Consider the following 72,089-nt stretch of genomic DNA (forward strand, 5'->3'; position numbering starts at 1 on the left):
GCCGATCTGACATCTCACACTCTCCATGACCGTGGCAGACAACCTCTACTCGACGAAACTGGGCTCCTCGTGCTTCATTCAGGTAGCCTCCTAGGCTCGGGCAGACAAGGGCCAGAGATGGAGTAGCCACACCCCAGATTAAAGGAACTCCCTCCCCAGCGGCACTGCCCTTCAGAGCAGATGTCGTTTCCACATGGAAGAAATAACAGCCCAGACCAGCCTAGTAATTTCCCCTGAAGTCAGCAGCAAGGCCGGGGTGAAACTGAAGCTGGAACCCAGCTCCCTGGCCCCATGCCTGCCTGGGGAAGGCGCTGTCCTATGCTTGTGCATGGGGAAGCCAGAACGTCATGTCACCTGAGCGGGACCACTCGGGGCCACAGATAACCCCACCCACCAATTCCCTATAAGGGCATGGAGTTCAAAGGCCTCTGTCCCGGTCACCCCAAGCCCTTCTCTGCCCTCTGTTTCCATGAGCAACACGACTTAGAGGCAGAGGAAGAGAGGCGATCGGACAGAGGGATGCTATTTCAGGAGCTAGCCACTCTCTGCCCAAATGCTACAACTTCACCAGCCCAGGGGAGAGCCCTCAACTGGAGCCAAGGCTTCCAGGGGTCTAAGGTGTGAACATGTGGCAGCAGCTTGTCACCTTGCTTTCCCTGATTCCAAAGGAACATGCTCGAGAGATCCAGGAGGACCAGGGAGTGCCATTCCCTGGCCTGGGATGACGGTGCCAGCTGAGAGCATTGTCCCTCTGGGCCCCCCCCCCCCCCTGCTCCCTGACCCCCTTTCCTCTTTATCAGGCAAGTGGTGGCTGGGACAGAAATGTCTGGACAGCTGCATGGGCACGACCTGGGGTGAGGGGCCTGAGCAGGTGGAATGTCAGTAATCATAAATTGATCTCCGAGAGAGCGAAGCCCCAGCGAAACTGAATTGGGAAGAGCTACAACCCGATTTCTTGAGGATTCTCCCAGAGCTTGGCGGTGGGCTCAGCCACTGGAACTCAGGATTTCTCGTGGTGACGCTCTGCCCTCTGGTGGTCGATCTGTAGAGATGATTACGTCTCCTTGGGTGTCTGATTCCAAGAACGTGTGTGACTTGAGCCCCAAATAAAATCTGGGTTCTCTTGAAAGCCCTAAGAGAAGGGCCCTGTCCCCACTGGCCTCCTGCAGACGGCAGGAGAGAGGGCAGTGCTGGTGTGGGCACCTGGGCAGCAGCTCTGCTGTATAAACAGGGCAGGCTTTCTCTAAAGAAAAGGTCCCCTGACTGCGTGGTGCAGCAGAGGGGGAGTGAGTGTCCCTGGCTACAGAGTTAAGGTGGCCATTTTCCCACCCTTCCCATCTCCCCAGTCCTCTAGGTTTCTCTTCTTCTGTCTCCTAGGACCAGGACTTGTCAAAGGGCATCAGAAAAAGCCACTAATGGATGGGAAGAACCTGACCATTAGCTACTTGTGGGAGGAAGGCTCAGGCTGGTCAGGTGGATCCCATGCTATCTTGACCCTCTTTAAAGTTCAAAGTGACCATAATAGCAGATGATTATGTGGTGCCAGGCAGTAGTCCAGACTATTGTGATATGTTTACTCATTTAATGTTCACAACTGCTTTTCCCCATTTTACAGATGAGGAAAGAGGTTAAAAAGCTTGTCAGGTAGCCTGGCCAGTGTGGCTCAGTGGCTGAGCGTCGACCCATGCACCAAGAGGTCGCCAGTTCAATTCCTGGTCAGGGCATATGCCCAGGTTGTGGACCAAATCCCCAGTGGGGGGCGTGCAGGAGGCGACCAATCGATGTTCTCTCTCGTCGATGTTTCTATCTCTTTCTCCCTCTCTCTTCCTCTCTCACTAAAATCAATAAAGAAAAAATAAAAATAAAAAGCTTGTCAGGTAAAAGCAGCAGAGCTAGGGTTTGAACCTAAACATGTTTAATTACTCTACTATCATGCTTCTATTACTTCTACTGACTCAAAATAGTAGCCAGTGGAGGCAGAGAGGTGATTAGAGAGAGACTAATATTGCCTCAGGAAACAGTAGGCTTCCTGAATCTTACAAAGGGACAAGGCCAAAGGTTGGGTGGCCTCTCTGAGACAGATTCTGCAAGGGAAGTGTCATCTGAGATGGACCCTTTGAGAGTCCGTCTTCAAAGAAGACCTTAATGACAGTGGCTTCCTCAAGATGAATCAAGGGTTGACAAATTGTAACTTGGAGACCCCTAAGCACCTTGAGAACATGGATTGTTTTAGTAGTCACTGTGTCTAGCTATGCTTTGGGCAGATATGACAGGAAGACTATGAGACGAGAGCACTGAGGATGCGGAAAAGAGGGTTAATTGTGACACAGTGGGTGTCTTCGTTGAAGAGAGGTGCAAACAAAATTGGAGGGCACTCTTCAACTTTGAGGACAAGGGGGAGGCAAAGACAAAGTGATGGAATGTCATTGTCACAGGAGAGACCTAGCAGTTCTTCAGGCGTTAGTCGTTATCACGCATCATTTCAAAGTTGGAGAAAGTATAAGGTGTAAGATGTGGTCAGGAATGCAGTGGCTGAAGGAAAGAGGAAGACCGGAAATTGGGATGCTAGGATGTTTTAACATGGAAGTTTTCATAAAATTTAACTCACCGTGAGGAGGCAAGTGCCAAAGGTTTGACCCAATCCTGGCTGCAACATAAGGAGTAGTCTCCTGAAGGAAATCTGGGAAGATGTTCCTTCCTGAAGAAGGATGTGGAGAAACCCTGGGCTCTCCATTTCTGCTTTTGTGTATACTCGTTCAAGGCGTTGTTTTAATGCTTGAAGATACTGCAGCAGTCTTGTGACCATCGGAGAAAGATCCAAAGAATATCCGAGAAGGCATCTCAGAGACCTGACATGGTTGATCTGCTGAAGAAACCCTGCAACTATCTTCCTTTTCCCCATAAGGTATAATTCAGGTAATCATCCAGGACCTTCCTACCCCACGTATGAATGAGAGAGAGAAGGTTGGTAAAAGGAGCACAGATAGAGGGGAATCGTTCCCGAACATCTCTGGCTATAGCTTGGTCAAAGAAGAGAGCAGAGTTACCAGCTCTTAATGATTGATGGTCTTATAGAATGCCAGTAAAGGGGGGAAGATTAGATAATTAATTATAATGAGTTCCATGAATCATTGTTTAAAAGTTTCATACTTTTCTCTTTGTTTAAATTGACCTGAAGCCTTAGGGACTTCATTAAAAGTTAAGAGTGTTAAACACCAAGGGAATTTAGATTTGTTTAGATTTAAATGGTTTTAATGAGAAAATGGTCCAATGATTATATAATTAAGATTTGGGAATCAGCTCCTCCCCTACACATGACTGGAGTTAATAAATGCAATCCTCTGTGGGCAGGTTCTTCATGTGACAAGAACATGTGTCCCTGGGGGAATGTGAATGATGGAATAGTTCCAGGGAAGGACCTTCCTTCTTTGAAGAGATGGTGTATTACTCATATTTCAAGTGGACACCCTGAGGAAGTATAAAACTTAGACATGTGCTAGCAAGCCCTGTGATTCCTCTGATCCTCATGCCAGATGGTAAGGAAGTCGCTGCATCATGACTCTCCAGGTTGGACTCCTTCTCCAGGACATGCATCTCTCATACGGCCAACAAGTTGGTTGATGGCCAGAATGGAATGTGACTAAACAGGATTTGTTCAGATCTCTGATGTTGACAGTCATTTTGAGAGAAACTGACTTCAAATTGGCCCAACATCAGAGAGGTGCTGCTGAAGTACAGCTGTTCCATAAAGTCCTTCCTGGTCCACCCCATCTGTTCTCCCATCTTCCAGCACAGACCATGACTCATCTCTTCCCCTAATACACGTAGGCAGTAGATATCTTTTATGTTTTTGTTTAAATAATAATAGTGATGATGATACTTCAAATTTTAAGCACTGAGCTCATGCTAGGGACGCTTTCAAGTGCTTTATGTACATTAGAGTATTAATCCACACAATAGCTCTATGAGATAGGTACTACTGTTATTCCCATCTTACAGATGAAGAAACAGGTTTAGAAGGTCAACTTACTGACTGAAGGCCTTACAATTTGTATGTGGTAGAGCCAGAATTTGAACCTCCTATTCTGATTCTGGAATCCATACTCCTAATCAACATTATGTCAATTCCCTTTATAAGACCAAAGAATCCAAGAATTCTTAAATTAAGGAGTATCCTCTCTTTACATTTTCTCCCAAGCTCACAGTGTTCTGCTGTTGCTCTGAAACCCTATGAAGGCTGATAAGATGTAGGAGTACCTATTCCATCACAGCTTCCAAAAGTTAAAGAGGCAAGAAGGTACACTCAGAAACCTCGAACAACCTTCTTTGTATTTGTATGGTGTCACACATTGCCTAGCATATAGAAAGTACATAATAAATAAATACTGAGTTCTTGATTAACCCACTGCCCCAAAGGTGACTACCCTACATTCATAAAAAGGCTGTATCTTGCCCTGGCCAGTTTTGCTCAGCGGTTAGAGCATCAGCCTGCGGTCCGGAGAGACCTGGGTTCGGTTCCCGCTAAGGGCACGGACTTCGGTTGCAGTTTGTCCCCGGCCCTGGTTGGTCATGCGGGTGGCAGCCACTCGATGTGTCCCTTTCACGTCGATGTTTCTCTCTCTCTCTCTCTCTTCCTCTCTCTCCCTCCCACTCTATCTGTACAAAAAATGGAAAAATGTCCTCGGGTGAGGATTAAAAAAAAAAAAAAAAAAGACTGTATCTAGCTTCGAGTTAGAGAAACCCTCTAAAGTGTCTTTAAAATTTCTAGGTTTGTTTTTCTAAAAATCTGAGAAGTCTAGAAGTAAGCAATTCAGAGATGATACCATGGATCAGAGATGACACAGGACCCAGGCAGTGTTTGTATCTTTTTGATCCACAAAACTTAGTGTGAAGTTTCTTTCCTCATTGCAACATGACTTGTGTTGGCTATTATAGATTTTCTTTAGATTTTCTGGGAGAATTAAGATTTCTCCCTTGTTAATTATGATTAGCCAACTTATTTTATAAGGAGAAACTATTTAAATGGCCCTCTGGCTTCTAAAAGGTTTTTAATTTTTAAAACACTAGTAAACATAAAACTCCATTCTTGTTTACCTTGGTCTCTTTTAGTGTGATTATAACATAACATCACCATTAGAGCAGTATTAGTACAAATCCATAAAAAGTTTAGCTTCCTCAGTATTTTTTTCAGTGACCTCAGAGAGAGGAAAGTAACTATCAAAAGAAAGAGGAGCCCTGAGCAGTGGTTAGTATATCAGCTCCCACACCAAAGGGTCGCAGGTTTGATTCCTGGTCAAAGGTACATACCTGGGTTGCAGGTTCAATCCCTAATCCCAGTCCCAGTCAGGATGCATGCACAAGGCAACCCATCAATGTGTCTCTTTTCTCTTTCTCTCTCTCCTGCCCCCCTTCCTCTCTTCCACTCTCTCTAAAAATCAATGGAAAAAATATCTCTGGGTGAGAATTAACAACAATGACAACAACAACAACAACAACAAAGAAGAAGAAAAAGAAAAAGAAAGGAAGGAAGGGAGGGAGGAAGAAAAAATATTTTCTTATTAAGCTTGCTATTTCAGCCTGAATCACATTCTAAGACCGTATATATCCAGGGGTTAGACAGACTAGCCAATAACATCTGGAACAGTCTGATTAAAACAACAAATCTGAACACTGTGTTTGGGCTAAGACAAGTGGGGTAAATTCTAGCAACAATTACCTTACTTTCCAAGATGCTGCTTGATGTTTACCAACATCTTCCTTTGGTTTAATTTCCTTGCTTCTGACCTTTAATTTTTAAAATTGGCCTGTTTCAAAGAAAACCTTGAATATATGAGATTTATTTCATAGTTCCAAAGGAAAAAACTGGCAAAAACAAACAAACAAACAAAAAACATGCAAGAATGTGCTAATAATAAAGTTGTTTTAGTCAGATATAGCCAACTACATAAATCTCACATTCGTAGGATGAAAGCCAGATGCCACACAGCCAGAACAGCTGTACTTCTGGTGAGCTGTCCAGGGTACTGAACTCCCTCTGTCTTTAATTCTCTTTGATCCAGAAGAGTGGAATCTTTGGTCTTTGTGCCTGTCCTAGTTACTCTATGAATGCAGTATTGAATTCTATTTTTTAAAAAATTTTAAGATAAAGTTCATCTTCTGATTGTAAGAGTAAAAAAAAAAAAAAAAAAAGAATTAACCCATAAATCCATTATCTCCAAGCAACTATAAATATCTAATTTTCCCTCTAGTCTTTTTTCTCCATATATTTTTACATATTTGAGAACTTTCTAAATATGCAATTCAATTCTGTATATTACTCTTTTTCATAGCAGCACGTGTATTTCTTGTTACTATAAAACTCTTTGAATACATCTTTTTAAGTCGATGCATAACATTTTGTCATGTTCTATTCCATAAGTGACCAAATCTTGCTTATGTAATTCCATATTATATTTTTTTCCTCACCCAAGGACATTTTTCCATTTTTTGTTCAGGTAGAATGGGAGGGAGAGAGGAACAGAGAGAGAGAGAGAGAGAGAGAGAGAGAGAGAAACATTGACGTGAAAGGGACACATCGAGTGGCTGCCACCCGCACGACCAACCAGGGCTGGGGACAAACTGCAACCGAGGTACGTGCCCTTAGCGGGAATTGAACCCAGGTCTCTCTGGACTGCAGACCAATGCTCTAACCACTGGGCAAAACCAGCCAGGGCTGCATATTATTTTTACTTAAAATGTTACTTATAATAAATAGCTTTAGATTATTCTCTAGGTGAATCTACAGAGAACTAGTGAAAACAATCCAAAAAAATTAGGTATTGTATGATGCCACTTATATAACATTGTTTAAATTATAAGAATGAAGATTAAATGATAAAATTATAGAACAGGTTAGTGGTTGTCAGGAGTTAAAGATGGGATGGAGGTAAAAGGGTTGTGAGAGCCCTGGCCAGTTTGGCTCGGTGGTTAGAGCATCGGCCTGCGGTCCAGAGAGACCCAGGTTTGGTTCCCGCTAAGGGCATGTACCTCGGTTGCAGTTTGTCCCCGGCCCTGGTTGGTCGTGTGGGTGGCAGCCACTCGATGTGTCCCTTTCACGTCAATGTTTCTTCCCCCTCCCCCCAGTTCTTCTCTCTCCCTTCCACTCTATCTGAACAAAAAATGGAAAAATGTCCTCAGGTGAGGATAAAAAAAAGGGGGGGAGGTTTGTGAGTATAGCTATAAAAAGGCAACATTAAGAATCCTTGTGGTGATGTAAATATTCTTTATCTTGACTATCAATAACTATCATAGTTCTGATATTTTGCTATAGTTTTTCAAATGCGTTCACTGGAGGAAACTGGGAAAAGGGTACATGAGATCTATATTACTTCTTACAAATGCATATCTATAATTACCTCAAGATAAATAAACTTTAAAAAAGGAAAATAAAACAAAATCTGATTTGCTCCTCTGGTGAAGTGTTTGTCTCTAGTAGGGACCCTGAGGGTGAAAGACTTTGCCGATTTCATCCATGGAGATTAAGCTCATTAAGGTGGCCACGAGCATTGTGGGCTCATGGTTCTTCCAGGGCACAGCATCCAAGAAGGGGGACCTAGAGATGGCAAGAGTGTGAGGACCTGTTGGGGCTCTGTTTACTTCTGCTCTGCCTTCTGTCTCTGGCTACCAAACAGGGGGAGAGTGTTTTATAGGTTCCTTTTGGCAAAGGTTTCTACAGCTGTTTGGAAAGGAAATTGATAACAAGAGGTTTTGAAAGTAAATAGTCAATTCTTTGGTTATAGTCATATTTTGCTTAATGATGGGAAATATGTCGTTAGGTGATTTTGTCATTGTGCGAACATCACAAATTTCACTTATACAAACTTAGATGGTATAGCCCATTGCGAGGCTATGGGTCTAGCCTATTGCTTCTAGGCTATGAACTGGTACAGCATGTTACTGTACTGTGTATTGTAGACAGTTGTGACACAGTGGTAACTGGTTGTGTGTCCAAACATATAAAAGGTACAGTAGAATATGGTATAAAAGATAAAGTGTGTTTGCAGGCACACTGACAGGCAGTGGAGGGAGCACCCTTGGAGATAGTAAATGTCAAAAAGAGGGAGGGAGAAAGGGAGAGAGGAATGGAAGAGGAGGAGAAGGCAGAGATCAGAGATCCAAAGAGACCCAGAGAAATCAGTTTGAGACAAGATATAGTAATAAAAGGGAGAAAGGAAAGGGGGGGGGGTGAGAGGGAGATCAGAGAACAAGAGGGAACCAGGGGGTTAAAGAAATAAAGAGAGACAGAGAGAAGGGAAGTGAGTTTGTGCTCACCAGGGGTGGGCATGGACAGGTGGAGATCAGCCCTGGGGCCCCCCTCTTTCCCATCCTTCTTTCCTTCCTCTTTCCCTCACCAACACCCAGCCCCACCCCCTGGCTGGCACATACGATGAGTAGACAGCTTGCTGAGACTTCTCCTAATGGTAATTTGCTGAGAGAGAGAGAGAGAGAGAGAGACTACATGCATATAACTTTTATTACAATATATTGTTATAGTCATTCTATTTCATTATTATTGCTGTTAATATCTTATTATTTCTAATTATAAATTAAATTTTATCATAGGTACGTAGGTATAGGAAGGTTCAGTGATACCCATGTTTTCAGGCACCCTCTGGGGGTCCTGGAAGGTGTCCTCTGTGGATAAGGGGGGCTACTTTATCCACAAAGTCACATTCCCAATCATGTTGAATAACTGAAGTTAACACATTAGGCTAAAAAATGCTTTGTTTTTAACCCTGTTATGTTTTCGGGTGGATTAAATAACATTTTTTGGTAAAATATGTTTTTATTGATTTTGTTTTGTTTTGTTTTTAGAGAGAGAGGAAGGGAGAGATAGAAACATCACTGCGAACGATGCATCGATTGGCTGCCTCCCACATGCCCCCTACTGGGGATCGAGCCCTTTTTAAGTCTTACAGTCCATAGACCCTGTGAGTTGAATCTTTCCTTAAGTCAAAGGATCTGAGTTGTAATTGTTCCTTGTGCTGTGCTATGTGGGGTGAGAACTGAACTATTTCGCTGATTCGGTACCAGCTATAGAACATATTTGAAGCTCGTATTCTTAAGTAAATTTGTGTCAGTGGCTTGGTTTCCAAAAAAATAAAAATCTTTTCTTTTTAAAAGTAGAGAATGGCTTCACAGCCTCTCCGAAAGTGCAGCATTGCCTTGCTGCGGAATAACTGGCTCGAACACTGAAGCAGCTCCTCAGACGGTCTTGCTCTATAAAAAATGACCTTTGCTGTTTTATCGGTGTCCTTTCCTTTTTCACGCGTAATTCGCCATTTAGAAAAAATAACATCAGTAGCCACTTCCACCATTTATTAAGCTTCTACTCGGGTTCTAGAGCCCTGCCGTCAGCTCGACAGGGGAACAGCACCGTTTCGTGAACTGGAGGAAAGGGTTTGCTCAAAGGAAAAGGACATTGATTTGAAGTCAGACATTGCTAACATATTTATTCATTCCTTTTTTAAATAAATATTTATTTAAAATCTTTTTTTTAATCTTTATTGTTGGATGTAAAATGTATTACAGATGTTCCACATTTTTCCCCCATTGACCCCCTCCTCCCCACTCCTGCCCCCCTCCCACCTTTTCCCACACTATTGTCTGTGTCCATTGGTTATGCATATAAGTTCTTTGGTTTATTTCTTCCCACCCCCCCAACGCCTTTCCCTTTGAGGTTTGTCAGTCTAGCAATGAATTCGTGCTTCTTAATCCCTTCACCTTTTTCACCCATTCCCTCAACCCCCTTCCCAACTGGCAACCAACAAAATGATCTCTGTATCTATGAGAATGTTTCTGTTCTACCTGTTCATTTTGTTTGTAGATTCCATTGTTCATAGATATGTATTCATTGCCATTTTGTTCGTTCATACATTTTATCTTTTTCTTCAAAAAGACCCTTCATCATTTCATATAATAACGGTTTCGTAGTGATGACCTCCTTTAACTTTTTCTTGTCTGGGAAAGTTTTTATATGTCCATTGATTCTAAATGACAGCTTTACAGGATAGAGTAATTTTGGTTGTAGGTTCTTGCTTTCCTTTTTTTCAATTAAATTATTTACTTTTATTTTTTGCTAATTATTTATTTATTTTTTTGTTACAGATATTTCACCTTTTTTACCCCATTGGCACCCCCCTCCCCACCCCCGCCCTGTCCCTGGCTTAGTTGTCCATGTCCATTGGTCATGCATATATGCATATAAGTTCTGTGGTTTATCTCTCCCCCCCCACCCCCTCTTCTGAGGGATGTCAGTCTGTGCCCCACTTCCATGTTTCTGGGTCTACCGTATTCCTCAGACTGTTATGTTCATTATATTCCGTATATAAGTGAGATCATGTGGTAGTTGTCTTTTTCTGCTTGGCTTATTTCACTTAGGATAATACTTTCCAGGTCCCTCCATGTCGTCTCAAAGGATAAGAGATCTTTCTTTCTTACCGCTGCATAGTACTCCATTGTGTATATGTGCCACAGCTTTTTTATCCATGCGTCTACTGATGGACACTTGGGCTGTTTCCAGATCTTAGCTATTGTAAATAGTGCTGCTATGAACATAGGGGTACATATATTCTTCCTGATTGGTGTTTCAGGCTTCTTAGGGTATATTCCTAGAAGTGGGATCACTGGGTCAAATAGAAGTTCAATTTTTAATTTTTTGAGGTAACACCATATTGTTTTCCATAGTGGCTGCACCAGTCTGCATTCCCACCAGCAGTACACTAGAGTCCCCTTTTCTCCACACCCTCGCCAACACTTGTTGTTTGATGATTTGTTGATGGGGGCCATTCTGACAGGTGTGAGGTGATACCTCATTGTTGTTTTAATTTGCATCTCTCTGATGATTAGTGATGATGAGCATTTCTTCATATGTCTCTTAGCCGTTTGTATGTTCTGTTTGGAGAGGTGTCTATTCAGCTCTTCTGCCCATTTTTTAATTGGGTTCTTTGTCTTCCTTTTGTTGAGTTGTATGAGCACTCAATATATATTGGAAATTAATCCCTTATCTGATACATCATTGGCAATGATGTTCTCCCATACAGTGGGTTGCCTTTCCGTTTTGATGATTGTTTCTTTTGCTGTGCAGAAGCTTTTTAGTTTGATGTAGTCCCAAGTGTTCATTTTTTCCTTTGTTTCTGTTGCCTTAGGTGATGTATCAGTGAAAATTCTGCTCCATATGATGTCCGAAATTTTGTTGCCTACATTTTCTCCTAGAATTTTTATGGATTGACAGGTCACATTTAAGTCTTTTATCCATTTTGAGTTTATTTTTGTGTATGGTGTAAGTTGATGGTCTAGTTTCATTTTTTTGCATGTAGCTGTCCAATTTTCCCAACACAATTTATTAAAGAAGTTGTCTTTACTCCACTGTATGCTCTTGCCACCTTTGTCAAATATTAATTGAGCGTATTGCCTTGGGTCCATTTCTGGGTTTTGCAGCAGGATACAAAATTAACATCAAGAAATCGACGGCATTCTTGTACACCAATGATGAACTCACAGAAAGAGAAACTGAAAAAACAATCCCATTTACCATCGCGCCAAAAAAATTAAGATACCTAGGAATAAACTTAACCAAAGAAGTAAAGAACCTATTTGCAGAAAACTACAGATCATTGAAAAAAGAAATTGAGGAAGATATAAAAAAGTGGAAGCACATACCCTGTTCATGGATTGGAAGAATTAACATCATTAAAATGTCCATACTACCCAAAGCAATCTATAGATTCAATGCAATCCCCATCAAAATACCAACGACATATTTCATAGAACTAGAACAAATACTTCAAAAGTTCATATGGAACCAAAAAAGACCCCGAATAGCCACAGCAATCTTGAAAAAGAAGGACAAAGTAGGTGGGATCACAATACCAGCTATCAGGTTATACCTCAAAGCGACTGTAACCAAAACAGCCTGGCACTGGCACAAGAACAGGCATATAGACCGGTGGTTCTTGCTTTTCATCACTCTGAATATTTCTTGCCACTCCCTTCTGGCCTGCAAAGTTTCTTTTGAGAAATCAGCTGACAGCCTAATGGGAACTCCCTTGTAGATAACTAACTGCCTTTCTCTTGCTGCTTTTAAGCTTCTCTCTTTGTCTTGAACCTTTTGCATTTTGATGATGATGTGTCTTGGTGTGGGCCTCTTGGGGTTCATCTTGTTTGGGACTCTCTGTGCTTCCTGGACTTGTATGTATGTTTTCTTCACCAAGTTAGGAAAGTTTTCTGCCATTATTGTTTCAAACAGGTTTTCAATTTCTTGTTCTCGCTCTTCTCCTTCTGGCACCCCCAAGATGCGAATGTTGGCATGCTTGAAGTTGTCCCAGATGCTTTTTACAGTATCCTCATTTTTTTTTATTCTCTTTTGTTTTTGCTGTTCTGATTGGGCATTTTTTGCTACCTTATATTCCAAATCGATGGTTTGCTCCTTGGATTTACGTACTCTATTATTGAAGCTGTGTAAGTTATTCTTTATTTCAGTTAATGCCTCCTTCAATTCTGTGTATCCATGATTTCTAACTGGTCCTTTTTTATGCTCTTGAGGCCCTCCCTAAGTTCACTGAGGTTCTCACTTAGTTCATTGAGCATCCTTATAAGCAGTATTTTGAACTCAGTATCTGTTAGGTTGCTTATCTCCATTTTGCTTAGTTCTTTTATTGGGGTTTTGTTCTGTTCTTTCATTTGGGACCTGTTTCTTTGTCTCCTCATTTTGGCTGCCTCCCTGTGTTTGTTTCAGTGTATTACTTAATGAGAGGTATGGGGCTCGCTGAGACCAGATGCTGCTCGTTTGAAAGAATTTAGGAAAAACCTGAAGCAGGATCCAAGACCAGCCAATCCTATGGTTAAGCAAGTGGCAACAGCTTGGGTGGGCTTGAAAGTTGGGTGGGGCAGGGCGGGGCCTCAGGGAGTCACCAGGGTGGGGCTACCACTGTGAGCCAGGTTGCTGGAGTCCCAGATATGGTGACTGTCCAGCACGTTTGTCCTGGAGAAAGCCACCTCTCCAGCCCTCGCTCCAGTGCCAAACAGCTCAGTTCTTCCCTGTATGTCTTTGGCGCCCCTCGAGCTGCCTCCCCTCCGAGCTTAGAGGGAGAGAGTCCGATAAGTCCGTGCGCCGGCCCTTTAGGGAGCTGCCTGGGGTTCCAGCCGCTTCAGCTTCCCTGAGCCTCAGTTTCCGCTGGTTTTTCCAGCCAGAAGTGATGGGGATTCTCTTCCTGGCACTGGAACCCTGAGCGGGGCACCTGGTGTGGGACGGGGACCCCTCAGTCCTCAGGGAGGACCTTCCCAGCCGCAGGAGCCTCTTGATTTTTACCCGTCACATGTGGGTGTGGGACCAGCCCCCGCCTCCGCCCCTCCTACCAGTCTGGATGTGGCTGCTGCTTTAATTCCGTAGTTGTAGGACTGCCATTCAGCTTGATGTCAGGCAGTTTTGAATGATGGTTGTTCTGTAGTTTAGGTGTAACTTTGATGTGGTTGTGGGAGGACACGATACCACGTTTACCTACCCTGACCGGAAGTCTTCTATTTAAAATCTTAATACGTGCCAGGCTCTGAGGTAGGCAGTGACTACAATAGACATGCTCTATACTCATGGAACTTTCAGTCTGATCCCAGCCCCCTCACGTTCTCCTGCCTGGGTGACTTTGAACAAGTCGTTTTATCTCTCAAAGCCTGGGTTTCCCCATGTGCATAGGTGTTGTGAGGGTTACATGTAACGTAGGCTTAGGAAAATGCTGGCATCGTGGTTACTTAGTAGATTTCAGTCAGGACATCCTACACAGCAGTTTGAATATTTGTGAATTCAGCTGTGGCAGACACCATGGTCTCAGGAAGTCAGGGTACTAGATCAGAGAAAATAGTTCAATTCTAAAGAACAAATGAGGTAGTTTCAATTCACTGACATTTCATCACTGAGTCACCTGTTCCACTTGTTGGACAGCTATTTTAATTTGTTACTTTGAGCAAATCTCTCTCCAGCTCCTTACTGCCTGGCAGTGAATGATAACTTTAATTCTATAATGTTGCCACTCACAAATGTACACTGCCAAGAGCAGGACTAGCGTCAGTTACTATTTTTAATCAATGACAACAATCCAGGAGTTCACAAATTCTTTAGAAACCTCATGAATGGCTTTAGCAATAAATGTTTACTATTGCAGATACTTGTTCCAGCTCCTTACCACACCTACACAGTAAGGAAATGCACAGTAATATTACTTCCTGAGGATAGAAACAAATTGAATACTTCCTTCAAAACATTACTTAATCTGCCTGGCTGGTGTGGCTCAGTGGCATCATCCCATGGATTGAGAGGTCCCAGTTTGATTCAATTCAAGGTCAGGGCACATGCCCGGGTTGTGGGCTTGATCCCCAGTAGGGGGCGTGTGAAAGGTAGCCAATAGATGTATTGTTCACACTGGTGTTTCTATCTCTCCCTTCCTCTCTAAAAACAAAACAAAATCAATAAAAACATATTTTACCAAAAAATGTTATTTAATCTACCAAAAACATAACATAAGCATGCATTTTCAATCATTAAAGTTCTTTATAAAGGTCATAATAAATACAGAGTCATTATTAAAGTGGAAGCTTAACACAAGGGAAAAAAGAGATTTCCTCTAAGGTGAAGATAACTTAGTTTCATGTAATTTGCAAGACAGACAGCAACCCCCACCATAGTCCTGTGGGAAATGCCCATGTGCACCGGTGTCAGGGGAGGTTATGGCTTTGCCCACAGAGGGACGCAAGTTGACACAGAGGAAGGAGGTTGAAAATTGGGGCCAAGCCCTGGCCGGTTTGGCTCAGCGGTTGGAGCATCGGCCTGTGGACCAGAGAGATTCAGTTCCCACTAGGGGCACGTACCAAAAAAAAAAAGAAAAGAAAAGAAAAAGAAAATTGGGGTCAAAATTCAACTGGCCTCCTAGAGTCATGGGTTAAGACAACCTTAACTTCGTATTTTTCAAGTGCCCAGGGAGGTGTATTTCTGGATAAAAGCAGGATTCCAGATGTCTAGCCCAGCTGTCTGAATCCAGGACAGATAGACATGCCATGTGCTTTGGCCTGGCTCCCCAAAGTAGGAGTGAACCCCTGGGAGGCCGTGGCAGGTAACGTCCTTTTGTTCTGCGGAGCACACTTCAGCTTTTCCTGGTTTAAGTCTGTCCTTTGCTAGATGAGGCCAGGAGTGCAGGTTTCTGGCATACTCGGTTAACTCTTCCTTTAGTGACGAAAGCAGACTATTTATCTACCTGGTTGACCAGCCATTCGCCTGACTTAACCAGCCGCCAGCAAGAGCCTCTCACCCATAAATCGAATGCTGGCTGAATTGATTGGTTCATTCACTGAGCACTTAATTCAGCTAAGAGAAGAGATCCCAGTTCAGACAGCACTAAGTCCCTCCCTGCCCTCCCCTGCTTGTTTGTTTGTTGTTGTTGTTGTTACTGGAAGCAACAAAACCTGTGATTATTCACTGAGTATTTGTATTTTTACTTTGCTTTGTGATAAGCCTCTTTCCTTTCCTACATTCTTGCTCTGTGTTTGTGTCCTGGGGAAACTGGGAATGCTTCCCAATTAGGAAAAAAAATTTAACTTTAAAGGGATCTTAATACTCATCCGATCCAGTGCTTCAGTCTGTTTAACTGTCTTTATGAGTGGGTCTCGCTGCACATCTGCAGTGAAGGGAGCAGATGCCTTCCTGGGAGCCCATCTACCTACAGCTGGGCGGGGAGGGAGCAGAGAGAAGGAGCCCAGCGGGAGGAGGGGAGGACGCTCTGCCATTTACTGAGCACGTATCCTATTCTCACATGAATTGCAGTCAGGCCGCCTGGTTTGGCCTTTCAGCTCTGGAGTCAAGCATCAGAGATGCGCAAAGTTAACCCAGGAGCCTGTTAGCGAAGCCCACACCTGTAGCTTTCCCCACAGTACTTTTTTCAATTCCTCATTTCAGCTGAGGACATAGAGGAGGAGGCGGTGCGGCCCGGAAGGCCTCCTTAGCTCTGGCCTGAAGGTTGTAAGGGGCCTTTGCTCACCGTCTTTGCGGGTGAGCAGGGACTGGACCCGGGCCTGTGCCCCTGTAGAGCCTGTGCTCTTTCGCAGGCTCACTGCCTCCCCAGTCAGTTGGGTCCTGCCTGTCACTTGCTTGCCACTCGCCCGCCTGCGTCTCTGCACAGCCTCGCAGGCCTGCGAGGGCCTGGAGAGGGGTGGCGGCTCCCGCGCCTGTTCTCAGAAAGGACTCTTCGGTTTCTTCAAGTAATAAACTGACCCGATTTTCTTTTAAGAGGATAAAGAAAGGACAGAGAAGTAGCGGCGGGAAAGCCAGCCCAGCAGCAGGCGGAGAGGCTGTCAGGCTGTCTTTCGGGGCGGCTCCCTTATCAACCACGAAAGCAGGCCTGGGGGGCCCTGAACTTCCAACTCATAGGAGAGGCGGGCTGTGGAACCTTCCTCCCCTCCTCCCGCCTCTGTGAGACAGCGCCCAGGTCACTACCCAGCCCCCAGGCGGTGTCAGTGATCAGGAGCAATGGAGCCAGGTGAGTCTGAATCTCACCTGCCACTCCCCAGCTGATGACCACAGTAATTAACCTCTCTGTGACTCGTCCGAAAGCAAGGACGTCAGGAGACCCACCACGTGGGACTGTTGTAAGTGAGGTACCACTCTCCGCATTTAGAGTGGTGCCTGGGTTTAAGTAATATCATAATTAGCAGTGTTTGGGTGCAGGGCAGGCAGCCCCCAAACGTCCCACATGGCATATTTATTATTTTGAATTAAAATGACTTTGATAAGCAGCCAGCACAAGCAAGGCACATTGACCCTCCACTGTCACCTGGATGCAGGAAGCCGCTCTCCCCTGTGAAAGGTGCCCCCCTTGCTGCAGGGGGGCTGAGGGACACCCTGTTGCTAGAGTTAAGGAACCTAGAGCCTAGAAGCTTGCCTAAAAATCCTATTACTCCTTGACTAATTCACTACGCAAGCCCAAACTTGGTGTAGATTCTCAGAAATGAGCACCTGAACCTAAGTGTCTTTTTCTTGTGATTTCTTCACAAATTTCTTGTTTGTCTGAAAAATATAAAAAGCTAGCTGCTTCATCATTTTGGAATAGCAGCATCATTTATGAGCTCCCATGCCCATGTATTACGTTGCTTTTTCTCCTAGTAGTCTGTCTGGTCTTATACCAATTTCATTATTAGTCCAGCCACAGGAACTCAGGAAGGGTCGAGGGGGGATCCTTCCCAGCAGCAGCAACAGAAGCCAACACAGCCAGGAGCCTGTGTTCTGTGAGAACCGAAGCCCTCTCCCTGAGATCTCAGGGCCTTAGTTGTGCTTTGTGAGGGGTGAAGAGGCCTCTCTGTGCTTTCTCCATGCTGCGCTTGGTGAGCTCAGAGTCTGGGCATCCTCTGGGCACCAGGACTGTTGGTGAGCACAGATTCCAGGTTAGTTCTGTGAGCCACTTGGAAAGCTGAATCTGCGGCTCCACAGAGTGGTACCTAGGACCCAGATCAATTTTATTTTATTTTACTTTATTTTTTATTGAATGTATTGGGGTGACATTGGTTAATAAAACTGTATAGGTTTAAGGTGCACCATTCTATAATACATCCTTTGTATATTATATTGTGTGTTCACCACCCCAAGTCAAGCCTCCTTCCATCTCCATTTATCTCCCCTTTACCCTCTTCTTCCTCCCCGACCCCCTTTCCCTGGGTGATCACCATACTGTTATCTGTGTCTAAGAGGTTGTTGTTGTTGTTGTTTGCTTAATCCCTTCACCTTTTTCACCTAGCCCGCCAACCCTCCTCCCCTCTGACAGTTGTCAGTCTGTCTTCTATCTATGAGTCTGTTCCTACTTTGATTGTTAGTTTATTTTGTTCATTAGATTCTACATATAAGTGTTTGTCTTTCTCTGACAGGCTTGTTTCACTTAGCATATTACTCTCCAGGTCCATCCATGCTGTCACAAAGGGTAAGAATTTCTTTGTTTTTATGGCCCAGTAGTATTCCACTGTGTAAATGTAACTCAGCTGCTTCACCCACTCATCTACGGATGGGCACTTGGGCTGCTTCCAAATCTTGGCTGTTGTAAATAACACTGCAATGAACATAGGGGTGTATATATTCTTTCAAATAATGTTTTGGGTTTCTTTGGTTATATTTATGGATCAAATTTTGAAGAGCTGAATTACACACACACAATTACATGCACAAACACCGTAGAGTGCCGCAGAAGAAACTATGATTTGTTGCCCATGCCCCCTTCAAAATAAGGGCAGTCAGTCCTGGGCGAACTTAAGTAACGTTGGCAGCTGGGAATAGCAGTGATTTCCCAGTCTTTGTGTCTGTATACGTTTTGCATGTGCTAGGCACATGTTAAGTTCTTCATCCATCCTGTATCCTGTTGTACAGATGAGAAACTCTGTCTCAGGGAAGTTAAACAACTTGTTCAAAGTCTGACTCATAAAGCAGAGCCCCTGGCTTTGTTTAGGGTTGTTGCTTGCTCATAAAAACGGCTTCATTATTACTCCACACGGTGTAATTACTCCACCTTTCTGTGCCTGCATGTGGGTTTCCCCATCTCCACTTGCTTACTTGCAGAGAGCTGGTCCCTCTGTAGTTAAGAAGGAGCAGATCCAGTACAAAGGGGTGGAGAATAGCAAAGTGGTTTCAGCCTCTGAACAGCAGTGTTTTGAGGGTAGTTTCTCTCCCTGCCCTGAGCTTAGTGGTGGTGTATCTGGTTTGAACCAGGATAGAAATGCGGAGGAGACTTGGGCTTCCCTATCTCACTGGAAAGAACCAAAGGTCTTCTACACAACTGGTGGGTTGCATACAATCCCTTAGGCTACCTGGTTCTGAATCTTCTTTTCCCATTTACTGGAGCTCTAGATAAAATCTTTTTAATAGCCTGATTATACTATTTTTTTTTAATTGAGAGAGAAAGCACTCCTACCCTTGGGTGACACCAGCTTAGGCCTTGACTCACATGATTTTCTCTTGATAGTATCATGGAAACCAAAACAGAGGTAATAAGCTTACTTCTCAACCCACTAAGAAGCTGAAAGGAGAGGACTACATACTAGATATGATGGGGAGCATTTCCCTAAAAATAAACAGTGCTTGAGGTGGGAAGGGGGTTCTCCTGTCTGCTAGTTCACAAACATTTGGATTGGCCCCCCTACCTTTTTTTAAAATTAATTTATTTTTGTTACAGATGTTTCTCCTTTTTTTCCCCATTGACACCCTCCTCCCCATCCCCCCCGCCCCATCCCCAGCTTTGTTGTCCATGTCCATTGATTATGCATGCACACATATAAGTTCTGTGGTTTCTCTTCCCTCTCCCCACCCTCTCTTCTGAGGGTTGTCAGTCTATACCCTACTTCTACATCTCTACCTCTCTGAGTCTACCCTGTTCCTCAGACTGTTATGTTCATTATATTCCACAAATAAGTGAGATCATGTGATATTTGTCTTTCTCTGCTTGGCTAGTTTTGCTTAGGATAACACTCTCCAGGTCCCTCCATGTCGTCTCAAAGGATAAGAGATCTTTCTTTCTTATAGCTGCATAGTACTCCATTGTGTATATGTACCAGCATGTAGCTGTCCAATTTTCCCAACACCATTTATTAAAGAGGCTGCCTTTACTCACTGTATGCTCTTGCCACCTTTATCAAATATTAATTGAGCATATTGCCTTGGGTCCATTTCTGGGTTCTCTATTCTGTTCCACTGGTCTATATGCCTGTTCTTGTGCCAGTACCAGGCTGTTTTGATTACAGTGGCTTTGTAGTATAACCTGAAATCTGGTAATGTGATCCCTCCTACTTTGTTCTTCTTTTTCAAGATTGTTGTGGCTATTCGAGGTTTTTTTTTTGGTTCCATATGAACTTTTGAAGTATTTGTTCTAGTTCTGTGAAGTATGTCGTTGGTATTTTGATGGGGATTGCATTGAATCTATAGATTGCTTTGGGTAGTATGGACATTTTAATGATGTTAATTCTTCCAATCCATGAACAGGGTATGTGCTTCCACTTTTTTATATCTTCCTCAATTTCTTTTTTCAATGACCTGTAGTTTTCTACAAATAGGTCCTTTACTTCTTTGGTTAAGTTTATTTCTAGGTATCTTAATTTTTTTTGCTGCAATGGTAAATGGAATTGTTTTCTTAGTTTCTCTTTCTGTGAGTTCATCATAGGTGTATAAGAATGCCATCGATTTCTTGATGTTAATTTTGTATCCTGCTACTTTGCCAAATTAATTTATTAAGTCAAGTAGATTTTCAATGGAGTCTTTAGTGTTTCCTATGTACAATATCATGTCATCTGCAAATAATAACAGTTTCACTTCCTCCTTTCCAATTTGGATCCCTTTTATTTTTTCTTCCTGTCTGATTGCTGTTGCTAAGACTTCCAGTATTATGTTAAATAAGAGTGGTAAATGTGAACATCCCTGCCTTGTTCCTGTTCTTAAGAAAAATGCTTTTCGTTTTTGCCTATTGAATATGACGTTGGCTGTAGGTTTTTCATATATGGCCTTTATTATGTCAGGATATGATCCCTCTATGCCCACATTGCTGAGCGTTTTTATCAGAAATGGGTGCTGAATTTTGTTGAATGCTTTTTCAGTGTCTATTGATATGATCATGTGGTTTTTATCTTTCATTTTGTTTATGTGGTGTATCACATTTATTGATTTGCAAATATTGTACCATCCTTGCATCCCTGGGATGAATCCCACTTGGTCACGGTGAATAATTTTTTTAATGTATTGCTGGATCCGATTTGCTTGTATTTTGTTAAGGATTTTGGTATCTCTGTTTATCAGAGATATTGGCCTGTAGTTTCCTTTTTTTGTAGTGTCTTTTTCTGGTTTTGGAATTAGAATCATACTCATAAAATGAGTATGGAAGTCTTCCTTCTTCTTGAATTTTTTGAAATAGTTTGAGCAGAATGGGTGTTAGTTCTTCTTTGAATGTTCGGTAAAACTCCCCCGTGAAGCTGACCTGCTTGGTCTTTTGTTTGCTGAGAGTGTCTTGATTACATCTTCAATCTCCTAGGTTCTTATTGGTCTGTTCATGTTTTCTACCGTTTCCCGTTCCAGTTTTGGGAGACCATGTGTTTCTAGAAATTTGTCCATTTTGCATACATTGTCGAATTTGTTGCCATATAATTATTCATAGTACTTGTTAATGGTCCTTTGTATTTATTTCTGTGCTGTCAGTTGTTACTTCTCCTCTTTCATTTCTGATTTTGTGTATTTGGTTCTCTCTCTTTGTTTCTTGGTGAGTCTAGCTAAGGGTCCATTATCTTTTCGGAAAACCAGCTCTTCATTTCATTGATCCTTTGAATTGTTTTTTTGGTCTCTATGTCATTTATTTTTGCTCTGATCTCTACTATAGTCTTCCTTTTACTTGCTCTGGGGTTTTCTTTTTGTTTGCTTTCTAGTTCTTTTTCTTTTTTTGTACATACCCCTAGTGGGAACTGAACCCGGAACTCTATGGTCAGCAGGCCAACGCTCCAACCACTGAGCCAAACTGGCCAGGGTACTTTCTAGTTCTTTAAGTTGTGAGGTTAGAGAGTCTATTAGAAATTTTTCTTGTTTCTTGAGAATGGCCTGTAGTGCTATGAACTTCCCTCTCAGAACTGCATGCACTGCATCCCATAGATTTTGTGTTGTTGCGTGTTCATTTTCATTGGTTTCCAGGAAGTTTTTAATCTCTTCCTTGATCTCCTTGGTAACCCATTCATTGTTTAATAACATGCTATTTAGCCTCCATGTGTTCAAATGTCTTTGCATGTTCTTGTTGCAATTGATTTCTAGTTTCATACCATTGTGATCTGAGAAGATGCTTGATATGATTTCAATCTTCTTGAACTTGTAGAGATATAGTTTGTGTCCTAACATGTGGTCTATGTTTTAGAATATCCCATGTGCTCTTGAGGAGATTGTGAATTCTCTAGTTTTGGAATATAATTCTCTGTAGATATCTATTAAATTTATTTGGTCTAGTGCTTCATTAGTGTCTCCTTGCTAATATTTTGTCTAGAGGATCTATCCAGTGATGTCAGTGGAGTGTTGAAGTCCCCTGCTATGATTGTATTGCTATCAATTTCTCCTTTGAAGTCCTCCAGAAGATTTTAAATATATTTTGGTGCTCCTATATTGGGTGCATATATGTTTAACAAGGTTATATCTTCCTGTTAAATAGATTGTTTCAATATTATGTAGTGACCTTCTTTGTCTCTAGTTATGGCCTTCATTTTGAAATCTATTTTATCAGATGTGAGTATTGCTACCCCAGCTTTTTTTTCCTTTCTGTTTGCTTGGAAGAAATTTTCCATCGCTTCACTTTCAATCTATGTGAGTCTTTTGTTGTAAGGTGAGTCTCTTGTAAACAGCATATATGTGAGTCATGCTTTCTTATCCAATCAGCTACTCTGTGTCTTTTTATCCGAGCATTCAATCCATTTACATTTAAGGTGATAATTGATATGTACTTATTTATTGCCATTTTTGTTTAGTGTGGTTACATTTTTCTTCCTATTCTACTAATTACAGCAGTCCTTTTAACATTTCTTGCAGTGCTGGTTTGGTGCTAATGTATTCCCTTAGTCTTTTTTTTTTTTTTTTTTTTTTTAAATCTGGGAAGCTCTTTCTTTGACCTTGTATTTTGAATGATAGCCTTGCTGGATAGAGTAGTTTTGGATTCAGATCCTTGTTTTTCATGACCTTGATTACTTCATGCCACTCCCTTCTGGCCTGTAGTGTTTCTGTTGAGAAGTCAGCTGAGAGCCTTATGGGGGTCCTTTGTAGTTAACCTGTTGCTTATCTCTTGATGCCTTTAGGATTCTCTCTTTGTCTTTAATTTTTGGCGTTTTAATTACTCTGTGTCTTGGTGTGGGCCTGTTTGGGTTCTTCTTACTTGGGGCTCTCTGTGCTTCTTGAACTTGAATACCTTCTTCCGTCACCAAGTTAGGAAAATTTTCTGTTACTAGTTCTTCAAATATATTCTCTAACCCTCGCTCATTTTCTTCTTCTTTGGGAACTTCTATGATGCAAATGTTATTACGTTCCCAGTTGTCCCACAGTTTTCTTAAGCTGTCTTTCTGTTTTTAAGTTGTTTTTTTCTTTTGGTTTTCTGATTGGTTGATTTTTTTCTACCCTGTCTTCTAATTCACTGATCCAGTCCTCAGCTTCCTCTACTCTACTGTTTAGTCCTTCCAATGTGTTCTTTATTTCCACTGTGTCATTCTTCATTTCTTCTTGGTGATTTTTCATTTCCAATTGGTTGATTTTCAATGTTTCTAAGTCTTTACTCATGGTGTTGATGTCCTTACTCATGCTGATGAGCTTCCTCAAGATCATGGCTTTGAATTCTACCTCTGATAACTTGCTTAACTGCATTTCATTTATCTCATCTTCAGTAGAGGTCTCTTGTTCTTTCATTTGGAATGTGTTTCTTTGTCTCACCATTTTGGCTTTCTCAGTGGGTTTTGGAGCCTGCCAAATTTTCCCTGTCATGTTGGTGTTCTGGGGTTTGTGGCTCCCCCTACTGGGTTTGGATGAGCATGGGGGGACCCACATTAAACACCACTGTCAAGTCTTACTTTCCTGGGTAGATTTGAAAGCCCAGGAATGGTTCAGTTATTTTCTAGCTTTTTGCCTGGAGGCTATTAGTCATGCTTACTTGAATAGCCTTGGTTTCTCAGTTGAATAAAAGACTCCTCAGGTATTTCACATATGAGGATTTCCCAAGGGTGGGGCATATGCTGGTTGTTAATGGGTCTCAATTTGCATTTCATTGGCCCACCTCAGTGGGGTTGAATCTCAGAGGGAGGGGCTGCTGCCTCTCCCTAGAGTCTTGGGAAGGAGTATGATGGCCACAGTCCTGTGTGGCTGCAACTCAGCAAAAGCTCTGAGCACCCTTTAAATCCTGAGTGTCCCCATACAGTTCCAGTCCTGTCCATTTTCCTTCTGCCACAGCCCAAGATGAGTGTTTTTGGCTATTTTAGCACTCTGTCCTGGCCCTCTGTGCTGTGGAGCAAGCTTGGGATTTTAACCAGGAGGGTGCTGCTCACAGCTAAGACTGCTGCTGTCTGTGGGCTCCCAGCCACCCTCTTGTACCTCCGCAATCCTACCAGGATCGATTCAGTGTCCCTGGTTATAGGGTCCTCGCAAGCTGCTTTTCTGTTGTTTTTTTCCCCCAATGATTTGTCTTTATTTTTGTTGTAATTTCAGTTTGGTCCTGGGAGATGGTCTGTGTAGCTTCCACTCACTCTGCCACCACTTTGGAATCTCGGGCTCACCTACCTTTTAGATTTTCTTCCATAACTCCCCAGGCTACTGAAGTACATTTGGGAAGGGCATAGAGCAGATGATTCTCCTTCTGTCATTTTTCTTCCTCCTTTCTCTCCTTTGTATTCCTCTTTTTGTTTCTTCTATTTCCTGCTGACATTATTCCTGGTGAAAAGCAGGTGGGAGGAAAAAATGGGGAGTTGAAGTGGTCACAAGTTCTTAGTCCACATTCTTTTGTTTTCCATTTCAGGCCTTGAAAAAACGATGCTACTTCTCCACCCAAATAAAAAGCACTTCCAAACACCCAAGTGGGTTATGAATATCATAGACTATCAGTCCATGTGCTATGCGTTAGCTAGAAGTTTTTGCATTTTGTGAGTTTTATGTTCACTTCCAAACACCCAAGTGGGTTATGAATATCATAGACTATCAGTCCATGTGCTATGCATTAGCTAGAAGTTTTTGCATTTTGTGAGTTTTATGTTCCTAGGAGCCAAGGCATGGTGATCCTGCCCTGGGAAAACCAAACAGCAATAGTGGAATTTGTTCTTAGAGGATTTTCTTTGACTCAACAGTTAAATATTTTTCTCTTTATGATGTTTTTCATTTTCTACATCTTAATCGTTTCTGGAAACACCCTCATTGTCTTGCTAGTTTTGTTCAGTCATAATCTTCATACCCCTATGTACTTCTTTCTGGTGAACTTGTCCTTTCTGGAGATCTGGTATACCTCCAACATTGTCCCCAAGATGTTACTGATTATCATAGCTGACCAGAAGACTATCTCTGTGGCTGGATGCCTGGCACAGTTCTACTTCTTTGGATCCCTGGCTTCAACAGAGTGTCTCTTGCTTGCTGTGATGTCCTATGACCGCTACCTGGCCATCTGTCAGCCTCTACGCTATCCCATCCTCATGACTGGTCCCCTCTGCATTCGGCTGGCTGCCAGCTCTTGGCTCTGCTGCTTCCTCCTGACAGCAATCACTATGGTCCTACTGTCTAGACTAACCTTCTGTGGACCCAATGAAATCGATCACTTCTTTTGTGACTTTACTCCTCTGGTTCATCTCTCTTGCATGGACACCTCACTGACTGAGACCATTGCTTATGCCACCTCTTCTGCAGTGACTCTGGTCCCATTTCTCCTCATCACAGCTTCTTACACCTGCATTCTTGCTGCTATCCTGAGAATCCCATCTGGCACAGGCCGGCAAAAGGCCTTCTCCACCTGCTCCTCCCACCTCACCATAGTCACAGTGTTTTATGGGACACTGATTGCCACATACCTTGTGCCCTCATCCAATTCATCCCAACTTTTGCGCAAAGGGTCCTCTCTGCTCTACACCATCCTGACGCCCATCTTCAACCCCATCATCTACAGCCTGAGAAACAGAGACATTCATGAAGCCCTGAAAAACTGCTTAAGTAAGAAGCCAGGTTCCCTCAGGTGAAGCAAAAGGAGAAAGAGCTGTATTTGTCCAAGGTCTGATAAACTGGATTAATCCATTTAGATTCTACCTAAAAGGCAACTACCTAAACCAGGAGCTCCCAAATCCAGATGACCAGATCCCTCTGAGTATGGCTGATGACACTGTTGAGTTCTGGCAACTTTGGGTGAACTGATGTCCCAGAAATGGTCTAAGTAGGTCATATTCTGCTCCATCATCCTAGGTGGACCTGAATCCTTGAGTCAAAGCTCACATCCAAATGAGCTGATAAAGCTGGTTACTTACTCATTCAAATATTCATTGGGATTTTACTATGTCCAGTGTATTGTACCACATCTAAGTAACAAAAACAGAGGCAGTCTGTTATATACTCACAGTATATAAGGGGTAGAAAACAAATCAAATAACTAATGTGAAACTATACACACACACACACACACACACACACATATGTGCACGCACACACACACATAAAATTATACTTGTAATTCAAAATTTAAAATAATGAGATGACCGCTACACACTTATTAGAATGACCAAAATCCAGAGCACTGGCAACACTAAGTGCTGGCAAGGACGAGGAGCAAGAGGAGCTCATTGGTTGCTGGTGGGAATGGTACGGACATTTTGGAAGACAGTTTGTAAGTTTCTTATAAAACTAAACATACTTTGACCATATGTACTCCTTGGTCTTTACCCAAATGAGCTAAAAACTTATGTCTACACAAAAACTACACATGGATGTTTATAACAACTTTATTCATAATAGCCAAAACTTAGAAGCAACCAAGATGTTCTTTAGTAGATGAATGGAAAAATAAACTGGTACATCCAGATAATGAAATATTATTCAGGGCTAAAAAGAAATGAGCTTTTAGGTCATAAAAAGACATAGAGGACACTTAAATGCATTTTACTAAATGAAAGAAGCCAATATGAAAAGGCCACATACCATATGGTCTCAACTATATGACATTTTGGAAAAGGCAAAACTATGGAGACAGTGAAAGATCAGCGGTGGCCAGAGGCTAGGGTTTGGGGGAAGATAAATAGGCAGAGCACAGAGGATGTTTAGGGCAGTAAAACTACTCTGTATGATATGATCAGGGTGGATACATGTTATTATACATTTGTCAAAGCCCATGGAAAGCACAGCACCAAGAGTGAAACCTACAGTGAACTATGGACTTCGGGTGACTACAATGTATCAGTGTAAATTCAGTGATTGTAACGGATGTACCACTCTGGTGGGGAATGTTGATAGTGGGGGAGGCTATGCAAGTGTGGGGGGCAGAGAGTATGTGGGGAAACTCTACTTTCCACTCAATTTTGCTGAGATCCTAAAACTACTTTAAAAAATAAACTTATTTAAAAATAATAATAATTATAAGATCAAGAATTTGGATCTTCAGTCCCTTCCTCTGGAGCAGATGTGGCATTTTCTAATCCTTTGCACTCTAGGCCTGGATGTGAGAGATAAAGACTCAGGGAAATAAGGGGGGTAAAGGGCCCACATCAACATCTGCAGAGCTCTGTCTCCCCTGCTGTGATGGGGGGCAGACGCAGTTGGCAGCTGGGGCTTCATTTTTATTCAGTGCCACCTCCTTCTGCCAGGCTCTCTGCCAGGATCTTGCCTGGACTCGCTCCCTGTGCTGCTGGCACAGGGCGTGGTGGGCATGTGTTTGTTCTTTGTGCAACTCTGAAGAGCTGAGTTAACTTCAGAGTAGAGAAGCTGAGGTCAGCATCACACTCTTGGATGCTGCCTGCCTCCTTGCCTGGCTCCTACAAAGTATGCTCTCCCAGTGCCAAGGATAGGGTTATCTCTTGCCTAAACTTTTCTATTGACTATTCTTCTCCTCCTTCTCTCCCTCCCCCTCCCCCCTCTCCTTCTCCCTCCCTTCCCCCTCTCTTCTCCTTCTCCCTCCCCTCCTTCTCCTCCTCCTCTTCCTCCTTCTCTCCTCCTGCTTCTCCTCTTCCTCCCCTCCCCCATTCATGGGGTTTACTCAAAACCCTGGCTGGGAAACAACACACGCTGTACTGGGTGTCTGCAAACACTCTCAGGCTTTGCCTTATGAAGAGACAATTGCCCTGTGCTTGCTCCTCTTGGAAACTAGGAAAATACCGTGAGATCATCTTATGGTACCCCGGTGAAGTAAAAGTCAGCTCTCAGTTATCTGCCGGTGACTCACCTGTGGCAAGTGTTCACATCTGATTAGCTCTGGGGGAACTGGGTAGCTGGATAGGACAGCAGGTGTTTGTGTCATGGGCAAGTTTAAAATTCAGGCGCGGCCATTTTCTAGCAGTGTGCTTTGGGCAAGTTACCTTACCTCACTGAGCTGGGCCTTTGTTGTCTGCAGAGGAGGAATGTCTTGTCATCTTGCTGCCACTATGTGGGGACAGGGACAGCGCAATCTGCCCACAGGATGAGCTCCATCAAGAGCAGTTCTTATAACTCTGCTTCTAAGTTCCATTTTCTGCACCAAATTCCGGCCAAACTATCGTGTAGCAGGAGTTCCTGTTTTATGTTACAAAGTAATAAATATTCAGAACGTTTAAGGTACAGAGAAAATGTATGAATTACCTAGTTTACCTTCTTTCGCAGAGAGGGAAGTGATCCCCTGGGGGATTAGGTGGACTTTCCCTGGTTCATTATAAAACAAAGACTAGAATCTGGCACTTCCATTCCTGAGTCCAGGTCTCTGTCCCCTTTACCACACCACCTGCCTACTCAGTGGCTTTTCTCTTTGCCCAGGGACACACAAGGAACTCCCCTTGGATATGCCAGGATTATGTGTAGAATCACTGTTTTGTTATACTCCCAGGAGGGAGTATAGTGGGTCATGGAACATGCCAGAGCTGTTGACATCCCCTGGCAGCCTCAAGTGCCACATTGAACCTCCTGCAAGCTCACAGACTCCAATTGGTGATAATGCGTCAGGATGTGTGTGGCCAGCACAGCTGGAGCTGGGAGAAACACTCCCCTACTGTTCCTTCTGCCAGAAGCCACAATTCCAGCCTCCCAAAGGGAAGAGGAGCTGCTGGGTGCAGCTCTGGCTTCTTACTTCTATTGAGATGAAGCAATAGAAACAAAGCCTGGACTTTATCCCCTCCCCACCGTCTCTTCTGGGGATTGTCAGTCTGTACCCCACTTCCATGTCTCTGGGACTACCCCATTCCTCAGACTGTTATGTTAATTATATTCCACAAATAAGTGAGATCCAATCATATGATACTTGTCTTTCTCTGTTTGGCTTGTTTTGCTTAGGATAATACTTTCCAGGTCCCTCCATGTCGTCTCAATGGATAAGAGATCTTTCTTTCTTACAGCTGCATAGTACTCCATTGTGTATATGTGGACAACAAAGCTGGGGACAGGGCAGGAGAGAGGGAAGGGGGGATCTGTGGAGGGAAAAGGAAAAACATCTGTAACAAAAATTAATTAATTGAAAATAAACAAATAAATAAAAAAGAAAGAAACAAAGCTTGGGGGCTCTCTGTCCAAGTTAGTGAGTTTGCAGGACTGGAGAAGCCACACCCGGGCCCACAACTGAAATTAAATCCCAACACTGCAAAGAACCCAGGGGTCAAGCCACCTGGACCAGTGGTTTTCTCTTCTTCGAGTTGGACAAAGCTGCCTAAGAAGCCACCAAAGAGGGGAAGAGGGTGAGCAGCCTCTGAGCCCCACCGTTGTGCTCCCTGCACAGTTCCGCATTTATCTATCGTGTTTATTGCTGTTCTATTTAAAATTATATTTGAATAAAGACTTTTGCTGCTTTTGCTGCTATATATGTAGGCACAAACAAACACATATGTTTTATTTTAAGTAGACCTTTTATTATAGCGTCCCTTAGTTTTCTTACTGGGAATCGAAACAGTGACCTTTTGGTGCACAGGACGACGCTCAACCAATGGAGCCACCCGGCCAGGGTGTAATGATGCTATTTTTTTCTTTTTTTTTTTAATCTTCACCCAAGGACACTTTTTTCTCTTCAGATAGAACGGGAGGGAGAAAAAGAGGAAGAGAGAGAGAAACATCGACTGGTTGCCACCCGCAAGACCCTAACTGGGGCGGGGGACAAAGTGCAACCGAGGTACGTGCCCTTAGTGGGAACTGAACCTGGGACTCTCTGGTTTGCAGGCCGACGCTCTAACTGCTGGGCCGAACTAGCCAGGGCTAGTGATGCTATTTCTAAAGAATGTCTTTAATTTTCAGTGGGGAGGTCATGTTATCTTTCCTATCATCGCTGCCCAGTTTAACATTCCAAAGGTTTGAGGAGCAAGACGTGCAGGGCAGCTCCTCTGGGTGTCAGCTCCAGCTCCATGTTAAAGTGGTTCCCTTTAGCCCTGGCCGGTTTGGCTCAGCGATTAGAGCATCGGCCTGTGGTCCAGAGAGACCCGGGTTCAGTTCCCACTACGGGCACGTATCTTGGTTGCAGTTTGTCCCCGGCCCTGGTTGGGTCGTGTGGGTGGAAGCCACTCAATGTGTCTCTTTCACGTCAATGTTTCTCTTTCTCCCTCCTACACTATCTGAACAAAAAAAAAAAAAAAAAGAAAAAAAAATGTCCTCAGATGAGGATAAAAAAAAAGTAAAGTGGCTCCCTTTATATGGTTTCTACGTTACTACTAATGAACCAAAGCCAAGAGGTTGAGCTCTGCTTTGTATCCCACAGCTAACAGAGAGAAAGCTGGGACTGAAACGCAGATCTCTGGGATCTACATCTCGGGCTCCCTCTATTAACCCAGTCATTTCTACCCGTGCCCTCGGATTGTGCCTTGGGGTTTACCGCCAACACTGCCCTTGCATAAGGACAGTCAGCTTCTGAGACAGCAGTTGGGTAATGGTGGCCCAATCAAACTGGAGATAAGCGATTTCTCAGAATACAGCCGAAGGGAGGGTGGGAAGGCAGAGTGGCTTAACACATTCCTAAGTCTCAGTCCTAGAAAACTTTTAAAATACTGACTCTTAGATTGCAGTCCGGTTTCAGTCTACCTGAGTGGGAAACCGGTGGCGGAGCCAGACAAACTCATTCTTACACAGATCCACGGCTGATTCTGAGGCACTACCTTGACTGAGAAACTCTGTCCTTTTCTAGACCAAAAAGAAAAAAAAAAAAAGCCCCAATCATCCAAGCACCCAGTGTGCTCACAGATTAGGGCCTGAGCCTGCTCGAGCTTTCCTGTGTTTCATAGAAACCATTTTAGGTATTCGGGCAGGTCGTGGGAGCGAGCTTCTGAAAGCCACATGGGCCGGTTAGCATCTCTGAGTGGAAGAGGGCGGACCCGGCCTCACTTCCTCTTGCACTTCATCTGGGCTTCCTGTCATCACAGTGTGATGACATCTAGTCCTCCTTCACTTCTCCTTTTACACAAATAGCCCCGGATATCCTTGTTACCAGCCCCGTCGCAGCCACCTAGGGTAATCATCAATTCTGCCTAGAGGACTGAGGAAAAGCACCTGCAAAAGGTAAGATCAGGACATTTTCATCTGGGCTGAGTGCAGAGACCTGAACCAGGTAAAGTGGGCTAGGGTATCTTCTTAGGAGTCCCCATAAACCTCTCTAGTCACCCTAAAATCTCTTCCTATTCACAGATATTATGAAGGAAGTAAAAAGATCAGCAAGATCGTAGTAACCCTCAAAAGGCAAGCCAGTCAGACAGACTTTTGATTAACTAGGTTCCCGTTACCTGATGCCGCTTTGGGCCAGGGTCTTCTGTGCTTAAACTGCTTCTGAGCTTGACTTTCTGTGTGTGGTCATTTCTGTTGCCTGGGGCCCTCTGCGCGGAATGCAGCGGGGAGAGTTCCTACAAGCTCTGGTCTTTAGAAGGCTGCTCTTGTGATTTTCAAGTGAGGAGAGAACCAAGAGCCAGAGACATTTATTTTATTTAATTTTTTTTCTTTATTGATTTTAGAGAGAAAGGAAGTGAGAGGGACAGAGAGATGGAAACATTGATGAGAGAAAACATCAATTGGCTGCCTCCTGCTTGCCCCCCACTGGGGATCGGTCACACAGCCTGGGTATGTGTCCTGACCAGGAATCGAACTGGCAACCTCTTTTAAAAAGCTATGTTGTTTTTTTCTTTTTATTGATGTTAGAGAGAGAGAGGAAAGGAGAAGGAGAGAGATAGAAACATCGATGAGAGAGATATTTGGCCACCTCCTGCATGCCCCCCACTCGGTATTGGGCCCACAACCTGGGTATGTGCCCTGACCAAGAATCAAACCAGGGACCTCTTGGTGCTGAGTCAATGCTCAGTCACTGTGCCAAACCTGGCCAGACTAGCCAGAGCCATTTAGAAAGGCAACTGAGAGAGCAGGTCCTCTACATGTGAGAACATACATACACATACATACGTACGTACGTACGTACGTTTGTTTGTTTGTTTGTTTGTTTATTTATTTATTTATTTATTATTCTCCTCACCAGGGGACATCCTCAGATAGAGAGAGAGGAAGAGAGAGAAACATCCATGTGAGAGAGACACATCAACTGGTTGCCACCCACATGACCCCAACCAGGGCCAGGGACAAACTGCAACCAAGGTACATGCCCTTAGTGGGAACCGAACCCGGGACTCTCTGGTCTGCGGGCCTATGCTCTAACCACTGAGCACAACCAGTCATGGTGTGAGAAAATTTCAAAAGTAAAGTTAGTGACTCTTACTGTGAGTCCTCAGAGCCACTAAATAAAAGGACTGCTACAAACCACAACACCCAGCTCAGTCAGGAACACAGGACGTGCTTGGCACCTGTATTTCACAAGCCGAAAGGTAGACATCTCTAAGGGATACTTGGATTGGTTGTTTTCAAATGGCAGGCAGGGCATTCTGATCCTCAGAGTTCCAACAAATAAATCCTTCGTGTACAAAACATAAATATGGATAAATATGACATGCACCAGCCAATGAAACTTGATATGGCAATGATTCCTAATCCACACCCCATGACTAATATTTGGGGTCTCAGGTACTCAGACAGTCACAACCAAGCTTTGGTCTTGGCTTTCTGTGAACAGCATACTGGCTTGGGATCAGGTCACCAAAGGGAACTTTAACTTAGAACATTGTCCTTCCAGGATCTGCAAGAATTTCTCCTGGAGGGAGAGGAAGTTACCTACGACCACAACCATTCACCTAAAAGTGAGGGGTGGGAATTTGGCAGAAGGCTCTAGATTCCCAAAGCACCTCAGGGCTACTGAATCTTGAGTTTAAAAATAAAGACTAGACTTTTTAACAAAGTCAATGTGCCTTAATAATCAGGAGCTAAGCACCCTCTGGGGCCAGGCACTGTGCTCTGGAAGATGCCGGTGGGGAAGGGGCAGGCTGGCAAGGTAGAAGGATATTTGTCCAGCAGATCATCCTGGCCCTTAAGGAGTTCCTGTAGGAGATAAGGGATATTAGATATGTATGCAAGTTCTTTATTTTATTGGTGATACGTGCCTCTACGGGAACCGAACCCAGGACTCTCTGGTCCGCAGGCTGACGCTCAACCGCTGAGCCAAGCTGGCCAGGGTGTATGCAAGTTCTTTAGAAGAAAGTTGAGCAAAAGCAGAATCTTAGCTGTTGGCTACACAAAGAAGTTTTGCTTTCTCAATTTCTGCCAGAATCTGAACTGTTTTGAAATTGCGGTTGAATTGAAGCAGAGGCTGAGCTAAAACTTGATTTCCTGTGGTGTTTCCTGTGTGGGTCGGTTAACAATATTTAGCCTTTAAATGAAAGGATGGGGCACCTTTATTCCCACAGGGAACAATTCAAAGTCCATCTCTTTACAACCACCTAAGGGACTTCATCTTTGGGAACTGATGGGAGGCACCATGTAGGAAGGTCAAGCTCTGTAGTCTTTAGTTTCTTATGTCCTCAGATTGACCTCTGACTAATCAGAGGGCTTCGGATTTCAGACCCGAGGCCTGTTCCGCTTCCTCACGCCCAGCGGCCAGGCACTGTGCTCAGTGCTAGAGACGAGGATAACCGACATGGTTCTCAAATTCACAGCGTTCGTGGAGTCTAGCATGGAGGACAGACACAAACACAACACACAAGCACAACACAATGTGATCTTTTCTACAATAAATGGGACGGTGTGCACAAAATGTAGGCATTTAGGAGCATGCCCAAGACTCCCTGGGAGGGGGCTGACTGTTTTCAAAGTATGAGTCTGCTACAGAGTCTGGGGTAATGGCATATTCCAGACAGAACACAGTATGTGCCAACTCCAAGACGTGTGAGCACCCAGGTATGTTAGAAAGGAGAGCAAGCAAGACTGAAATGTAACAAGCCATGGCTACAGGACCACAGGAAGTGGAAATCCCTTTCTCTTACTGGGATTCTAGAGTCCCAGCCTTGAAAGTGGAAGGCAAGATCTCTAACCAAGCGGGTCCTTGGCCTAGCCCTACATGGGCTACACCTGAGATGTCCCCTACATGGCGGAATTGATGGCACATGGGCGGAAATGAGGGTGAAGCTATTTTCCTCCTTGACCTAGATTTTGCGCTCTATTAGAGTGAAGGATGGAACTTTGTGCAAGGTTACAGCCACTTTCTCTCTCAGCCTCTGTGCCAGGAAATGCTGTGTTGATTCAGTTCTGGTGGTTTGGTTTATGCTCCTACATTGGTCAGTCCATAAGCACTTCCTATACTGAGGGAGTGTCTGACATATGCAGATCATCCGGGCCTAGAGCCTGGGCGCTCGCCCTCGGGAAACTCCAAGACCCAGCTGCCGCTGCAGGTGCAGAGCACTGAAGCAAAGTCACGTACAGAAACTAGACAGCTGTGCAGAGGGGCCTCCAGGGTGGGCACAGGAGCAGAGGATGGCAGCTGGAGCTTGGGTGGTCAGTTTGGCAGGCTGTGGGAAAACTGCAGGTGACACATTTCCAATGCCAGTGGGTGAGCTCAGAGGAAGGCCGTGTGCCTGTGTGTTGGGACAGAGGCAAGGCCTCTCTTCATTCCCCATTTCACCAGCAGCAGCAGCAGTGCATCTTACGTATTGGCCAAGATTGTTGTAAAGACGCCACAGGGATACATTTCTAGAATTATTTAAAATAAGGGTCTTCCATTCCATGTATTAGAATGTTTATTACTTAAAGAGAACTTAGAGATTGTTTAGGTTCATATAAAGCATCCAACTCAAAGTGAAAGCACAATTCATATTTGCTATTATAATATTCTAATCAATTTACTTTTCAGTTAAGGTGACTTGTCCAAAGTCATAAAATTACTTAACTATTTAGAATATTTCTTTTTTAAAAAATTTATTTATTTATTTTTGTTACGGATGTTTTTCCTTTTCCCCCCACTGATTCCCCCCTTTCTCTCCCTCCCCGCCCTGTCCCCAGCTTTGTTGTCCATGTCCATTGTTCATGCACACATGCATATAAGTTCTGTGGTTTATCTCTTCCCCACCCCCCTCTTCTGGGGTTTGTCAGTCCTATTTAGAATATTTCTTGATTATCCATGGAATGCTCTTTCCTCTACACAGTACTCCCTTTTCTTACAGGCTTCTTATTAAATAGGCATCATTAGACTGCATTCCTTGCTCGCATAAAGACATTTCCAGTGCATTTTAACATAAACAAAATAAAAATATAACTTAATTGCAAACCAAATTGTTTTGAAATCAATATATTTAATACCATATAGTTAATATTTAATTTGTCAAATTTTTGTTAGACATTTTCTATCTCAGAACTAGTTGAGGAATAGGGGGAGAGATGATTTTGACACCTCACTTCTTTTGAAATTTGTTCAAGTAAATTTGAACTCATGGCTTAACATTCACTCTATATCATGAGAATATAGAGGCATTAAAGAATTATTCCAGCTCTGGCCGGTTTGGCTCAGCGGTTAGAGTGTCTGCCTGCAGTCCAGAGAGACCTGGGTTTGGTTCCTGCTAAGGGCGCGTACCTCCGTTGCAGTTTGTCCCCGGCCCTGGTTGGGTCATGCAGGTGGCAGCCACTCAATGTGTCCCTTCACGTCCATGTTTCTCTCCCTCTCTCTTCCTCTCTCTCCCTCTTCCTCTCTCTCCCTCCCACTCTACGGGAACAAAATGTCCTTGGGTGAAGATAAACAACAAAAAAAGAGAGAATTATTCCATAGTTTGTTCTTCTAAAGAAGTTCCTGGGGTAGAATCTTAGTCTTTTATACCCTCTGGGACTTAAGTCGTCATGATTTTGAAATCAGAATCCCTTAGATTATTTACTCATGTTCAACTCTTTTTCTTCAACTTTCGACAAATATCCAGGCTTACAGAAAATTTATAAAAATAGCACCAAGAATTCCTGAACCCCCTTCATCCAGATTTTCCAAATATTAACATTTTGTCACATTTCTTTATTTTTCTCTGGCTTTCTTATTTGAGAATGATTGTTTACATGATCTCCTTCCTCCCATGTGTTTTGGTGTATATTTTCTACAAACAAAAACATTCTCTTACATAACTACATTATAGTGATCAAGAAATCAACACTGATACAGTGTTACTAATAATCGACAGATGTTGTTCAGGTTCTACCATTGGCTCATTAACATTCCTTTTGTTTTTGGAACATGCCCCTAGCAGGAACCAAACCCAGGACTCTCTGGTCCGCAGGCCAACGCTCCAAACCCTGAACCAAACCAACCCGGACCCATTAACATTCTTTATAGCAAAAGGAAATCACTGATTATACGTTGCCTTTTAACTGTCAAGTCTCTAGTTTCCTTTTATCTAGAATAGTTCCTGAATCTTTCTTGGTATTTCATGACATTGCAATTCGTTCCCAGTACAAACAAGTTATTTTCTAGAATATTCCTCTATTTGGATTTGTCTGATGTTTCCTCATGTCTAGATTCTGATTATTCAAACTTTTCATAGAAATGCCACAGAGTGGGCTTTCATTATCTCAGAAGGAGACTTGCCTACACTGGACACAGCCTGTGTGTACAATGGACAGGCCTCTCAGACAGGAACCTTGCACCACAAACCTCCATATTTTTAGGGTGAGAAAGAGCAACTCTAGTCTCCTGACTCTGTAATGGTGGTAGTTGTTCCTGATTAGCGTGGCCTTGTTGTAAAGGTCCCTGTCTCAGCTCAGTTGCTAGTAGCAGCTGTGATTCTCTATTGAGCTATTATCTTGCTAAGCTTCCAAATGGAAGGAAATGAGCCTCCAAGATCATCTGTTTGAGGGACATGTATTGACATAAATATCACAGTCTGTGTAGCACCAAAGCTGTCTTGCTGTGACTCCAGTCTGGTCTCTAAAATTAGATCACATAAGACTGGAGATCAAGGATAGATCGTTTCTTCTTTTTTTAAAAATAGCATGATTTTTAAAAATATGTTTTTATTGATTTTTTAGAGAGAGCTAGAAAAATCGATATGAGAGAGGAACTTCAATTGGCTGCCTCCTGCAAGCCCCTATTGGGGATTGAACTCACAACCCCAGTATGTGCCCTGACTGGGAATCAAACCAGGACCTCTCAGTCCATGAGATGACGCTCAATCCACTGAGCCACACTGGTTGGGCAAAGATGGATGGTTTCTTGAAGCTTTCTGTCCAACCTTAGCCACTGCTAAACTGGATTAAATCAAGATTGCAGCAGATGGAACAAATTCTGGTCAAAGAAAAGAAAGAGTGTGAGCTAAAAACCCACAAGACATTTTACCTGCTCAAGCTCTTCCCATGGAGGTAACTTCATCTGTGGTCTCCACGCTGGGCTGTGGGAGGTGACCACAGCTAACTGCCGTTCAATCACGGAGGTTTCCTGGAAGCTGACATCAGGGAATTTCTTAACAGAGCCATGAGTCATGGGGCTGGGTGTGGCAACTATGGCTGTAGAGGGCGTGGGACCTCCAAGCAGTGGGGTTGGTAGGTGTGAAGGGGTGGGAGCTCAACAACTGGCCAGTGGCAGTGAAGAGAGGAAAGGGGGAATACAGCGGTGTTGTCTCTGGGTTCACATGGAAACTGGGACCATCACTGCCAGTGGTAAAAGTAGTCACAATCTTCACCAAACGGGCAGTTTTTCTCCTTCAATTCGGGTGAGTCTGAGTAAGTGGAAAATTAGGGAAGGAGAGAGAAGAGGTTCTTCTTCCTGTCTGTGAAGGAAGGAATCAGTGGGGTATTCCCAGGTTTGTGGGCACCTCCTTAGTTGGTACTCTGTGGACAATTGGATGGCAAGCACCTGAAGCAGTCGTCACAGGACCCCAGTTTGTTGGGGAGGAGGTGACTCCAGGAGGCATCTGGCCCCGTCCCCTTTTGAGTAAATTATTTGCCCATGTCTAGAAGATAAGTTTATTGGCAGAATAAATGTCAAACCCAAGGTTCCTGATACTGCAATTTCAAATAACACCAAATTATTTAGGGTTAATGAGCAAAATTCCAGTCATTTGTTCATTCAGCAGTCTTACTTTGTTTTGTTTTTGGATTTTTTAGAGTAATCAGTTACTGTGTTAGGCCTTGAGACTTCAAAAGTAAACAAACTAGCCCTGGCCGGTTTGGCTCAGCGGTTGGAGTGTTGGCCTGTGGACCAGAGAGTCCCGGGTTCGGTTCCTGCTAGGGGCATGTACCAAAAAAAAAAAAAAAAGTAGACAAACTAGCTCCTACCCTCAAGGAGCTCACGTTCTAGTGACAGAAGAGAGAGTTACAAAACAAAGTGCTTAGGACAATAACAGAGATGCACAGTTACAGGCTCTCCTTGTGCGGAATGGGCATTGGGCACCAAGAATTGGACAATTTTAGAAAATGTCAGAGCAGGCTTCCCGCAAGGGTGACAATACTTGACCTGAGTCTCAGGATGATTAATAGCTAACCAAACTGAGGGGTTGGAGAGATAGAAAGTGGCAAATTCCAGGAAACCACATGAGCAAAGGCCAGGAAGAAGGCGTTGTGACCAGTCGTCAAGGTTGCTTGTTAGATTTTAGGGTATAAGACAGGGACTGTTGCCAGGAGTTTGGAGAGATGGACAAGTACAAATCAGGAGGGTCTTTGACATGAGTATACATGCCTACAACCATCCCTACGGTCCAGATGACAACATTCATCACTTCCAAGAGAATACTTATGGTCCTTCATAATCCCTTTCTCCTGCCCTTCCTTACTCCCCACTACTTATTCCTCCCCAGTCTTCTTTACCCCATCTCCAAGCAATTATTCATCTGCTTTTTGTTGCTATAGGTTAATTTTCATTTTCTAAAATTGTATGTAATTGAAATTACTGAGTAGGTATTTTTTTTTGTCTAGCTTCTTTCACTCACCATAATTATTTTTGAGATTCATCTATGCTGTAGTATGTATCAGCAGGTATTTCTTTTTCACTCCCAAGTAGTACACCATTGTATAGTTATACCACAGTACATGTACCTGTTCACTTATTGATGGACTTTTGGGTTGTTTCCAGGTTTCAGTTATTATAAATAAAACTGCTGTAAACATTCCTGTACAAGTATTTGTACAGACACATGTTTTTATTTTTCTTGGGTAAACACATTGGAGTAGGATGGCTAGATTATATGATAAGTGTTATGTTTCACTTTTTACAAAACTGGCAAACTGTTTTTCAACGTGGACATACCCTTCTTCATTCTCACCAATAACACAGAGAGCCCTAGTTCTACCACACCCTCACCAGCACTTGGTATGGTTAGTTGTTTTTCGTTATTTTAGTCATTCTAGGAGGAGGGCAGTGGTATGTCATTGTGGTTTTAATTTACATTTACATTTAATTTACTGCTGAGTGGAGTAGTTTTTCATTTACTTATTTGCCATCCATGTATCTCCTTTGGTGAAGTGTCTGTTCAGGTCCCTTGCCCGTTTTAAAGGGATCGTTTGCTTTCTTGCCATTGAGTTTTGAGAGCTGTCTGATGTTCAGTGTCTTGCAAGCATTCATTTTATACTTTGTACCTTTTTTGGTTGTTTTACATGAGAGAGTTTCACTTTCCATGATTTCAGTTACCTGTGGTCAACCACAGTCTGAAAATATTAAATGGAAAAATTCCAGAAACGAACAATTCATAAGTTTTAAGATGCATGCTGTTCTGGTAGCATCCCACTCTGTCCGCCTGGGGTGTGAATCACCCCTGTCCAGCCCACTCACGCTGTACACGCTACCTGCCTACGAGTCTCTTAGCAGGCATCGCACGAGCAGATCGACTGCCGCAGTATCGTAGTGCTCGTGTCTGAGTAACCCTAACGCTGCATCACGAGGCCCACGCCGTTCGCCTCACTTCAGCCCTCCTGCAGGCGCTGTGTCCTCTCACATTATCACAAAAAGGAGGAGGATGAACACAGTATAATTAAGGTATTTTCAGAGAGAGACCACGTTAGCATAACTTTTATTACAGTTTATTGTTATCATTGTTCTATTTTGTTATCGTCAGTCTCCTACTGTGCCTATTTTAAGTTAAACTTTATCATAGATATGGATGTATAGAAGAAAAAATAGTATATGTAAAGTTTGGTACTATCTGGGGTCTCAGACATCCACTGTGATTCTTGGAACATATCCCCTGAGAATAAAGGGGGACCACTATGTATATATCTCTGAATACATAAATAATCTAATGAACTTTATTTTAACTTGGTTAAAGTAATGATGAGGAATAAGAATAATTTTGATGGTCAAGACAAGAAGAAAAGATAAAAGGACAAAGGCAAGGAAAAGGAAAACAGTATGGAGTAGATATAAGTATTTGGTCTTTTCAATGGAGAAGATGACTCTTGTGGAACAGAAGGAGCTCAGCAGGCTTATCCACAGCCTGTATGAACCATGCCCCAAGGCCATCTGATTTCAGAGCACCTTGACATTGCAAAGAGGGTACAATGGATTGTACAAGCCATCTGTGCACCAGAAAAGGCATAGTTCTAATGGGGGAAAAAACACACAAAAAGATGACATTGTTTTATATATCAGTCTCATGTGTAGTTTAAAAATATGAGTTAGTCTATGAACCCCATGACCTCTGAGAGAAATTAAAAATTGTGTATCTGGATCTCTAGACTTGAGGACCAGACTTTGGAAAATGATGTCCTCATTAAGGAAAAAAAATCTATTTTTTAAAAGTTCAAGTTTGGATTGTTGTCTTCCTTCATTTCTCTATTGGATAGTTGCTGGCCAGTTTTAGCTCTGCTGGAAGACCGACGGCTTCTGAAGGGTAGCTACTGCTTAGTCACCGTTGCCTGTCCCACAGCATCTTAGAACAGAAAACACCGTAAATGCCTTCAGTAAAAGAATAAGTGAGGCACAAGTATGTTCCCCCACTTCCACGTGGAGAGGCTTTTGACTGTATGTAGTGTATAGGTGCACCTTAGGGCACTTACGGGACTGGCTGATCAAGGCACCGGCCATATCCATAACTGATTGATCAGCCTAACCCTAATCCTGACACCAGGGCTGCCTTCTTGAGTAAATGCCCAGGCACTGGTCCCTGGGCATGGCCTTAGTGTGTGTCACTGTGACTCACCTTCCTCTAAGAATGGCTCTATTGCTTACTTCTAGAGTGCTTAATTCAATGTTAAGCATCCTTGGCTTGCTGAATTGGAGCAAAAGTTAGGTCCAAGATGAGCCAATTGGTACCTCAGTCCAGAGACTAAAAGAGCAGGGAGTTTGGGGAAACTTTCCAGAGAAGAGTCACAGCTCAAACCCAAGGTAATGCTAGAGATCCTTGAACCCTGAAATTTGTACCCTCTGATCTTTGGAACCACCTTGCAGAACCAGGTCACTTACATCCTGTTTATTTTCTTCCACTTTTTAGTGCAAGTATATCCCAAAATGGGCATGAGTACCTTGAAATTGCTGAAGTATGTCCTGTTTTTCTTCAACTTGATATTTTGGGTAAGTGAGTCTCTTCTGAGCATGGCTGAGCTCACCTCCCGCAGGTGTGCTCTACTTCTCTTTCTACTGAAGGGCATTGTGTGGAGTGGATTCATGCACCCCTGGGTCATGTGCAGTCTACCTAGCCTAAGAAGAAGGGAATGATACCTTCCTCCTCTCTCCACATCCTGCTACAGTGTAACTTTGCAAAATTGAAAGGTACCAGTGCAGTTATTTATGGGGATGTTGTTTCTCTCTCTGGGGACATTAGGCTATTGCAGCTCACTGCTGACATCTTTGTGTGAGAAACCTGAGGCTCTGGACTCTGTGTATTGAGTACCTCTTTTTCCCTAGTTTTTGTGTGCCCCCTGGATGTCTTAGAATAGCTGATTGGAAGGGAAGCCACCTTTTTTGGGGAGGTTTCACTGTACCAATTTAGCAATAGAATTCAGGTATAGGGTGAATTGGTACTCGTGCTTCTATGAGAACATTCTTAGAAGTTGGCTTCTCCAGTTTTCTGCCTAGCAAGATAAACTTCTAGAACAGGGCCTCCCCTCCACAAGCTTGTGGTTTCCAAAGAGAAGACCATGTGTAAGCAGTTGAGGGCAAGGAGTAGGGATCTGAAGCATGAAAATACTGTGTTTATCACAGCAGTGAGCTTCCCCTGGTATCTGATATGGGTAGGACATCACAGGAGGAAGCGGGGACCACCTCCTTTCTAGGTGCATGGGCGAAGCTGGGTAAAGAGGTTGTTCATCAGAGTCCTGATAGAGCCAATGGAAAAAGGTGATTTTAATCTCAAGTAAGTGAGAATGAGGAGATCTTCAAGAACTATGTTTTATCTCAGAATGTGGGATTCTTTCTTTCAGTTCTGCGGCTGCTGCATTTTGGGCTTTGGGGTATACTTCCTGGTCCACAACAACTTCGGGGCTCTCTTTCATAACCTCCCCTCCCTCACGCTGGGCAACGTGCTTGTCATCGTGGGCTCCATCATCATGGTGGTTGCTTTCCTGGGGTGCATGGGCTCCATCAAGGAGAACAAGTGCCTGCTTATGTCGGTGAGTCTCTTGCAGATGTGGTGCCCTAAGGGGTCAGGGGGAGGGAGACATAATGACCTACGGCCCAGGCCAGATGTTATTTGGCAGCTCACATGTGGGCACAGGATAGTCAGAGGAACATAAGATTGGCACCTCAGAAACATAAAATTGGCATCTGCCTAAATCCTCACACCAGGCTATATTTTCAGAGTCACTAACTAATGGAAAACCTAGTCTCTGGATTCTTCTGAGTGCGGTGGCCCTCCTAAAATGGCAGCGATGCTTCCCTATCCCATATCTGCACAAGATATGGCCCAGTGTGCGTGACCTGGTTTAGGTGAGGGCCTCGGCTGCGGCCACTGAGGTCCAACAGGAGGGATGCCAGAGCTTTGCAGTTGTCCCTGTTCTGCTAACTACCCTGAGAAGCACCTTTAAGCTTAGGTTTTGACTCTACGCCCTATGAAAGAAGAGCCCTGTTTCTCTGTGTGCCCACAACACAGCTTAGTATGGGTTCCCAGTCACCTTGTTCTTCCTTAAGTCATTTGGTTCCTCTTTCCCTTATGGGTCAATCTTAAACTGGAGTCAAGAGATAGGATAAGAGAGTCCCTTTTCTCAGATGGGTCCCAGACTAATGGCAAAGGATGGGAGATAACAGGCATGGGAAAATGGTTTTAAGGTAGTTAAAATTCATGTTGGGGTAAAAAGGTAAAGGAGAAGGAATAAGTGAAAATATGTTTTCCGTTGTGTATGAGTAACATAAAGGGAGTAGGCATCTGAAGTTGGAGATGAATATAAATTAGAACCATGGTTAGAGGTTCTAATTCACATTCTCCCCTTCTGTACAAAATAGCACTCCTCTTGCAGAAAGGACCAGGCTGCAAACTCAAAAGACGCTGGTCTTTTGCTCAACTGTTTTTTCAAAAATATGTTTTATTGATTTTTTAGAGAGAGAGGAATGGTGAGAGAGATAGAGACATGGATGTGAGAGAGAAACATCAATCGGCTGCACACCCTCTACTGGGGATCGAGCCTGCAACCCAGGCACGTGTCCTGACTGGGAATTGAATCAGGACCTCTTAGTCCATGGGATGGCACTCAATCCACTGAGACACACCAGCTGGGCTGCTCAACTGTTTTGATAGGCTAATTCCAAAATTGTTTCATTCCAAAATCAATGTTTCATTGATTTAATAAATGGTATTGCATGTACATGATACACATGGAGCTGGATAGATACATGGGAAGAAAAGAACAGCTGATCTGCTCTTTAGTGTCTTGGAGTCTAGTTGTAGAAAAGAATACATATCCCTCACAGAGCAAGAGAAGGCTTGTGAAGGCCTAAGAAGGCAGGACAAGAACCTCCTGCATATGTGCAGGACGTGACTGGCTGCTCCCAGGATGCAGTGGGAATAGGGGAAGAACTGGGGTCCGTGCTGTGAACATGTCTCTGCTTTGCCCCAGTTCTTTGTCCTGCTGCTGATCATCCTCCTTGCTGAGGTGACCTTGGCCATCCTGCTCTTCGTGTATGAACAGAAGGTAAGTCATACAGAACCCAGCTCATTTTCATATTGTGGAGAATGGGGAGTGGGCCATGGTGAAGAAGTTGGCACCAAATAAGTCCTACAGTTAGAGGTAGAAGTAAAGTGGAACGATGGAGGAAAGCGAGTGATTGTAATTGGGGAGATAAAAACTTTTATGAAGTGTATTGGACTCGTGCGATTCTTTGAATGATAAGTGGGGAGAACAGTAAAAGCAAGTTTATCTCTCTCCTACTTACTTTTCTCCAGGTGTTTGGCAATACAGAATATCTGTCTTGGTGCCTAAGACAGCCCAGGCTTTGACTGTCCCCTTTCCTCCTTTGTAAAACCAGTTCTGGAAACACAAGAGACCACTGCAGGCCTCTTCCTTCAATGCCACCTCACCCGCACACTTCCTTCTGTGTAAACACACGTCAGAATGTCCCTCCTTCCCTTCCTTAGCTCTGAGGAGACCATTTGGAAGGGAGGAGCAAATGGGACCACTCACCTATACTAGGAATTTCTTGTTCCTTGAACTCACCTGCTTTTTACAATGTCTCCCCTGCTGGCATGTGGCTGCACAGCTGAATGAGTCTGTGCATGAGGGCCTGGCCGAGAGCATCCAGCGCTATCACTCGGACAACAGCACCAAGGCGGCGTGGGACTCCATCCAGCAATTTGTGAGTACAGATGGAATCCTTCCCAGCTCAACCTTGACTTAATTTTTCAACCTCAGTCCCAGGAGGCTAAAAGAGACTTCCTTTCCTTTCTGATTGGTACCAAGTTGTCTATAGTCTCTCTTTCATCCTTCACCAATTCATATAGGCTCAAAGTTTAAGCCCTACTAAGGAAGACCCAAATATGTCATACTAGATTAGTCTGTGTATTTTCCAAAATTTCTCTAAAAACAGAAATTACATAACACAAGAAATCTCTTTTGAATTCCTGAGTAGCCCAAATCCTGCTTGATACCTAGCAGACCAGCACCCCATTCCTCATGCCCCCTCCCCACCCACAAACATATATATTAACTATGCATCCCTGCCTTGGTGTGTTGGAAGATAAAGAAGGGTCAGGGAGCCAGCCTGGCACTGGCACAGTCTGTGTCACAGACAACCCCACTGTGATGCCACGGAGCCACCTGTGGCTCTGCCGTGCTGCTCAGAGTGGAGAAGAAACAGCACAGGAATTAGAGCCAGACCAGGATTACGTGGCCTTGGGAAAGTCACTGAACCTCTCTGAATCCCCAATTCTTTTAATTTTTCAATTCAATTTAGAAGCATCTTTATTATAGAGTTTTCTGACATATATAAATATAAACAGAATAATAGCAAAATGGATCTCTGGGTACATATCACCCAGCTTCAACAGTTAATATTTTGCCAAGGTTTCAGCTAATCTACTGTACTTTTTTGCTAGAATATATTAAAGCAAATACTAGATGTTATATCATCTCATCTGCTAAATATAAAGATAATAACCTCCTTTATTAAGAACTTCATTTTAATTTATTTAATTAACTAATTTTTAATTAATTAATTTATTTTTGTTAAGATGTTTCTCCTTTTTCCCCCACTGACACCCCCCCTGCCCTATCCCCAGCTTTGTTGTCCATGTCCATTGTTCATGCATACATGCATATAAGTCCTGTGTTTTATCCCTCCTCCCCCAACCCCTCTTCTGGGGATTGTCAGTCTGTACCCTACTTCCATGTCTCTGGGACAATCCCATTCCTCAGACTGTTATGTTCATTATATTCCACAAATAAGTGAGATCATGTGATAGTTGTCTTTCTCTCCTTGGCTTGTTTTGCTTAGGATAACACTCTCCATGTTGTCTCAAAGGATAAGAGATCTTTCTTTCTTACAGCTGCATAGTACTCCATTGTGTATATGTACGACCACTTTTTTATCCATTCGTCTACTGATGGACACTTGGGCTGTTTTCAGATCTTAGCTATTGTAAATAATGCTGCTATTAACATGGGGGTACATAAATTCGTTCTGATTGGTGTTTCAGGCTTTTTAGGGTATATTCCTAGAAGTGGGATTACTGGGTCAAATGGCAGTTCAATTTTTAATTTTTTGAGGTAACACCATATTGTTTTCCATAGTGGCTGCATTCCCACCAGCAGTGTACTAGAGTCCCCTTTTCTCCACACCCTCGCCAAGACTTGTTCTTTGATGATTTGTTGATGGGGGCCATTCTGACAGGTGTGAGGTAATACCTCATTGTTGTTTCAATTTGCATCTCTCTGATGATTAGTGATGTTGAGCATTTCTTCATATGTCTCTTAGCCATTTGTATGTCCTGTTTGGAGAGGTGTCTATTTAGTTCCTCTGCCCATTTTTTTTTTTTTTTTTTTTATTTATTTTTTTTTATCCTCACTCGAGGACATTTTTCCATTTTTTGTTCAGATAGAGCGGGAGGGAGAGAGAGGAAGAGAGAGAGAGAGAAACATCGATGTGAAGGGACACATCGAGTGGCTGCCACCCGCACGACCAACCAGGGCCGGGGACAAACTGCAACCGAGGTACGTGCCCTTAGCGGGAACCGAACCCGGGTCTCTCTGTACCCCTCTGCCCATTTTTTAATTGGGTTCTTTGTCTTCCTTTTGTTGAGCTGTATGAGCACTATATTGAAAATTAACCCCTTATCTGATGTATCATTGGCAATTACGCTGTCCCATACGGTGGGTTCCCTTTCCACTTTGGTGGTTGTTTCTTTTGCTGTGCAGAAGCTTTTTAGTTTGATGTAGTCCCATGTGTTCATTTTCTCCTTTGTTTCTGTTGCCTTAGGTGATGTATCAGTGAAAATTCTGCTGCATATGATGTCCAAAATTATGTTGCCTACATTTCTTTTAGGATTTTTATGGATTCATGAGTCACATTTAAGTCTTTTATCCATTTTGAGTTTATTCTTGTGTATGGTGTAAGTTGATGGTCTACTTTCATTTTTTTTTTTTTTTTTTGCATGTAGGTGTCCAATTTTCCCAACACCATTTATTAAAGAGGCTGTCTTTACTCCACTCTATGCTCTTGCCCCTTTGTCAAATATTAATTGAGCATATTGTCTTGGGTTCATTTCTGGGTTCTCTATTCTGTTCCATTGATCTATCTGCCTGTTCTTGTGCCAGTACCTGGCTGTTTTGATTACAGTGGCTTTGTAGTATAACCTGAAATCTGGTAATGTGATCCCTCCTACTTTGTTCTTCTTTTTCAAGATTGCTGTGGCTATTTGGGGTCTTTTTTGGTTCCATATGAACCTTTAAAGTATTTGTTCTAGTTCTGTGAAATATGTCGTTGGTATTTTGATTGGGATTGCATTGAATCTATAGATTGCTTTGGGTAGTATGGACATTTTAATGATGTTCATTCTTCCAATCCGTGAACAAGGTATGTGCTTCCACTTTTTTATATCCTCGTCTATTTCTTTTTTCAATGACCTATAGTTTTCTGCGAATAGGTCCTTTATTTCTTTGGTTAAATTTATTCCTAGGTATCTTAATTTTTTTGCTGTGATGGTAAATGGGATTGTTTTTTTAGTTTCCCTATCTGTGAGTTCATCATTGGTGTATAAGAATGCCGTCGATTTCTTGATGTTAATTTTGTATCCTGCTACTTTGCCAAATTCATTTATTAAGTCTAGTATATTTTTGATGGAGTCTTTGGGGTTTTCTACGTATAGTATCACGTCATCTGCAAATAATGACAGTTTCACTTCCTCCCTTCCAATTTGGATCCTTTTTATTTTTTATTCCTGTCTGATTGCTATGGCTAAGACATTCAGTACTATGTTAAATAAGAGTGGCAAAAGTGGGCATCCTTGTTTTGTTCCTATTCTTAAGAAATATGCTGTTAATTTTTGCCATTGAGTACGATGGTGGCTGTAGGTCTTCCAAATATGGCCTTTATTATGTCGAGATATGATCCCTCTAGTCCCAGATTGCTGAGCGTTTTTATCAGAAATGGATACTGGATTTGTCTAATGCTTTTTCAGCATCTATTGATATGATCATATGATTTTTATCTTTCATTTTGTTTATGTGGTGTAACATATTTATTGATTTGCGAATATTGCACCAGCCTTGCATCCCTGAGATAAATCCCACTTGGTCATGGTGAAGAATTTTTTTGATGTATTGCTGGATCTGATTTGCTAATATTCTGTTCAGGATTTTGGCATCTATGTTCATCAGGGATATTGGCCTGTAGTTTTCTTTCTTTGTAGTGTCTTTTTTTGGTTTTGGAATTAGAATAATGCTGGCCTCATAAAACGAGTTTGGAAATCTTCTTTTTTCTTGAATGGGTATTAGTTCTTCTTTGAATGTTCAGTAAAATTCTTCCATGAAGCCCTCTGGGCCTGGGCTTTTGTTTGCTGGGAGAGTCTTGATTACATCTTCAATTTCTTTTCTTGCTATTGGTCTGTTCAAGTTTTCTATCTCTTCCCAGTTCCTCTTTGGAAGACTATGTGTTTCTAGAAATTTGTCCATTTTGCTTAGATTGTCGAATTTGTTGCCATATAATTGTTCATAATATTTATTAATGATCCTTTGTATTTCTGTGGTATCAGTTATGATTTCTCATCTTTTTTGATTTTGTATATTTGGGTTCTCTCTCTTTGTTTCTTGGTGAGTCTAGCTAAGGGTCCATCAATCTTGTTTATCTTTTCAAAGAACCAGCTCTTTGTTTCATTGATCCTTTGAATTGTTTTTTTGGTCTCCATGTCACTTATTTCTGTTCTGATCTTTACTATTTCCTTCCTTCTACTTGCTCTGTGGTTTTCTTTTTGTTTGCTTTCTAGTTCTTTAAGTTGTGAGGTTAGAGAGTCTTTAGAAATTTTTATTGTTTCTTGAGGTAGGCCTGTAGTGCTATAAACTTCCCTCTCAGAACTGCTTTTGCTGTATCCCATAGATTTTGTGTTGTGTGTTCATTTTCATTGGTTTCCAGGAAGTTTTTAATTTCTTCCTTATTCTCCATGGTAACCCATTCATTGTTCAATAACATGCCATTTAGCCTCCATGTTTTCAAATGTCTTTGCATGTTCTTGTTGCAATTGATTTCTATTTTCATGCCATTGTGTCTGAGATGATGCTTGATATGATTTCAGTCTTTTGGAACTTGTAGAGACTTAGTTTGTGCCCTAACATGTCATCTATCTTTGAGGGTGTCCCATGTGCACTTGAGAAGAATTGAAATCTGCAGTTTTGGAGTATAATTCTCTGTAGATATCTAACAAATCCATTTGATCTAGCACTTCATTTGGAGTCTGTGTTTTCTTGTTAATTTTTTGTCTAGATGATCTATCCAGGGATGTCTGCGGGATGTTGAAGTCCCCTGCTATGATTTTATTGCTGTCGATTTCTCCTTTGAAGTCCTCCAGAAGATTTTTAATATATGTTGGTGCTCTTATATTGGGTGCATATATGTTTACCAAGGTTAAATCTTCCTGTTGTATAATCCTTCCAATATTATGTAGTGGCCTTTTTTGTCTCTAGTTATGGTCTTCATTTTGAAATCTACTTTATCAGATATGAGTATTGCTAACCCAGCTTTTTTTCCCTATCCATTTGCTTGGAAGATTTTTTTCCATCCCTTCACTTTCAACCTATGTGAGTCTTTTGTTGTGAGGTGGGTTTCTTGTAAACAACATATATGTGAGTCATGCTTTCTTATCCAGTCAGCTACTCTGTGTCTTTTTATGTGAGCATTCAATTTATTCACATTTAAGGTGATAATTGATATGTAATTATTTATTGCCATTTTTGTTTAGTGTGGTTCTATTTTTCTTCCTACTTCTTATACTAATTATAGCAGTCCTTTTAGCATATCTTGCAGTGCTGGTTTGGTATTAATATATTCCCTTACCCCCTTTTTTTGTTGGTCTGGAAAGCTCTTTATTTGACCTTCTATTTTGAATGATAGCCTCACTGGGTAGAGTAGTCTTGGATTCAGATCCTTGTTTTTCATGACCTTGATTACTTCATGCCACTCTCTTCTGGCCTGTAATGTTTCTGTTGAGAAGTCATCTGAGAGCCTTATGGGGGTTCCTTTGTAGTTAACCTGTTGCTTATCTCTTGCTGCTTTTAGGATTCTCTTTTTGTCTTTAATTTTTGACATTTTAATTACTCTGTGTCGTGGTGTGGGCCTGTTTGGGTTCTTCTTACTTGGGGCTCTCTGTGCTTCTTGAACTTGAATGCCTTCTTCCTTCACCAAGTTAGGAAAATTTTTTGTCATTATTTGTTCAATTATATTCTTTAGCCCTTGACCATTTTCTTTCTCTTCGGGGACTCCTATGATGCAAATGTTATTATGTTTCCAGTTTTTCCACAGTTCTCTTAAGCTATCTTCCGGTTTTTTAATCATTTGTTTCTTTTGGTTTTCTGATTGGTTGATTTTTCTACCCTGTCTTCTAATTCACTGATCCGGTCCTCAGCTTCCTCTACTCTGCTGTTTAGTCCTTCCAATGTGTGCTTAATTTCTGCTATGTCATTCTTCATTTCCACTTGGTTGGTTTTCAATGTTTCAAATTCTTTACCCATGGTGCTGATGTCCTTACTCTGCTGTTGAGCTTCCTCAAGATCAGGACTCTGAACTCTATCTTTGATAATTTGCTTAACTGCATTTCATTGATCTCCTCTTTGATAGAGTTCTCTTGTTCTTTCATTTGGGATTTGTTTTTTTGTTTCACCATTTTGGCTATCTCAGTGCATTTTGGAGCCTGCCAAATTTTCCCTGTGGGTGTTGGTGTCCTGCTGTTTGTGGCTCCCTCTACTGGGTTTGGATGGGCCTGGGTGGTCCCACGTTAAACACCACTGTCAAGTTACTCTCCTGGGTAGATCTGCAAGCCCAGGAAACGTTCACTTATCCTCTAGCTGTTTTCTAGAGGCTAGTAGTTTCAATTTAGTGGTGCCTTGGAATGTAGCCCTAGTATTCTGCATAATAGGATTTCCAGAGGGTGGGATAGATGCTGGTTGTTAATGAGCCTCAATTTTCATTTCTTTGCCTCACCTGGGAAAGGCTGAATCTCTGAGTTAGGGGGGGAGGGCTGCTGCTTTTCCTGCAGCTCTGGGAAGGAGCACACTGGCCACCATCCTTTGTGGCTACAACTCAGCAAAAACCCTTTGAGTGCCCTCCAAATCCCGGTCGTCTGCACAGAGTTATAGCCCAGTGTGCCCTCCTTCTGCCATAGTGCCCAGGTGAGTGGCTGTGGCTATTTTAGTGCTCTGTCCTTTCTCTCTGCACTGTGGAATGGGCTTGGTCTTTATTCCCCAAGGGCGCTGCTCACAGCTAAGACTGCTGCTGTTCATGGGCTCCCAGCCTACCACCCTCTTGCACCTCTGCAGATCCTACCAGTGTCCCTGGTTATATGGTCCTGTCCTGCTGCTTTTCTGTTGCTTTTTTCCCCCAGGATTTGTCTTTATTTAAGTTGTAATTTCTGTTGTAAATTCTGGGAAATTGTCTGTGTAGCTTCCATTCACTCTGCCTCCATTTTCACATCCCCTAAGCCTATCTTGTGTGGAGCTGGGTCGCACAGGCCTCTCTGGTGCTTTAGCACCCCTCAGGTCCTGTGGGTAACTGGATGGCACAGTCCCTGCTGGGTTGCACAGGCCTCTCTGATGCTTCAGCATCCCTCAGGTCCTGTGGGTAACTGGATAGCATAGTCCCAGCTGGGTCACACAGGCCTTTCTGGTGCCTCAGCACCCCACAGCTCCTGTAGGTAACTAGATCGCACTAAGAACTTAATTTTTAGAGCAGTTTCAGGTTTACAACAGAACAGAGAGAGGTACAGAGATTTCCCAATACCCTGTGCACTCACACATGTATGTTTTCCCCCATTTTCAATATCATTCACCAGAATAATACATTCATGTTTTTAACCAAGAATCAATCTACATTTACACACAATTATCATTCATAGTTTACATTGGATGGAGGATTCACTCTCAGTGTTGTATATTCTATGCATTTGAAAAATGTATAATGACATATATCCATCTTTATAATATCGTACATAGTAGTTTCACTGCACTAAAAATCCTCTGTGTGCTACTTGTTTATCTTTCCTCCTACTCCCATTCTTAGCAACCAGTAATCTCTTTACTGTCTCCATAGTTTTGCCTTTTCCAGAATGTCATGTAAGTGGAATCATAGAGTGTATAGCTTCAAATTGTCTTCTTTCACTTAGTAGCATGCATTTAAGGTTCTTTCATGTCTTTCCATGGCTTGATAGTTCTTTTTTTTTTTTTTAGCACTGAATAATATTCCGTTGTCTGGATATGCCATAGTTTATTTATTCATTCCCCTACTAAAGGATATCTTCATTGCTTCCAAGTTTTGGCAAGCATGAATAAAGTGCTATAAACATCTATGAGCAGTTTTTTGTGTGGGTGTAAGTTTTCATCTCCTTTGGATAAATACCAAGGAGCATTGTTGCTGTATCACATGGTAAGAGTATGTTTAGTTTTGTAAAAGTCTACCAAAGTGCCTGTACCATTTTGCATTCTTAACAGCAATGAATGAAAGTTACTCTTGCTTCATATACTCACCAGTACTCACCAGTGTCAGGGTTCCAGGTTTTGACCATTCTAATAGGAACATAGTGATATTGCATTGTTGTTTTACTTTGCACTTCCCTGATGACATGGTATTGAAGATCTTTTCATATGTTTACATGCCATCTGTAGGTCATTTTGGGTTAGGTGTTTGTTAAGGTCTTTGGTTTATTGTTTAATCAGTTTTTTTTTTTTTTTACTGCTGAGTAGTTAATTGTATATTTTTCGCAGCAGTCCTTTTTCAGATGTCTTTTGCTAATATTTTCTCCTAGTCTGTGGCTCGTTTTCTAATTCTCTTGATATTGTCTTTTATAGAGCAGAAGTTTTTAATTTTAATGAAGTTCAGCTTATCATTTATTTCTTTCATGAATTGTGTGTCTGGTTTTGTTTCTAAAAAGGTATCTCCATAACCAAGGTCATCTAGGTTTTCTCCTGTATTATCTACTAGGAGTTTTATAGTTTTGTGTTTTACATTTAGGTCTCTCATTCATTTTTAGTTAATTTTTGAGAAGGGTGTAAGGTCTCGATCTAGATTTATATTTTTACATGTGGTTTTTTGGTTGTTTTAGCACCATTGTTGAAGACATTATCTTTCTCCATTGTATTGTTTTTGCTCCTTTGTCAAAGCTCAGTTGACTATAATTATATAGGCCTATTTCTGGGCTCTCTGTTCTGTTCCATTGATCTATTTGTCTATTCTTTTGCTAATACCTTACTGTCATAATCACTGTAGCTTTAGAGTAAGTCTTAAAGTTGGGTAGGATCAGTTCTCCAGCTTTGTTCTTTTCCTTCAATATTGTGTTGCCTGTTCTAGGTCTTTTGCCTCTCTCTATAAACTTTAGAATCAGTTGGTCAAAACTCATAAAACAACTTGCTGGGATTTTGATTGGGATTGCATTGAATCTATAGATCGAGTTGCGAAGGACTGACATCTTGACAATATTGATTCTTCCTATCCATGGATGTGGGATATCTTTCCATTTACTTCTTTTTTTATTTTGTTTGTTTATCAGAGTTTTATAGTTTTTCTCATTTAGGTTTTGTACATATTTTGTGAGATTTATACCTAAGCAGTTTATTTGGGGGTTGCTAATGTAAATAGTATTGTGTTTTTTATTTCAAATTCTACTTATTTATTGTTGAAATATAGAAAAGCAATTGAATTTTACATATTAACATTGTATCCTGCAACCTTCCTATAATCACTTATTGATTCTAGAAGTTTATGTTTATTCTTTTGGATTTCTTCATAGATGATTATATAATTCGTGAACAAAAATAGTTTTATGTTCTCCTTCTCAATATTGTATACTTTTCACTTAGTTTTCTTGCCTTATTACATTAACAGGACTTCCAGTATGATGTTAAAAAGAAATGCCTTGTACCTGATCTTAATGGGAAGCTTCAAGTTCTCACCATTAAGAAGGATGCTAACTGTAGGGTTTTTGTATCAAGTTAAGCAAGCTCTCTTCTATTCCAACTTTGAGGGTTTTTTCTTTAATTATGAATGGTTGTTGTGTTTTTTCAGATGATTTCTCTGCATCTATCAATGTAATTGCGTGATTTTTCTTTTTTAGTCTTTTGATGCAACAGATTACATTAATTGATTTTCTAATGTTTAACCACTCTTGGTTCAGTTTTATTGTGATGAGAAATACTTAACATCAGATCTCTCTTCTTAACATTTTAAAACATTTTTTTATTTTTCACTGTAGGTACAATGTTGTATAGAAGATCTTTAGAAGTTATTAATTTTTAAATGTGGAACCAGCTTTACCTACCTGGCATAAATTGCATTCGGTCATGGTGTATGATTTTTTTCATACTTTTAAAATTCAATTTGTGTGTGTGTGTGTGTGTGTATGTATTTTTTTTTTTTTGGTACTTACCCCTAGCAGAAACCAAACTTGGGATTTTCTGGTCCACAGGCCGATGCTCCAACCACTTAGCCAAACCGGCCAGGATCAATTTGTTAATATTTTATTGAAGGTTTTTGCATCTATATTCATGAGAGACATAGGTCTCTAGTTTTTTGTTTTTGTTTTTTCCTTATAATGTCGTTGTCTGATTTTGGTATTAGGGTAATGCTGGCCTCATAAAATGAGTTAGGAAGTATTGGCTCTGCTTCTATCCTCTGAAAGAGATTGTAGAGAATTGGTATACTTTCTTAGTGAAATGTTTAGTAGAATTCACCAGTAAATCCATCTGGCCCTGGTTCTTTCTATTTTGAAAGGTCATGTATTATTGAGTCTATTTTTTAAAATAGATATAGCCCTATTTAAGTCATTTATTTCTTATTGCATGAGGTTTGGCACATTGTATTTTTCAAGGAATTAGTCCATTACATCTAAGTTATCAAATTTGTAGGCATAGAGTTCTATTGCATTTTATTATTTTTTAAATTTGCATGGCATCTGTTGTGGTGTCCCCTCTTTCATCAGATGTAGTAATTTGTATCTTCCCTTTTTTACTTACTTAGCCTGGCTAGAAGCTTATCAATTTATTGATATTTTCAAAGAACCAGCTTTTGGTTTTGTTGATTTTTCTCTATTGATTTCCTGTTTTCAGTTTCACAGATTTCTACTCTAATTCTTTAAAAACAATTTTTTTTCTGTATTGATTTTAGAGAGAGGAAGAGAGAAGGAGAAAAAGTTAGAAACATCAATGAGAGAGAATATTGATGCCCCCCACTGGTGATCGGGCCCACAATCTGGGCATGTGCCCTGACCAGGAATCTAACTAGCAACCTCTTGGTGCATGGGTCGATGCTCCACCACTGAACCACACCAGCCAGGCTAGTCTAATTCTTTTTTTTTAATCCTCACCTGAGGACACCTTTTGCATTTATCTTCAGACAGAGCGGAAGAAGAGAGGGAGGAAGAGAGAGAGAGAAACATCGACGTGAGAGAGAAACATCGAGTGGTTGCCACCCACACGACCCCAACACGTGCCAGGGACAAACTGCAACCGAGGTACATGCCCTTAGCGGGAACTGAATCCCGGACTCTCCGGTCCATGGGCCAATGCTATAACTGCTGAGCCAAACCGGCCAGGGCTACTCTAATTCTTATTATTTCTTTTCTCCTTGTTATTTTGGATTTAATTTGCTTTTCTTTTTCTAATTTCCTAAAGTGGACTTAGATGATTGATTTTATATGTTTCTTTTCTGATATTTGCATTTGATGCAAAAAATTTCTCTCTAAGCACTGCTTTTGCTGCAGCACACAGATTTTTATAAGTTGTATTTTCATTTTCATTTATTTCAAAATATTTTTTAATTTCCTCTGAGATTTCTTTTTTGAACATGTGTTATTTAGAAGTGTGTTATTTAGCTTTTGTGTAAAATAACTTTTTTTAATATGCCTAAAATTTTAATAATTGTTAATATCAGTAATAAATGTTCTACAATAAAATTTACCTAATTACCTAGAAATTAGTTTTAATTGGTTTCCTCAAATCAAGATCTAAACTAGTTCACTTGTTACATCTTGTTGATATGTCTCTCTAAATGTCTTTTAATTTATAATAGTATCTCTCTTTGTTCACACTATTTATTTGTGGGGGAAAAGAAAAGATCAATTGTTTTATAGAATGTCCCACTTTCTGGATCCGACCAATTGCTTCCTCAAGATATTTTAGTGTCAGAGAGTCTTTATCTCTTTTACTTGTGAATCTAGAAGCTTGATGCAGTTTCCATTTGTGATGAGACACAACAGGAAATAGCTGATATTTCCCATTGCATCATGTGAGCAGGCATGTAATGTCTGATTGTCCTACTTTTTGTGATCTCAAGATTAGTTGGTGGGTCTAGGTATGGTCAGCCTGATCCCTCCATTATAAAGTCCCCTGTGTGCCTAATTTTTTATCTGCAAAGTATGAATAAACTAAACATGCCCTCTCTACTTCAAGGAGTCTACATGAATGAAATGGTATAATAGATTTGAAAGCACTTTGTTCTCAGAAGCTATAGTACTCAGGCCAATTCTGGATTTTCTGTTATACAGTCAGATATGAAGGTCCCACCTTTTCTCTAAGGCTTAGAGATTTAATTCTGTTGACTTTCTAACAATCACATTTTGGGGGGCGGGGGTTTATTTTCAGCTGCAATGTTGTGGTATAAATGGCACAAGTGATTGGACCAGCGGCCCACCAGCTTCTTGCCCTTCAGATCCACAAGTTAAGGTAATTTTTGGCAACTTTTCTGTTATTAGCATTTTTAATTGAATGTTTAATTGCCTTAGAAACTCCAGTCATATAGGACCCAGTCTTCCCAACCAAAAACAGAGAACCTTAAACAAAATAGAGACTAGGGAGACAACCCAGGTAACTAGACAAATAAAAAAAAAACAAAACAGAACAACAGGAAACAAGTTCATTTAGACTAGAGATGTCATTAAGAATCTTGGTGCTCTAAACTATTACATTAGAGGGGGAAAATTTATATGATAATGGCAGAGGATTATGTCTAGATTCTTCTTGAGCAAGAAGTGGGTTTCTATGGTTGAAAGTGAAATTTATAAGGTTGGGGTAGAAAAGCTTCTCCATCAACCTATCTGCTCTCCTTCTGTAAAGATGGAAGCATCCAGCCCTTTAGTGAAATGAATCGTAAGGGAAAGAGTGAGGAGTTGGAGGAAACAGAGTTGGTGAAACTGTTGAAACAACATGCCCGCTTAATTTTGACCTCCAGACTAGGCCCAGAAAAGAAGCCCAAATCATCTTCTAATTTGACCAAGTCCTTAAGGTCCTGTTACCCCATGTTACCCATTCCTGGGGTTGTTTGGAAATCTCTGAAATTTCTTAGGTGTCTGAAAAAATACTGGGATACCTACCAACCAGCAACTGCCCTGGAGCTTGGTAGGGCCATGATGGGTTTGCTGGCTTTTGAAGCAGAAGTTGAAATGCAACCAATCCTAGCATTGCATTGCCTACATTCCAATTTGTTAATACCAAGTCAGCAGTAAATGTTCAAAGAACATAAGGAAATCTGTTGCTGACATACCTTTTAGGAGTTAGTTGAACTCAGTGTGTAAGGATTTAAGACTTCTAGTTTAGGTACCATTATAATAATAATAACATAACCAAAAAGTCTCATTTAATATATTCTCTACTTTATGCCTATTTCTTTTTTATATAAAGAAAATCAAAATATAACACCTGGCTTAAATCTCTTGGCCTAAGGCAAAAGACAAACTGTTTTCCCAAATAAGCCTCTTGATAAAGTTGAATAATATAGTGGTATCATTTGTAATTATCATTTTTTCTAGGGTTGCTATGTAAAAGCAAAAATGTGGTTTCAGTCCAACTTCCTGTATATCGGCATCATCACTATCTGTGTGTGTGTGATCCAGGTAAGAGCTTAACCATAGGACTATTTTAAGGAGTTAAGTCATATAAGGTTTTAGAACAGTACCTGTTATATAATATATGCTCAATAAATGTGAGGTTCCCCAGTAAGGTAGCAAATGTTATTACCAATTTAAGGCATATGGAAAATATGCTGTAAGATCTATCTAGTCAACTTATCCTTAAGAGAAAAGCTTGTGATAGACAAAACATTCCACTTGAAATTTGGCCTTGTGTGCTAAGCAGGAGTTGGTAAAAAAAATTATAATCAATTTCCTTGCTGTTTCTCTGCTTAGTTTGACAAGTCGGGATTCAATTGGGGGTAGTTTTGTGTTCTTTATATTATGACATTTCTACCGTTTTTATACCCAAATGTTTTGGGTATATCACAGATTAGCTAAGATGGAATCCAGGAGCTCAGAGAAAAACAAAGTTTCTCTGCTTGGAAACTAAGGAGGTCTAGAGCATGGGTAGAGATGACTCATTGCATGAAGTGTTGACTTATGCAGAACATGCCTGTACCATCAGCAGGGCTTCTTAAGCTTTCTTAAGGACTTAAGGGGAAAAGTGATGGCCCCATACTTTATACTCCTGTGTCTTGCCATCATCACTCCCGCTTGTCTCCCCACTGCCACAATAAAGCTAAAAGAGACAGTATCTGAGAAGGAATTGAAAGTGATGGCAGGCAGAGTGGTTTCAGTGTAACAGATACTTTCTTTTACTTTGGGGCTGATCCCAGAGGTTGTGGGAGAAATGGCTCGTCCTATAGAGATCTCATATTTTCCCAACTCTTCTCAGGTATTGGGGATGTCCTTTGCGCTGACTCTGAACTGCCAGATTGATAAAACCAGCCAGGCCCTGGGGCTGTGACCTGCTACTGACTTTGCTGAAAAGACTTGTTTCATCTCTGAAAATCTGAAACCACTTATAGCATGAAGGACTAAATGATCACCTCCTGGACTGACATCTTTGACCCCTCTCATCTCTTCCCTGCTTTGGTTCTTGTTTCACACAACCAGAGAAGAGGGTGTTGGACAGGTTCTTCCCATCTCAGGAAGCACCCACTCATGGTGGCAGCCATGTCACTCAAAGTGGGGACACTAATACTGAGCATTTTTCAGACATGAGAGGCCAAGAGAACCTGTGGCACTAATGGCTCAGGATTAAAGGATGGGTCTAGGACTTGAATTTTTGTGTCCTCCCATTATCTCTAAATCATACCCAGTTCACTCCTCAAAGTCAAGCAAGAGACAAGCTAAAGGGACCTCTGGAGCCAGACTTACTAGATCATTGTCACAATCTTGTTTCCTTGAGACTGTAGATATTGGCTACAGAAATGACAGAGTATTCTTTCTCCAAATAGTGGGGTTTCATTTCAATTTCTTATTCATTCATTCTATCTTTCCAGAAGAAACTATCTAGTTATTCAATCCTGATTTCAGCCAATCTCTTAGTCTTTGATTTATATAACTGTGGAGGAACTCAGCAGAACCAGTGTTTCTGGTGACTCAGATGATAACCACATTCAGAAGAGTTCTGATGTTATTTCTTTATCACATAAGGTTTTGTTAATGTGCTATTTTAACTCTTTAATAAATAAAATAGCATATGATCTCAGTCACTACGTTCCCATTCCTATATCTCAAATACACATTCTACCACTCAGGCTGATTGCCTTGCCAGCGAGCGAAGAATGCTAGTTATCTATTGCTGCATAACAAATTACCCCAAAACTTAGTGGCTAAGAACAACAAACATTTATTATCTCACAGTTTTTGTGAGTCATAAATCTGGTATTAACTTAGCTGGGTGATCCTGGTCTGTGATCTCTCATGTGACTATGATCAACATGTCAGCCACAGCTGCAGTCATTCCAAGGCTCAACTGGAAGGGGACTCATTCTCGAGCTCTGTCATATTGCTCTTAGTAGGCAACAGTTCTTTGTCACATATGCCTTTCCACTGGGCTGCCTTATGACATGACAGTAGGCTTTCCCCATAGAAAGATATTCAAGAGAGAGCATGAAATACAGCACCCAAAACAAACCATAGTCCTTTCACAACCTAACTCAGTTCTGCCATATTCTATTTCTTAGAAGTAAGTTGAAAAGTTCAACCCATCCTCAAGGGTAGCGTATTATACAAGGGTGTGGATACTCTGAGTTGGAAATGAGAGGTGGCCAACCAACCATACCATGTTTGTTGGATCAGAAGAAGTTAAACTGAACTGTCTATAGGCTGAATTAAATTATCTATATAATAATCACATTTTGTAAAGCAAACAATGAGAACATATCTAATCTAGAACCAAATGCAAAGAAGTCAAAGAAAGAGATGGAAGAATTGGTTTCTATTATCAAAGTGTTATGTAGGATCTCCCCCTTCCCTTTAGGAAAAATCGGTCATTTTAATAGTTTATAGAGAAACCTACATCTTTTGCACTTTCCTGAGGCAAAGAAGTTTGCAGAGGAGACATTCTTGTAAATATCACAGGTATCAAAAGTATCTCACATACAACATGTACAAAGTGAAACTTATCATTGTATCTTCCAAATCTGTTCTTCTTTGTGCCCTATATTAGTGAGTGATAATACCACCCACCCACCCGCCCACTCATTGCCCTAGCCAGAAACCTGGGCTTTGTCCTTAACTCTAGACTGTCTTTTCTCCCAACATCCAGTGAGTCATGAAGTTCTATAGATTTACCTGAAAAATATCAAATCCATCCATTATCCTCATTTTATTTCTGACTTGTATTCCTTCAGTAGTCCACTATCTTTCCCCCTAGTATCCACTCTTGGCCCCATCTGAACTATTCTTTATATAGCAACCAAAATAATATTTCTAAAACAAATATAATCGAGATACATTTATGCTTGAAACTATTCAATAACTATGTTTCTCTTGGGATAAAGTTCAGGTTCCCTATTATGTCTACCAGGCCATTCTCACTCTCATACTATGCATTAATTATATTAAAGTTTATTTAGTTGTTCTTGGACTTATCAATACTAATCGATTTTCCCCACTCATTCTCTGGACAATTTTTACTTTCTCCTTTATCTAAGGAAGGTTTCCTTAGTACTATACATTTTTAATATCTATTGAGGTCTTTCCAAGTATGAGACAACACGCTGACAGCTTTACATGCATCTTCCCAGTTAAATATTGATAAAATGTCTCCATAACTAACACACTCACAGAAACTTCATAGATCTTACCACATTTTATTTTAATCATTTATATGCCTGTATTAATTTTTGGCCTAATCAAGTCAGAAAAAGAGAAAAAAAGAGTACAAATAAACTGTAAATAAAAACTGGGCCATAACCACAGATACAGTTAAGATTTTAAAGCCTGTCACAAAATATGATTTTAAAAATTTAGGCCAATCACTTTTTAAACCATAAGTCCTACAGATAATTTTCTAAAATAATAGAAATCCTACAAATAGATTAAAAAAGAAAAGGATTTCTATTTCCAGTAAGACAGCAGACAATATTACTAGGCTAAATGTCCCACTGTAAACAACTAAAATGCTAGATTAAAACTTTGAAACATTTTATTAAGACCACTGTTGTGCTAGAAAGAAAGGAATGCACAAGCCGGAGACCTAATGATGGTGTGAACCAGAGAGGTAAGAGAAATTTGAGGGCATTTGCAAACTAGATCAACTTGAGTATCAGTTTTCATGGCTCATGACACACAAAGTACAAGAGGCAAATTTCAGTGTCTGCTTAAGGTGGGGTGTTTAAGTTCCCTCTCTTAAGTCAGAGCCTCCAAAGGGCTCTACTTTAGTGTAAGAGTGAACTAAAAATACTATTCCTTTTCACCAGTGATTACATGAAAATCTATCTAAAACTGGGCAATTTAGCAGAGGAAGGCACCATCCTTAAGAAGTTGAATCCATAATCTGGCTATCATGTTGACTTAAAGTATAAAGGTATAGTATTTGCATCATCCTCAAACTAAAATTTTAGTTTAAAGTTGTCCCAAACAAGAAGTTACCCCAGGCTCTGGAAAAACAAAATTTATAGATTTTCATAAGGAACCAACTTAATGCCAGGTCCCCATGAACCTCAAAAGGCAAATTTTCAATGACATTAAACTACTCAGTCAAAATTCACTAAACACATGAGAAAACAAGGTACCAGGAGCAGTGCACGGGGCTTCCCTTTCCTCCACAACCTCTCCAACATTTGTCACTTCTTGTCCTATTGATAAAAGCCATACTAACAGGTATGAGGTAGTATCTCATTGTGGTTTGGGTTTGCATTTCCCTTATAGCTAGTGAAGTTGAGCATCCTTTCATATGTCTGTTGGTCATCTGTATGTCTTCTTAGGAAAAGTGTCTGTTTAGGTTCTCTGCCCATTTTTATATAGATTCTTTGTTCTTTGTTCTTCTTGTTGAGTTGCATGAGATCTTTATATGTTTTGTATATTAGCCCTTTTCAGAGCCTCTTTTGCAAAGGGAATCCTCATACACTGCTGATAAAAATGTAAATCGATGCAGGCTGTATGGAAAACAATATAGAAGTTCCTAAAACAATTAAGAGTAGAGCTACCATATGCCCCAGCAATCCCTCTTTTGGGTATCTATCCAAAAAAAATGGAAAACACTCATTAATAAAGATATGTACCCCTATGTTTATTGCAGCATTATTCACAGTAGTGTCCTTTGATCAATGACTGGATAAATTGTGGTACATATATACAGTGGAATACTACACAGCCATAAAAAAGATGAAACATTGCCATTTGTGACAACATGGATGAATCTTGACAGTATCATACTAAGTGAAATAAATCATATAAAAAAGTACAAGAACTGCCCTGGCTAATTTGGCTCAGTGGTTGGAGCTCTAGCCAGCAGACCAAAGATTTATAGATCCAATTCCTGGCCAAGGACATGTACCAGGGTTGCAGGTTTGATCCCTGTCCTGTCAGGGTTGTGCAGGAGGCAACCAATTGATGTCTCTTTCACATCAATGTCTCTCTCACTCTCTCTCTTTCTCTCTCTGCTCCCTACATCCCTCCTCCCTTTCACTCTAAAAAAACCAATGGAAAGGGGTGGGCAGGAGCAGAGAGGAGGATGTAAATGGGGGTGGGGGGAGAGACATCTGTAATACTTTCAATAATAAAGACAAAATAAAAATCAATGGCAGAATATCCCTAGGTAAGGATTAACAAAACAAGACCAAAAAAAGTACAGAAACCATATATAATTTTGCCCATATGTGAGATATAAAACAAAAAGCAACAAATGAACAAACAAAACAAACAAACTCCTAGACACAGACAACAGTATGGTAATTACCAGAGGGGGAAGTGGTGGAGGATGGTAAAGAAGGTAAAGAGGGTCAAATATATGGTGACAAAAAAAGACTAGATTTGGGGTGATTAGCACACAATGAAAGATGCGGATGATTTATTATAAAGTTGTTCAACTGAAACTTATGTAATGTTATTAAACAATGTTATCCCAATAAATTGAAATAAAAAATGGAAAAATAACAAGGTACTATGAACTAAGAGAAACAACAAATGATAGAAAAGGGCCCATAAAATAGAAATAGCCATATTTTACTATATACAAACAAAAAGAACAGCTTTAAATTATGTGCAGAGAAAAAACTACAGTTTGAAAACCAAAAATATAACAATTAAAATTTTAGAAACTTAAATATGTTAAGCAGAAGATTTGATACAACTAAAGATTGATTAATAAACAGGATATTTGAATGAAGAAATTAATCAGAATGTAGCTGAAGTGTTTTTGAATTATATCCTAAAAAGATATGTTCAAACCTACAATCAAGACTGCCTTACTCAGAAAGACTACCATTTAAAATTGGAGGATAAATAAAAACTTCCCAGACCAAAAAAAAGCTAAAGGAGTTTGTTACTACCAAAGATGTATTACAAGAAATGTTAAATGTCCTGATTTAAGAAAAAAAAAAAAAAAAAGAGCTCTGGCTGGTTTTGCTCAGTGGTTAGAGCATTGGCCTGTGGACCAGAGAGTCCCAGGTTTGGTTCTTGCTAAGGGCATGTACCTTGGTTGCACTTTGTCCCCAGACCCGGTTGGGGTTGTGTGGGTGGCAGCCAATCGATGTGTGTCTCTCACATCAATGTTTCTCTCTCTCTCTTCACCTCTCTCTTCCTCCTGCTCTATCTGAAAAAAATTGTCCTCAGGTGAGGATAAAAAATAAATAATAATTTAAAAAATAGAAGGAAATGAAACAAAGAAACATAGTTAAAAGAATAAAATGGCAGTAAATATATACCTATCAAGATTCACTTTACTCTTTTTTTTTTTTTTTTATCCTCACACGAGGACATTTTTCCATTTTTTTTTGTTCAGGTAGAGTAGGAGGGGGAGAGAGGAACAGAGAGAGAGAGAGAGAAACATCGACGTGAAGGGACACATCGAGTGGCTGCCACCCGCACGACCGACCAGAGCCAGGGACAAACTGCAACGGAACGTGCCCTTAGCGGGAACCGAACCCGGGTCTCTCCAGACCGCAGGCCGACGCTCTAACCGCTGAGCCAAACCGGCCAGGGCTCAAGATTCACTTTAAATGTAAATGGCTTAAATGTTCCAATCAAAAGACATAAGATAGCTGAATAGATGGGAAAACAAGACCCATATATATGCTATCTATGAGAGAGCCACCTCAGAACAAAATATAACAGAGACTAAAAGTAATGGGATGAGAAAGATATTTTATGCAAGTGAAAATGTGAAAAAAAAAAAAAAAAAGCTGTTATAGCAAAAATTACATCAGACAAAATAGACTTCAAAAAAGAGGCCATCACAAGAGACAAAGAAGGACATTACATAATGCTAAATGGATCAATCCAAGAGAATATAACCCTTGTAAACATTTATGCACCCAAAATAGGAGCACCTAAATAAATGAGGAAAATCTTGATGGACATAAAGAGAGAGATTAACAGTAATACAGTCATAGTAGGGGATTTTAACACCCCACTGACATCAATCATTAGATCTTTCAGACAGAAAATCAACAAGGAAACAGTGGCTTTAGATGACACACAAGATCAGATGATTTTAATTGATATCTTTAGAGCATTTCATCCCAAAGCAGTGAAATATATTCTCTTTTCAAGTGCACATGGAATATTTTCTAAGATAGACCACATGTTAGGACACAAAACAAGTCTCAATAGATTTAAGAATATTGAAATCATGTCAACATCTTCTCTGACCATAATGGTAAGAAACTAAATATCAATCACAAGGGAAAAACTGAAAAACACACACAAAGACATGAAATCTAAATAACATGTTACTAAACAATGAATGGGTTAACAATGAGATTAAGGAAGAAGTCAAAATATACCTTGAAACAAATGAAAATGAGAACACAACAACCTAAAATTCATGGGACACAACAGAAGCAGTCTTAAGAGGAAAATTCATAGCATTACAGGTATACCTCAAAAAACAAGAAAAATTTCAAATAGAAAATTCAACTTTTGTTTGGCTGGTTGGTTCAGTGGATTGAGCATCATTCCATGGATTGAGAAGTCCTGGTAAGATTCTCAGTCAGGGCACATGCCTGGGTTGTGGACTCAATCCCTAGTAGGGGGAATGCAGGAGGCAGCCAATTGATGTTTCTCTCTCACATTGATTTTTGTATCTTTATCTTCCTTTCTTTATCTCTAAAAAAATCAACAAAAACATATTTAAAAAAAAAAAAGAAAATCTAACTTTACACTTAACCTAAAAAAAAAAAAAAAAAGCACAAAGTTAATAGAAGAAAACTAATAATAAAGATCAGAGCAGAAATAAATAAAAGAGTCTTTAAAAATATGTAAAAAAAAGAATGAAACTTAGAGCTGGTTCTTTGAAAAGATAAACAAGATTGGCAAACCTTTAACCAGACTCATCAAGAAAAAACAAAAAAGAGCCCTGGCAGGTTTGGATCAGCAGTTAGAGCATCAGCCTTCAGACCATAGAGTTGTGGGTTTGATTCCCAGTCAAGGGCGTATACCTAGGTTGCAGGTTTGATCCCCGGCCCCTGTTTGGAGGCAACTGATTGATGTGTCTCACACTGATGTTTCTCTTTTACTCTCTCTCTCTTTCTCCCTCCCTCTATTCCTCCTTTCCTTCCCCCCAGTCTCTCTAAAAACCATTGAAAAAATATCCTCAGGTAAGGATTAACAATAACAATAGAGATCAGACTCAGGGCCCTCTCACAGTCACATCCCCAGGGATCTTATTTAGTGAGAAGAGAGCTGAGGAGCTCTGGTTATCAGGGCAGGCCTAGCCTGAACCTCACTGGTACACACTGTGAGGCACAGGCAACACTGGATGGAGACATCAGGAGGCTGCAAGTCAGAGGAGGCAGCAGACAGATGCAATCCTGGGACTAGATCCTGGGACAACAGCCCATTTGTCTGGTACAAGGTCCTTACAACATGAGCAGTGTCCCAAGGTCTTCAGAGATGAGGATCAAACTGGAATTAGAACTAAAATAAAGACAAATCATCAGGGAAAACCAACTGAAGAGCAGCTGGAAAGAACCTGTATAAGCAGGGACAAAAAAAAGGACATCTGGTAGGAATTGCGGAGGCATGAGTGGGTGGGCTGGGAGCCCACAAACAGCAGGTGAGGGCTGTTTTAACTGTAAGCAGTTCCCACTGAGAAAGTGGGGGTTTTAAAAAGCACCAAATCAGGTACAGCCACTCATCTTGGATTCCAGCACAGGGAGAGTGGACTGAACTGGAACTGTGTGGAGAGAGTCCAGGTCTCCTGGCTCAGGAGACAGCTGGAGCAGAGGACACTGGGAGTTTTGTGTTGAATCACTCCCTCATAGGGCAGTAGCCATCTTACTCAATGAGCCCCTTCCCAGAGCCCCGGGGAGAAGCAATGGCCCCTCCCTCAGGAATTCAACACCACCAGGTCAGGCCAGAGAAATGGAAATTGAGGCTCATTAACACTTAGAGTCTGACAGCAAGCAAGTGCCCCACCCACTGGAAATTCTCTTACACCTGATGGATTTCTCATTCAGCTGAGGGCTACAGATCAAGGCTCATCAAGTAATTGAGACTAATAGCCTGCAGGAAAAAGCTAGAGGATAACTGAACCTTTCCATGGCCTGCAAATCTACCCAGGAAAGTAAGACTTCACAGTGGTGCTTAATGTGGGTCCTCCCACACTCATTCAAACCCAGTAGAGGGAGCCACAGCCAGCGGGACACCAACACCCACAGGGAAAATTGGGCAGGCTCCAAAACCCACAGAAACAGCCAAACTGGTGAAACAAAGAAACAAATCCAAAATGAAAGAACAAGAGAATTCTACAGGAGAAGAGACAAATAAAATGAAATTAAGCAAGATATCAGACATAGAGTTCAAAGTAACAATTATGAAGAAGCTCAACAGCATGAGTAAAGATGTAGAAACATTGAAAATCAACCAGTTGGAAATGAAAACCACCAAGCAGAAATGAAGAACACATTGAAAGAAATAACCAGAAGAGTAGAGGAAGCTGAGAATCAGATTAGTGAATTAGAAGACAGGGTAGAAAAAGTCACCTAAATAGAAAACCAACCAACCAACCAACCAACCAACCAACCAACCAAACAAACAAACAAAAAATTAAAAAACAGGAAGATAGCTTAAGAGAACTGTGGGACAATATGAAACATAACAACATCTGCATCATAGGAGTGCAGAAGAAAAAAATGAGCAAGGGTTAGAGAATATATTTGAAGAAATAGTGACAGAAACGTTCCCTAACTTGGTAAAGAAAAAAATAAGCCATACAAGTTTAGGAAGCACAGAGAGCCCCAAGTAAGAAGAACCAAAAGAGGCCCACATTAAGACACATAATTAAAATGTCAAAAATTAAAGACAAAGAGAGAATCTTAAAGGGAGCAAGAGAAAAGCAACAGTACCTACAAAGGGGACCCCATAAGGCTATCACCTAATTTCTCAACAGAAACACTACTGCCCAGAAGTGAATGGCACGAAATATTCAAGGTAATGAAAAACAAAGATCTGAATCCAAGACTACTATATCCAGCATGGCTAGCATTCAAAATAGAAGGTGAAATGAAGAGCTTCCCTGACAAAAAAAAGGCTAAGGGAATATATTAGCACCAAACCAGCACAGCAAAAAAATGTTAAAAGGACTGCTGTAACATGCAGTAGAAATAGGAAGAAAAACATAACCAGAAAAAACAAAAATGGCAACAAATAAGTACATATCAATAATAACCTTAAATGTAAGTGGATTAAATGCTCCAATAAAAAAAAACACAGAATAGCTGAATGAATAAAAAAAAACTCTCATATATGAGAGTTTACAAGAGACCCACCTTACAACAAAAGACTCACATAGGCTGAAAGTGAAGAGATGGAAAAATTTTTTTTCAAGCAAACGGAAAGAGGAAATAAAACTGATGTAGTAATACTCATATCCAATAAAATTGACTTCAAAATGAAGGCCATAACTAGAGAAAAAGAAGGCCATGACATAATATTGAAAGGATTTATCCAACAGGAGGATATAACCTTGGTATACATACATGCACCAAACATAGAAGCACCAAAATATACTTATAAACTTCTGGAGGACTTCAGAGGAGAAATCAATAGCAATACAATCATAGCAGGGGATTTCAACACCCCACTGACATCACTGGATAGATCCTCTAGACAAAAAATTAACAAGGAAACAGACTCTAAATGATACACTAGATCAAATAGATTTAATAGATATCTACAGAGAATTACACCCCAAAACTTCAGAATTCACATTCTTCTCAAATACACATGGATATTCTCAAAGATAGACCACATATTAGAACACAAACTAGGTCTCTACAAGTTCAAGAAGAAGGAAATCATATCAAGCTCTTCTCAGATCACAATGGCATAAAACTAGAAATCATTTACAAAAAAAAAAACCAAAACATGCAAAAACATTCAAACACATGGAGGTTAAATAGGATGTTATTAAACAATGAATGGGTTACCAAGGAGAACAAGGAAAAAATTAAAAACTTTCTGGAAACCAAGGAAAATGAACGCACAACAAAACAAAATATATGGATGGGATGCAGCAAAAGCAGTCCTGAGAGGGAAGTTTATAGCACTACAGGCCTACCTGAAGAAACAAGAAAAATTGCTAATTGACTATTTAACCCTACAACTTAAAGAACTAAAGAGTAAAAAAAAAAAAGAAAAAGAAAAACCCAGAGTAAGTAGAAGGAAAGAAATAATAAAAGTTAGAGCAGAAATAAACAACATAGAAACTAAAAAAAAAAAAGTTGAAAGATCAATGAAACCAAGAGCTGGTTCATTGAAAAGATTGATAGACCCATAGCCAGACTCACCAAGAAACAAAAAGAGAGGACCCAAATAAACAAAATCAGAAATGAAAGAGAAGTAACAACAAACACCAAAGAAATACAAAGGATCATTACAAAATACTATGAACAATTATATGCCAACAAATTGGACAATCTAGGCAAAATGGACAAATTTTTTAGAAATACATAGTCTCCCAAAACTGAACTGGGAAGAGATAGAAAAACTGAACAGACCAATAACTACGTAGGGAATTGAAGATGTAATCAAGAAATTCCCAACAAACAAAAGCCGAGGCCCAGACGGTTTCACGGGGTTTCACCAAACATTTAAAGAAGAACTAACACTCATTCTCCTCAAAGTATTTCAAAAAATTCAAGAAGAAAAAAGACTTCCAAATTCATCTTATGAGGGCAGCAGAATTCTAATTCAAAAGCCAGATAAACACTACAAAGAAAGAAAACTATAGGCCATTATTCCTGATGAATATAGATGCCAAAATCCTTAACAAAATATTAGCAAGTCAGATCCAGCAATGCATTTAAAATATTATTCACCATGACCAAGTGGGATTCATGCCCAGGATGCAAGGCCAGTACAATATTTGCAAATCAATAAATGTGATACCCACATAAACAAAATGAAAGATTTAAAAAGTATGATAATATCAATAGATGCTAAAAAAGCATTCGACAAAATCCAGCACTTATTTCTAATGAAAGGGCTCAGCAATGTGGGACTAGAGGGACCATATCTCAACATAATAAAGGTCATATACTGCCTGGCAGGTGTGGCTCACTGGTTAAGTGTCCACCCATGCACCAAGAGGTTGCAGGTTTCATTCCTCATCAGGGCACATGCCCAGGTTGTGGGCCAAATCCCCAGTGGAGTGCATGCTAGAGGTGGCCAATTGATGATCTCTCTCATCGATGTTTCTATCTCTCTCCCTTTCTTTCATTCTAAAATCAATAAAGGGGAAAAATTTTTAATAAACAAAAAATAAAGGTCATCTATTAACAACCTGCAGCCAACATCATACTCAATTGCCAAAAACTACAAGCATTTTTCTTAAGAACAGGAACCAGACAAGGATGCCCACTTTCACCACTCTTATTTAACATAGTACTGGAAGTCTCAGCCACAGCAATTACATATGAAGCAAAAATAAAAGGGATCCAAATTGGAAAGGAGGAAGTGAAACTGTCATTATTTGCAGATGACATGATATTGTACATAAAAAACCCTAAAGACTCCATCAAAAAATCTACTAGATTTAATAAATGAATTTGGCAAAGTAGCAGGATGCAAAATTAACATCAAGAAATTGACAGCATTCTTATATATACACCAATGATGAACTCACAGAAGGAGAAACTAAAAAATAAATACCACTTATTACCATTGTGGCATAAAAATTAAGATACTGAGGAATAAATTTAACCAAAGAAGTAAAGGACCTGTTTGCAGAAAACTATAGGACACTGAAAAAAGAAATAGAGGAAGATATAGAAAAGTGGAAGCATATACCTTGTTCATGAATTGGATGAATTAACATTATTAAAATGTATACATTACTTACTCGATGTGTCTCTCTCACGTCAATGTTTCTCTCTCTGTCCTCCTCCCTCCCACTCTATCTGAAGATAAATGCAAAAATGTCCTCAGGTGGGGATAAAAGAAAAAGGGAGGGGGCAGAGGACCTGAATAGACACCTTTCCAAACAGGACATACACATGGCCAAGAGACATATGAAGAAATTCGCAACATAACTAATCATCAGAGAGATGCAAATTAAAGTGACTATGAGGTATCACCTCACATCTGCAAAAATTGCTGCCATCAACAAATCATCAAACAACAAGTGCTGGCAAAGGTGTGGAGAAAAGGGGACTCTAGTACACTGCTGGTGGGAATGCAGACTGGTGCAGCCACTATGGAAAACAATATGGTGTTTCCTCAAAAAATTAAAAATTGAACTGCCATTTGACCCAATAATCCCACTTCTAGGAATATACCCTAAGAATCCTGAAACACCAATCAGAAAGAATATATATACCCCTATGTTCATAGCAGCACTATTTACAATTGCTAAGATCCGAAAACAGCCCAAGTATCCATCAACAGATGAGTGGATAAAAAAGCTGTGGTACATATACACAATGGAATAGTATGCAGCTGTAAGAAAGAAAGATCTCTTATCCTTTGAGATGACATGAAGCGACCTGGAGAGTATTATCCTAAGCAAAACAAGCCAATCAGAGAAAGACAAATATCACATGATCTCACTTATTTGTGGAATATAACAAAAAAAATAAGCTGATGAACAAAATAGACCCAGAGACACAGAAGTAAGGTACAGACTGACAAACCTCAGAAGAGAGAAATAGAGGGAGGGAAGAGATAAACCAAAGAACTTATATGCATATATGCATAACCAATAGACAGACAAAAATGCTGGGGCGGGGGGCAAAATCGGGAGGAGGATGTCAATGGGGGAAAATGGAGAAACATCTGTATCAAAAATAAATTAATAAAACCCTAACACAACAACAACAACAAAAAGTAGAAGAAAAAAATGAGAAAACACCTAAATAAACAAAATCAGAAATGAAAAAAGAGAAATAACAACTGCCACCACGGAAATACAAGGGATTTTAAGAAAATATAAACAATTTTATAGCAACCAATTGGACAATCTGGATGGAATAGATAAATTTCTAAAAACATACTATCTTCCAAACTTGAATCAGGAAGAC

At 41.1% G+C, this 72,089-nt stretch overlaps 2 protein-coding genes across 3 annotated transcripts; both read left to right on the plus strand.

Moving 5' to 3' along the window:
• Window positions 1-24,813: 24,813 nt before the first annotated feature.
• On the plus strand, window positions 24,814-25,764 carry LOC118637644 (olfactory receptor 11A1-like). The gene has a single exon (XM_036273206.1). The coding sequence runs from the start codon at window positions 24,814-24,816 to the stop codon at window positions 25,762-25,764; it is 951 nt and encodes a 316-aa protein (XP_036129099.1).
• Window positions 25,765-31,107: 5,343 nt separating this feature from the next.
• CD53 (CD53 molecule) lies at window positions 31,108-60,475 on the plus strand. 2 transcript variants are annotated; one of them, XM_036272511.1, is made up of 9 exons: window positions 31,122-31,225; window positions 41,226-41,375; window positions 41,482-41,561; window positions 42,410-42,598; window positions 44,039-44,113; window positions 44,679-44,774; window positions 56,750-56,830; window positions 57,913-57,996; window positions 58,790-60,475. In XM_036272511.1, exons 3-9 carry the CDS (start codon window positions 41,499-41,501, stop codon window positions 58,859-58,861), a joined length of 660 nt encoding a protein of 219 aa, XP_036128404.1. In that variant the 5' UTR covers window positions 31,122-31,225; window positions 41,226-41,375; window positions 41,482-41,498; the 3' UTR covers window positions 58,862-60,475. The 2 variants fall into 2 exon arrangements, with proteins under 2 accessions (XP_036128403.1, XP_036128404.1); XM_036272510.1 differs by lacking the exon at window positions 41,226-41,375 and having other exon boundaries at window positions 31,108-31,225.
• The last annotated feature ends 11,614 nt before the right edge of the window (window positions 60,476-72,089 follow it).

The sequence above is a fragment of the Molossus molossus genome, unplaced genomic scaffold (assembly GCF_014108415.1).
Source record: "Molossus molossus isolate mMolMol1 unplaced genomic scaffold, mMolMol1.p scaffold_m16_p_20, whole genome shotgun sequence".
NCBI classification, from domain to species: domain Eukaryota; kingdom Metazoa; phylum Chordata; class Mammalia; order Chiroptera; family Molossidae; genus Molossus; species Molossus molossus.

Bases quoted from the DNA above. Each gene is read 5' to 3' on its own strand.
- LOC118637644 (XM_036273206.1), top strand. From the start codon at position 24,814: ATGGTGATCCTGCCCTGGGAAAACCAAACAGCAATAGTGGAATTTGTT.
- CD53 (XM_036272510.1), top strand. From the start codon at position 41,499: ATGGGCATGAGTACCTTGAAATTGCTGAAGTATGTCCTGTTTTTCTTC. The intron at 41,562-42,409 runs GTAAGTGAGTCT...TCTTTCTTTCAG, and splicing joins TCTTCAACTTGATATTTTGG to TTCTGCGGCTGCTGCATTTT. The intron at 42,599-44,038 runs GTGAGTCTCTTG...GCTTTGCCCCAG, and splicing joins ACAAGTGCCTGCTTATGTCG to TTCTTTGTCCTGCTGCTGAT.